The 72,089-nt window shown below is 41.8% G+C and overlaps 1 long non-coding RNA gene across 1 annotated transcript; it reads left to right on the forward strand.

Moving 5' to 3' along the window:
- The first annotated feature begins 35,318 nt into the window (after positions 1-35,318).
- LOC133114279 (uncharacterized) lies at positions 35,319-38,848 on the forward strand. The gene is made up of 3 exons (XR_009705540.1): positions 35,319-35,428; positions 37,638-37,757; positions 38,635-38,848. It is a non-coding gene; the product is annotated as an uncharacterized LOC133114279 (long non-coding RNA).
- The last annotated feature ends 33,241 nt before the right edge of the window (positions 38,849-72,089 follow it).

Below are 72,089 nucleotides of genomic sequence, written 5' to 3' on the forward strand. Positions count from 1 at the left end.
ACGAGGTGCGAAGATTCTCCAGTTTAGAGAGGGAAGTGTTAATGGTGCGCTGGTGGAACATCGTTGTGGCTTTATTTCTGAAGAGGTGTTTCGGGTAATGACGTTACGCATGCAGGCCGCCAAAAGAACGCCCGCATGCTGAACCTGCAGAAACGCGCGCGGAAGAAGCCGGAAACTGTGCCCAACAGGTTGGTTCCTCCGCAGTGCACTGCGAAAGGGCCAACCGGGGGGTTCATTAACGCTAAAACAAACAGCGGAACGCTGTTGTCTCCCAGCTGTTCCATTACCCTACCTGCTCGTGAAAGAACATATTTATGCACAATGCAATTAACTTGTTAGCAACTGCAAATGACTTTGTGCTTGCGGTTCCGTGTACGAGTGTTGTTTGCAATTCGTTTTCTTTACACTTTCAGCACATATGCCTTCTGTGCGAAATGAATGCAGTAAGTTGTTCAACTGATAATTTCTAGTCCAATCGTTTCTAGTCCACCAGTTCTTATCCAATAACAGTTTTATTTCAGTGCACAATCACTCCCTGCAATGCCTAATTTTCAAGCTGGTCTAGCCGGTCAACCAGCTAGTGCTGGTAGCTTGTCTAAGCTTGTAGCTAATCAAACTACCAGTTGTTTCAAAACATAGCTTGAGCTGGTCAAACCATGCCAAGCTGGGAGCTGGAGTCTGAAGCAGTTAACCAGCTACCAGCTGTTTAAAAACCTGGCTTTTCAGTAGAGCTGTCAGAAGAATAATGGAAATGGTCAGCATTTATATAATGCTTTTTTCCAAATCGCTTTACAATTTATGCCTCCAGTTCGTCCATTCACACACACCAACGGCTATAGGCTGCCATGCAAGGTACCAATCAGCTCATTGGTGAGGGACACCTCCACACACCAAGGGTGGGGGATGGAAACAGAGATTTACCTCCTGGGCTAATGTCACCCCAGGAACAAGCACTGTGTTTACAGCAATCTTTGTAGACCTCAGGGTTCTGTCTTCCAGGGTGGAGTATGAAGCTCCAGCAGCAGTGGGTCAGCTGGAATCCATCTTAGCCCCAGTTGCTAACTGCAGATTTTATTTATTGAGTAACAAACACTTGCATGCTGTGGTGGTTCCCGGGTTCGTGTCCCATCCTGTCTCCAGCCCTCTACCTCCTCACCTCTGTCCAGCCCCTTCCCCGCTCCTGCCCCATTCCTGACTTCCTGGTACCGAACCCCGCTCACTCTGGACCTATTGTACGGCGCTACAGCAGCAGTGGGTCAGTTGGAATCCATCTCAACACCAGTCAGTCGCTAACCGCAGCTTTTATTTATTGAGTATATTTCACGCATCCAGAGCAGTCAACTCTTGCCTGCTGTGCAGTGTCTACAGTAAATACGGACAGAATAAATACACATAAAAGGAAAACTGTTCAGAAATGAGAACAAGGGCTGGCTGTGCCAGAGATTTTTCTGTCTGTGTTGGCATTCTCTCTCGAGCCAGAAAAACTCCAGTTTTTCAGTGATGCCTCTTAATGACGCCAGATGGTTTCATTCGATATCTTAATGGAGGGCCAAAAACATAATTAAGCAGAAATCAATGACAGATGCTTAATTTAAAATCTAAAATGTTTTAACTTTTTATATTTTTTCCACACAATTTTGTCCTCCCAATTAATACTTCCGCACTCTGCGTACCACAACACCCTTCTCCATGGTGCATGAATGTTCAGCTGCGGCAGCTAATAATAAATATAATAATTATTATAATAACACCTTAATCACAATTAATTCAAGCCATATAAAGGAATTCTCTGGGGCTGCCAAGTCTGTCTGTAAAGTGTTATAGAAAGTAAAAAGCCAGGTGGTATTTCAGCTCAAGATTTATGTTATCTATTTAGAATGATTTAAAGGTCCCATATCGTGGGAAATGAGATTTCCCTTGCTATGTGGATTATAATGGAGTTGAAGTTGTTACAAAAACACAAGTATCAAAACGCACAGTCCCCCAAATAAAGCCGCACAATCTATATGCAGAAAATGTACATGAGCCGTTTGAGCTTGAAGTTATAACATCAAAACAATATGCTTGTTTGCTTTAGGCCGGCCCACCTGGTAGCCAGAACCAATCCAAGTGCTCGGCACAGATGGGGTTAAGTTTGTAGGAGCTGGCCGGCCAATCAGAACAGAGGTTCATTGATATCAGCGCAATGAGCCTTAAAGACACAGTCACTAAAGCGGCCTGTTCTCGGTACAGTAAAGCTTATGAGAGGCACTGGAGATGCATGACTGGATAGAGATTGTTTTTGGAACTTAAAACCACACAAAAACACTTTCTTTTGGATATCAGGACCTGAAATAAAGTGCTGAAAAGGTGTTCAATATGGGACCTTTAAACTGGTGTAAAGTGTACTCTATCAGAGCTTATTTAGATGGAATCCTGCATGTAAATGGTAAATGGTTGGCATTTATATAGCGCCTTTATCCAAAGCGCTGTACAATTGATTCTTCTCCATTCACCCATTCACACACACACTCACACGCCGATGGCAATTGGCTGCCATGCAAGGCCCCGACCAGCTCATCAGGAGCATTTGGGGGTTAGGTGTCTTGCTCGACACAGCCCGGGCGGGGGATCGAACCTGCGACCCTCCGACTGCTCTTACTGCCTGAGCCATGTCGCCCCTGTGTTCCATGGGGCTTAGATGAACTGGGAAGGAGGGTTTCGCAGGCTCTGAGTATGAGTGATTGGTTTAGTTGAGTAAAGTAATACAAGCAACAGAATCTGGCCATGTGCGTGTCTCCAGTGCCACTCCGAGGGCTGTCAGTTTAGCGGTCACTGGCTATTACTATTAACATGAAGCCACGTCAACTACAGACATTGTAACTTGAAGCCACGTCAAGTACAGACATTGTAACTTGAAGCCACGTCGACTACAGACACGGCAGATCCACAGGTCGATCATTTATACATCACACATTCCACAAAGGATGCACTTGCGTTTCCTTGCTCAAGAATCCTTCGGGAGCCTCCTAGCTCCTCATCCCTTGCTCCCTCAAAGAGCATTCAATGGGCTGGAAAGATGGTGGACCTTGATCAATTTCTGCATCAGTCATGGAATGAGGAGACAGCATAAGCTATTGGAATCTGCCTAATTTGTTCCTGCCAGAATTCAGTTAGAAGGAGTTCATGGTTGCAGTATAATACTGTTACAGATCTCTGAGGACCTACTTATCATACGGTGGGTAGGGGGAATGCCACGGGGGTGAGTGTTTATTGGCCGAAGGCGGTGATTCTTTCCTGTGTACCTTTCCTGTGAAAGGCTTATGAATTATTTTTATTAAATCACAGTGCTGACCAATGGGAAATAAAGCAACTTCAAGAGGGTCAGACTGATTCATTCTTCTGGACAGCCCCACACATTTCATATCTTGCTTGTGTATGCACACTTATCAAAATAAGATCTAAAGTGCTCAAAGCTATGAGCGTCTCAACCTAGAACTGATGCAAAAGTTGTTTGGCTCATGCATCATATGCATATTATTGAAGTTATTGGCCTTCAATTATGTGCTATGTTCTCTCAATGGCATACTGAGTCAAAAAATATTTTTTCACTGTGGCACTGCCATAATAATAATAATAATAATAATAATAATAATAATAATAATAATAATAATAATGATAATAATAACAACAACATTTTGTGAAGCGCTTTAATGAATGGTGGACAGAATGTTCCTGACTGAGTACAGTGAACAGTCTGGTCAAACATGCTTTTAACCCTCTCAGTCCCATGAGTATGGCACTCAAGCATGACTACTGTAAAATATGCCACTCTCAATCTTATGCCGTTTCAACCAATCAAAATGACTGCTATACTATTGTTTTGGGTCCCTATTAAAACTCAACTACATTTTCTCAACTTTCGCAATTTTCTCAGCCAAAGCCAAAACCCCTTGGTATTGGGGTGGAGTCATTTCATATTGGCGGTTGAGAATGAAAGGATTAGTCTCACTTCTGGAGTTCTGGAATAAAGCAGGGCTCCTCATTTCACAGGTCACAAAATATATTTTTATCTTTCCTTTTAGTACTGTGTTCTGATATCAATTTCAATGTACACATCCTACCAGTTCTGTCCTTCTGTCTGTCCCAATCCATCCACTGCACCCACGTACGATGTGAAGCCTGCAGAGCTAGTTCAGGCAGACAACTCCAACCTTGCCTGTTCGTGCCATGGCCGTGCTCAGTCTGCATGCCATTGCTTCATCTGCTAGCTGTTCTGCTGCTGCATTTGCTGGAATTTCCCTGCTCACTTCCAAATCATGACCTTCAAAAGTTTCTGCTCTCCCAAAAAGAGATGGGGGGTGGCTGTAGTTACTCCCTGTTATTTTGACTGGCTCACAACAGGGAGTGATGACAGGCAGAGCCTTGATGCCACAGTTTGCATTTACATTAAACCTCAGTAAATACCGTGTCATTCAATGGCGAGTTGCCTGTGTAAAGCGATACATGACTGCAGTGCTTGTGTTGGAAACTTCCAGAAACGTCATTCCAGTAAGAGACTGCCGCTGACAGCGTCTGGGGTCCGTGTTAAAAATGTTGTTCATTGCTTTCTGGGGTTAGTGCTAAAAGTGCAGTTCATTGCATCCTTTCTGCCATTAATTCTGCACTGGGAATCTGGCAAACTTGGAAGCACTGTAATTCACGATGAGAACATAATCTATTGCGTACACACACACATTTCCCCACCAGATTTGAAGAGCTCTGCAAAGGATAACTGTATCATTACGTTTCTTGATGTATGGTGTAATATCGCAGACATCATTTTCACATATATTCCTCTTAAACAGATTGGCTATCTATCCAGTTAATTTCCAGGGCAATCTCAGGGCTCCTGGCTGGTATTAATCACCATGTTTTATGGATCCCCCATGCCACAGTACTGTAAGGGCTGCCCCTGTGTGCTACTGGGCTGTAATTTACAGTACCTGGCTGCTGATTCGCCTCTCTGTTTGCAAACCACAAGTCGTGGGTGTGCCCTTAGCTACCAATGCATCCTGATAAGCACATGAGCAAAATAAACATGTTAAGTACCTCAGGGGAGGCAACACAATAAAGAGAACTCTCCTTAGAAATAATTTCAACATAAATTATTGTTGCATTTTATTACCTTGTCAAGATTCGTAATTATAATTTATATCCCAATACAATTATGCTTTGCTTCATATATCATATTTTATCCAGTTTAACCTAGGTTTTATCTTCTAGCTAAACATATCCCCCTAACACACATGCACATGCTCACACACACATTGCACTTGTTATTGCAGATAACAAGATAAGATAATAAGATATTGCAGTTTTTTGAGACTGTATTTTTCTGCATTAAAATTTTCCCAAACCTTTAGAATTTTCTTGTGACCTGGCTAATGCTGTTTGGTTAGTTGGTTTCATGATCGGTTACACATAAAACAAATAAAATAAATCTTATCAGAGGGGTGTACTACAAAGGAAGCCTAACATACCCAGGTTTAACTTGAGTAACTTGGCTTCACAAAACCTAACAACTGGAGTCAGGTTTAAACGGCTTATGGCAAGGGTTGGCAAAAATTGCTAATAGCCTAAACTAAAAAATGTACTCTCGTTATGTACGACCCTGAGAACCCAAACGCAGACCAAGGCATTTTCCAAAAACGTAGTTTATTGCAGTCCAAGTCCAAAGCCAAGAGATCGCAAGACAACCAAGCCAAAACGGGGTCTGCTCTATGTACCCTCAGCCCTATGATTTTTTCCCCCATCAAAATTAGGCCCTATTTTCCCTCAGCCTTATATTCCCTCAGCATCAAAGCAGGCCCTTCCATAAGTACCCTAGGGCCAGCTCATGACCCACATATTGTTGTATTTTATGTTTTGGATGTGTGACCTTGTATTTGTTTCTGCAGAAAATAAATACTGATCATCTTGGTTACAGAGAAATGTCTTTATTCAAGAACAAGGAACATCAGAATTCAAACACAACCTCCCTAGCATTTGTCTCATTTTTATTCATTGATGAAATTGTCAATATATTTTGTAATAGTTTTTGTCATCATGAATTCGTTATTTAGTTCTCTCGTTTTCGTCAGTGAAAAAAATGTCGAAAACTATGACGAAAATTATCAACAAAATTAATTATTGTCAACAAAATTAACACTGCTGAACACGGTCTTTATGTTGGGTCTATTTGAGAAAATTGCAATTACCTATTTTCACATCAACTGTATTAATCAATGAGGGGAAAAAAGGTGGACGTAAACTCTGCACTCGACAGAGTTTAGCCACCTCTCTTACCACTACACGCCTGGGTAGCACAGACCCACCTCTCTTACCACTACACGCCTGGGTAGCACAGGCCCACCTCTCTTACCACTACACGCCTGGGTAGCACAGGCCCACCTCTCTTACCACTACACGCCTGGGTAGCACAGACCCACCTCTCTTACCACTACACGCCTGGGTAGCACAGGCCCACCCCTCTTACCACTACACGCCTGGGTAGCACAGGCCCACCTCTCTTACCACTACACGCCTGGGTAGCACAGGCCCACCTCTCTTACCACTACACGCCTGGGTAGCACAGGCCCCCCTCTCTTACCACTACACGCCTGGGTAGCACAGGCCCACCTCTCTTACCAGTACACGCCTGGGTAGCACAGGTCACAAATACAGAAAATTAGAAGGCGAAGGTACATACAGGGTAGGCAAAAATCTAAGTCGAAAAAGCAGAATCAAAAGTCAAAACCAAATAAACAGAAGTGCAAACAAATCAAAAGGACTAGGCAAACTCAGAAATCAGGCAAAGGGTTGTCGAAGGTTGTTAATAAACAGGCGTACTTGTAACTCAGCTCTGAATAATGATCAACGTTCTGACAAGGAACACTGTGGAGACTGAGGTTTAAATACATGAGGGAAGGTGACAATCTAGGCGGGGCCTTGGGAGAGAGGTGGGCTAAACAAATAGACAACAGGTGGAAATATAATAGGGTAATGATGTAATAACGGGGAGACGTGACTGGATGCACATAGACCCACATGTAAGACATACGGCTCCCGATTAGGGAGGAGCCGTGTACAGAGTTGGAGATGTAGTGGTAGTAAGAAACAGGTGTGAACACTTCGCTGAAACTAAGTAAGTAATCAGGGCTGGCATAGGAAGGCGGAGTTATAGAACACCATGGAAACTAGGAGATGGTAAATGGTAAATGGTAAATGGCAGGCATTTATATAGCGCCTTTATCCAAAGCGCTGTACAGTTGATTCTTCCCCATTCACCCATTCATACACACACTCACACACCGACGGCGATTGCCTGCCATGCAAGGCCCCGACCAGCTCGTCAGGAGCATTTGGGGGTTAGGTGTCTTGCTCAGGGACACTTCGACACAGCCCGGGCGGGGGATCGAACCGGCAATGTCGCCCCCGAAGAGATAACGTTAGTGAGTTAGTTACGTGATTCAATCTAAACTACCCAATTTAAGTGACTGTTAGTTTGTTAATTAGACAGACAGTAAGTGTATTAATATGATTAGTACTGTACAATATCTAAATTAGTAGTAGTTAGTAAGAATCATGCTTTACAACATTGACTAGCAAGAGAAGCCGGAAGTAAGGAATGCGAGGCTGGAAGAAAATCTGGAAACTATGGAAACCACCCGAATAGTGAAGCACACAGACAGGGGAGTGACTCGGGCTCAGAACATTCAGACACAGACATAACAGGGATCACAAATGCACTAACTGTAATGGAAACAATAACCAGATGAAAGATACTGAATAATAATAATTAAACAAGAATAAACAGGAAAACAAACAGACAGACAGTACACTTGTACTATTCTGATCGAATGAATTTACAATCTCACTAATTGCCCAACATTTTCCTAAAGCAATAATACCAAAGTTTATTTCTTCACTCACACCAAAGTTTATTCTTAAACTAAAGAATTATGGGAGAATTTAGGGGAGCAGATAACAATGCGTAGGGTTCAGCAAGCTTTCATATAGCTGGGCAACTGTATTCTCTCCGTTGAGAATCTAGCCTATACATTTTGTATACCACAGCGAACCACAGAGAAAGCCAGCTGATTAATTTGGTCTCCGCCCAGTGAAAACACCCCCAAGCAAGCTCTACAGGAAGCTTCTAGAGAAACACCTGCTTTTCCAAGGGATTGATTCATCAAAGGCCGGTGCTTTCAATCTGGTAGCCTGAACATAACCTGCCCCGGACCAGGTTAGCAGTGCAGCATACGTTACCATGGGTGTGGTAACCAGATGTAAAGTCATCTTCGTGATATGGAAGACCCAGGGTTAGAGCTTAGGGTAGCTCACTAACCCCATGAATTTGCTTTGTACTACACCCCCCAGGAGATAAAGAACAACGACATATCACCCCCCACTCATTTGTTCTGCAATCTCATTCTCTTGTCTTTAACAGCCAGTTGTTAAATATGAATATAAGTTTTCAGAGATTTTGTGTGTTCTGTGAAATCTCTCTAATTCTATATTCAGATGCCCATTTGCTGGTTTATATTTTTCAGTTAGCAAAAAGAAATAACAAAAGCTGATTTAACACAACGGGGGGTGTCAAAGCGCAGCGCTACTTTTCCCATTCATCCACTTCTAAACCTGCTGATCAAAGAGTCAGTGTTTAACACACCGGGAAATGTTTGCTCCAGCTGATCTGATTATATCAGAACACTTGTATTTGCCCCTATCACATGCTGTGTGTGTACTTGCACTGCTGCTGGGACCTCTAATCTAAAAGAATTCTCCTGATTGTCACTCGTGATTGGCTGGATTTCACGCGATTGGAAGGCGTTTGTCAGGATGTGTATGGAGTTTCCTGCATTACAGTCAAGCCCTGCTGTAAAGTCCAGCTGTGCCAGCTTGAAAATTAGGCTGGTCTAGCTGGGTATGAGCTGGTCACCCAGCAAGGCCAAACTGGTCATAAACTCATCTAGCTGGGCATGAGCTGGTCTAGCTGGGTATGAGCTGGACAACCAGCATGGCCAAGCTGCTCATAAAGCTGGTCTAGCTGGGTATGAGCTGATCAACCGGCATGGTCAAGCTGGTTATAAAGCTGGTCTAGCTAGGTAATGTATGAGCTGGTCAACCAGCTTGTGCTGGTAGCTTCTCTGAGCTCCAAGCTGTTTCAAAACCTAGCATGCCTGATGAGCTCAGCAGGTTGACATTTGTGTGAGATTAGTGACAGAAATGTATATGCAAGAAGGTGAAGCTCAGTGGCGGCAACAAGTCAAATCAACTTATTTATTTATTAATTTATTTCATTTATTGAATTGGGACAGTGCACATTAATCAACATATCAGCGTTACACTTCAATGTACGGATGTGCCGGAATTAGCACAATTGCTAAATTTCATCCGTAGTCCCAAAAAAAGTTTCATACAGTAAAATAAGGTAAAATGCACAATGAACCAAGAGCCCTGGGAATGGGCACCAGGAGAGGACACAGATATGTGAGGGTACATACGTGGTTTGTTTTTAACCAATATCTGAGATTTCTTTCAATGTTAAATAGTTGTCACAGTCCCTAATGTGTGCTGGTAACTTGTTCCAGGAATATGTGCCTCTCACAGATACCACCATTTCACTGAATTTAGTCCTTCACCTAGATACATTACAGTCTCCCCTAGTTAGCGCTCCGGTATTTAGCCTTACTTAGCCTTTGACAACTATTATATGTTGGCAAAAACCTCCCAGAACCCAGATGTTGAAGGAATCTAATCTTGCAAACTATACTTTCTCATTCCAGACACTGTTGTTTGAGACAACAATGCACAGTATGACCGATAACACCCAGGATATACTGAGTTATGTAAGCAAATTACGTGGGCTAAAGAAAAGGTTAACATCTTAAGCAGTTAATGTGGCTAAGCGCACAGCTTTAATGTAGCCTGTTAGGTCTGATACCGCCTGCCACACTGTCTGATTAGACACCAGCACCGATATACCATTCCAGGTATATTAAAGTGCACAAGCCCCATTAAATCTCGCTGACATTTACCTACGGGGCATGGCGAGGAAGGAATGCCTTCAGCATATTCGCATGATTCATTACCTGAGTTAACACTCTATAGCCGACAGGTTTGTTTGTTTATGGGATGTCAGACAAGCTTGAAAATGTACAGAGCAGGTGTTGGAGGTTTTTGGCCTCATAAAGTAATTTAACTAGTTCATCTCCTCAGAGTTAGGTCTGCTGGTTAGAGCTGCTAGACTAGGAGGATTGATGGTTCAAAGCTTAATTTTTCTCTCTCTTCTGGAGGTCAAAATGGAGGTGACGGATGAAAAATGGACTAATGGACGGAGGAAGGTCACATTGCAGAATGCGCGTTCTTAATATTGACCCTCTAGAAAAGAGAGTATTAATTATATGAGCAGAGATTTGGGCAAATCCTTGGGCTCTGGGACAGTTATAGATGTGGAGCAAGAATATGTGTGTGTGTGTGTGTGTGTGTGCGTGTGTGTGTGCGTGCATATGGTCTGTGTGTGCGTGTCTGTGCATGTGCAAGTAAGGTCTTCGTGTGTATGTGCACCTACGGTCTTGGTGTGTGTGTGTGTGTGTGTGTGTGTGTATGTGTATGTGTGTGTGTGTATGTGTGTGTGTGTATGTGTGTGTGAGTGTGTGTGTGTGTGTGTGTGTGTGTGTGTGTGTGCGCGTGTGTGTGTGTGTGTGTGTGTGTGTGTGCGCGTGCATATGGTCTGTGTGTGTGCGTGTCTGTGCATGTGCAAGTAAGGTCTTCTTGTGTGTGTGCACCTACGGTCTCCGTGTGTGTGTGTGTGTGTGTGTGTGTGTGTTTGTTGCATGCATGCATATGGTGTGAGAGAGTTTTGTAAATTTACTCTCACATTGTCTATTACTAGCTGAATTAATTGTATTTGGTTTTTTTTTTTTGGTTTTTTACAAATGGGCAAAGAAACCTAAATGGATGTCGTAATTATACAAGGAACAAATATATTTGGAATATACAAATATACACTCACCGAGCACTTTATTAGCAAAATGTTTACTCTATTACACCTACTTATTCATGTGATTATCTAATCAGCCAATTGTGTGGCAGCAGTGCAATGCATGCACACATGTAGACACGGGTCAGGAGCTTCAGTTAATATTCACATCAACCATCAGTCTAAGTGACTTTGACCGTAGAATGATTGTTGGTGGCAGACAAGGAGGTCTGAGCATCTCAGAAACTGCTGATCTCCCGGGATTTTCACGCACATTAGTCTCTAGAGTTTTCAAAAAATGGTGCAAAAAACTAAATCCAGTGAGCAGCAGTTCTGCTGACAGAAACGTCTTGTTGATGAGAGAGGTCAGAGGAGAAGGGCGAGACTGGTCAAAGCTGACAGGAAGGTGACAGGAACGCAAATAACCACACATTACAAAAGTGGTATGCAGAAGAGCATCTCTGAACACACAACGCATCGTAACTCTAAGGCTACAGGAGTACAAGTCTAAAAAATAAGTCTAATAAATATCTAATAAAGCGCTCACTATATATACCGAATTATACACGGACAACAAAACAGAGGGCCCCATTCCAGAGTTAAGACGCAACTGTAAAACGTGGACAGCAAAACATGGGGCTGGCAAATAATGGTGCATCCAACTCCATTTTGGAAATGTCCTACTGATGGCACACCTGCAGCATCAGTGTATAAAGACCATTACATTACATTATTGGCAGGCTAACAATCTTTTTATCTTTCTTTCTGGCATAAAGAAAGACTGAAATAAAAACAAACAGTTCATACTCCAAAAATATCCAGTGTTATGTGCTGCTATACATTCTCTTCCAGAAGTGTTATGTAGGCAGGGGGGGAGGGCATCATTTCCCCTCTCCTGCGCTAATTAGAAACTGTCCACACCTGGGCTAGATTGGAAATCATCCACACCTGCACTTATTAGAAACTGTCCACAGCCGTGCTAAATAGGAAATGACACTTGACATTCTTGAGCCAAGGGGTGGTCTCATTATCTTTCACTCCCCCCTCCTTTACTCCACTCCTCTACCACTCCTCCACTCCACCCTCCTTTACTCCACTCCTCCACTCCACCCTCCTTTACTCCACTCCCCCACTCCCACTCCTCCACTTCCCCCTCCTTTACTCCACTCCCCCATTCCCACTCCTCCACTCTACCCTCCTTTACTCCACTCCACTCCCACTCCTCCACTCCCCCCTCCTTTACTCCACTCCGCCACTCCACCCTCCTTTACTCCACTCCACTCCCACTCCTCCACTCCACCCTCCTTTACTCCACTCCTCCACTCCACCCTCCTTTACTCCACTCCACTCCCACTCCCCCCTCATTTACTCCACTCCTCCACTCCCCCCTCCTTTACTCCACTCCTCCACTCCACCCTCCTTTACTCCACTCCCCATTCCCACTCCTCCACTCTACCCTCCTTTACTCCACTCCACTCCCACTCCTCCACTCCCCCCTCCTTTACTCCACTCCTCCACTCCACCCTCCTTTACTCCACTCCTCCACTCCACCCTCCTTTACTCCACTCCACTCCCACTCCCCCCTCATTTACTCCACTCCTCCACTCCCCCCTCCTTTACTCCACTCCTCCACTCCCCCCTCCTTTACTCCACTCCTCCACTCCCCCCTCCTTTACTCCACTCCACTCCCACTCCTCCACTCCCCCCTCCTTTACTCCACTCCTCCACTCCACCCTCCTTTACTCCACTCCACTCCCACTCCTCCACTCCCCCCTCCTTTACTCCACTCCTCCACTCCACCCTCCTTTACTCCACTCCACTCCCACTCCTCCACTCCCCCCTCCTTTACTCCACTCCTCCACTCCACCCTCCTTTACTCCACTCCACTCCCACTCCTCCACTCCACCCTCCTTTACTCCACTCCCCCATTCCCACTCCTCCACTCTACCCTCCTTTACTCCACTCCACTCCCACTCCTCCACTCCACCCTCCTTTACTCCACTCCTGCACTCCACCCTCCTTTACTCCACTCCACTCCCACTCCTCCACTCCACCCTCCTTTACTCCACTCCTCCACTCCCCCCTCCTTTACTCCACTCCACTCCCACTCCTCCACTCCACCCTCCTTTACTCCACTCCACTCCCACTCCTCCACTCCACCCTCCTTTACTCCACTCCTGCACTCCACCCTCCTTTACTCCACTCCACTCCCACTCCTCCACTCCACCCTCCTTTACTCCACTCCTCCACTCCACCCTCCTTTACTCCACTCCACTCCCACTCCACCCTCCTTTACTCCACTCCACTCCCACTCCTCCACTCCACCCTCCTTTACTCCACTCCACTCCCACTCCTCCACTCCCCCTCCTTTACTCCACTCCTCCACTCCCCCCTCCTTTACTCCACTCCACTCCCACTCCTCCACTCCACCCTCCTTTACTCCACTCCACTCCCACTCCTCCACTCCCCCCTCCTTTACTCCACTCCACCACTCCACCCTCCTTTACTCCACTCCTCCACTCCACCCTCCTTTACTCCACTCCACTCCCACTCCTCCACTCCCCCCTCCTTTACTCCACTCCTCCACTCCCCCCTCCTTTACTCCACTCCTCCACTCCACCCTCCTTTACTCCACTCCCACTCCTCCGCTCCAGCAGTGGTATGTATGTTGAGCAAAGGAGCGAACGAGCGTGAGTGAAGAAATTAGGGAGAAGCTTTTTGGTTTTGCAGTCATCAAAGTCAACATACCGTATTGAAAAAATAGCCCTAAAATAGCCCTATCATAAGTTTTTACGTTACAAGCACAAGTTGCAAAGTAGAATGCAGTCACCTGTAAAAATACGAACATGACATTGCAGTTTGGCTTGAGACACTTTTAGGTTTGACGTGTTGTGTGTTCAGAGATGTTCTTCTGCATACCACTGCTGTAATGTGTGGTTATTTGCATTACTGTCAGCTTCCTGTCAGTTTTGACCAGTCTGGCCCTTCTCCTCTGATGTCTCAGATTAACAAGGCGTTTCTGTTTTTTCTCACAAATTTGCTGAATATTTTGCATAATTCAAGTTCTCTGCTATCTCCGCTTTCTGGATAGTGCAAGATTATATGGGGTGGGCTTTTATGGCATGTGGGCGTGAGCATGACGAAGTCACCCAGAAATGTGACTTCCATTGAAACATCGTTGTGCACTTGGCCGGGCGAGTGCAGGAGGCGGAGTTGAAGCCTTTTGTGTGTCGACTTCGATAATGACACAGTGGAGGTTTCTGGGGCTCGGAGTGGAGGAGGACGGTAGTGGAGTGAAGGAGTAGACATTTTCTGACTAATGGGACACACCCCAGATATATTTCCCCCTCCTCTTTTACATTACATTACATTACATTACATTACATTACATTATTGGCATTTGGCTGACACTCTTATCCAGAGCAACGTACAGTTGATTAGACTAAGCAGGAGACAATCCTCCCCTGGAGCAATGCAGGGTTAAGGGCCTTGCTCAAGGGCCCAATGGCTATGCAGATCTTATTGTGGCTACACCGGGATTACAACCACCGACCTTGCGGGTCCCAGTCATTTACCTTAACCACTACGCTACAGGCCGCCCCGCCTCTCCTCATAGAAGCAGTTGGCAGTAGCCAAGGCGTGTTTGTTGAATGTTGTTTAGTTGCTTTAATGTTGTTCTCAAACCTGCTCTGGGGAACCCGCTGTATGCTGGTTTTTGTAATAGCTAGTCTCTAGCCCAGTTAAGGTTGTTAAACACATGCTTAAATTCATTTTCCTTGAACTTAATGCAATGCAGGTTTCCCTTATTTGCTATGTCTTTCAATTATTTGTTATGTAACATGGTTAGTTGTAGTGGCCTTTGGTGAAGTGGTCCTTTGACCACTTCAGCAAGTTCCCTTTTTGGTACAAAATGTATATTTACATCTTTGGCCTGGATTCTCAGTTTGTGTTTCTGTGGCATTTCTGCCATTATACTAGTGACCTGCTTATTGTAAGTTTGAAGCTTTTGGCCTGATTTACCAGTCGCTGAAAGGTTCAGAAAGCATTCTGATTACAGCTGGTTACATTTTAAAACGTATTTTAAATTGAGGGCTATGGCTACAATATGTGTGCCCTTTTAAAAAAGGAAACTATAATTGGTGCAATTCATCATAGAAACTGTTCCGAAAAAAACATGAATCCTCCGTTTTCGTATTGTGGAGATTCTCGTGTCTGTGCGTGTGTATATCTTGGGCAGTGTCAAGTGTAGTTCTCTTTCCCTTGCCCTGAAAAATTGCAGCATATATTCGGGAAAGGCGGAAACCTGTATTTTATCTGAAAATGGCTTAGGCCTAGGCTTCTTTCTTTTCATTTGGGAATTGTGTTTGGCCGATTGAATGGTTTTTGACAAGGGTACAGGGTGGTTTTGCAGAACTTTGTGTCAGTGGACAAAGCCTGCAACATGGGAAACGCAGAAGACTGCAATGGGGATACAGACAGATTGTTAGGAGGCATGTCTGTATGTGCTTTTTCACCCCTACTCTGTCGTTCATCTTGATGCAAACGCGTCTTAAAAGCTTTCATCCTGCGCGGTTGAGATGTTGAGATGTCATTGTGCTCTCCAGCGGATGTCCTATGATGATAAATGTGTCAGGAAAAGACCTGGGTCAAATAAGCTTGGATTCACATACATTTCTTGACTTGCCGGGTGCTATTGAGCTAACCAAGAGGACCGGAGGGTGGGGATGCACTTTTTGAGAGTGTTTAATCGGTTTCACTATATACCAGATGAGCTCAGTACAGTGTAGAGAAGTATTTGAATCCAAAAGAATTGTGTATTTGACCCAGGTCTGGTCAGAGGGGGGTACTAAGAAGGAAGCTCAACATACCCAGGGTTTTTTTTTTGCAGGACCTGGCTTCACAAAACACACAGCAATTGGGCTTAACCAGTACCATGAAGGTGGTTACCAACTTGCTAAAACGGGCTTGTGAAGATGGAACTTGTTAATCAAGGTCTGTGCATGTTAAAAGTGGAGGTGTTTGCAAAAATAATCCTATAGCCGTGCAGTTTTTAACGGAGGCTATTCGAGTGTTGTGAATATACATGTATATATATGAAGAACTGAAATGGATGGATATAATAGGTGGATATGGAGAACATAAAACACTGTTACTTTTTTGACTGTGCCGTCCTCTCATGTCCTCTTCACACTTAAACTTGTGTTTGATCTACACTTCGTTGTACGTCGCTCTGGATAAGAGCGTCTGCTAAATGCCATGTAATGTAATGTAATATAATGATTCTGCCAACAAAGCAGCAAGAAATTACTAATAGTGTAAATTTGTTAATTAAAACGTTATTTAAAGGTACAGTAGGAAGATTTTTGTGTTAAAACATTGCTATAAGACCATTGTAAATCTCTTCCTATCGTCAAAAAAGACTCACCCTCTGCCTGTGTTTATAGTCCTTAAATTCGGGTTTCAAAATATACAGTTGACGGCCCGACACTCTATACCAAAACATTGTATAACTGTACACTAATTCAAGCTCATTGGTTGAAAGTTGGTTCTAATTGTCACAGCCACTGGTGTTTCAATGTCAGCTTGTTTACAGAAAGGGGGAGGGATAAACAGTGTTTTGGTTCAAAGGTGTTTGTTGCTGCTATTCCTCTCTTGACCGTCAGTCCAAAATTACCTATTGTACCTTTAAGCTATTTTAACACTCTTACTGAATAAATCTACAATCTCTCTCTCTCGTTTTTCTGATCCAGGAACTATACATTCTAGACCCCAGCAGGTCTAATCACCCCCCTCATTCCAGGCAATGATTATGTGGGCGACATGGCTCAGGCAGTACGAGCAGTCGTCTGGCAGTCAGAGGGTTGACGGAGGGTTCCCGGTTTGATCCCCCACCTGGGCTGTGTTGAAGTGTCCCTGAGCAAGACACCTAACCCCCAAATGCTCCTGATGAGCTGGTTGGTGCTTTGCATGGCGACCAATCACCATGAGTGTGTGTATGAATGGGTGAATGAGAAGCGTCAATTGTACAGCGCTTTGGATAAAGGCGCTATATAAATGCCTACCATTTATTTGGTCCTTTGTTTCCTGGAGTGTTGACATTCTCCCTCAGTTGTTGGCTTTTGTTGATCTGTACTTGGTGAACAGGCCTAGTAGTTATTTTCCAATATTAAACAACCTATCTCAAAACAAAGACATACCCACATTTATTCTACTTACAAGAGAACAGAGGAACGTTGTTTTTTTTATTTTTTATTCAATTCAGTTTGCAGGAAGGAAGCAGGGCAATCTGAGGACTACACCTACTGGTTAAGTAGGCACACACCTGGCATTACGAACAGTCCAGGATTTTTAAATGGTGCTTCTTTCTGCAATAGGTGTCTGAGACCAGACAGCTGTCGGGGTGGTGCCAGAGGAAAGCCAAGCTGCCTTTCTTATTTTTGTTTATCATTTTTTAATAAGGCGGCACGGATGGGGCAGTGGGTAGCACTGCCGCCTCACAGCAAGGAGGTCCTGGGTTTGAATCCCCGTCGGCCGGGGCCTCTCTGTGCGGAGTTTGCATGTTCTCCCCGTGTCTGCGTGGGTTTCCTCCGGGTACTCCGGTTTCCTCCCGCAGTCCAAAGACATGCAGGTTAGGCTGATTGGAGAGTCTAAATTGCCCATAGGTATGAGTGTGTGAGTGAATGGTGTGTGTGCCCTGTGACGGAATGGCACCCTGTCCAGGGTGTATTCCTGCCTTTCGCCCAATGTATGCTGGGATAGGCTCCAGTGACCCTGTTCAGGATAAGCGGGTTAGGATAATGAATGGATGAATGAATTTTTTAATAAACAAAAATAAAATCTCTTTGTTTATTTGTCGCTCTCCATCTAATAAAATGCTGGTGCAATCCAGAATTTGCGTATTTCCCTGTGTCCTCCTCTCCTGCCCGCCCTGGGGTGTGGCACGTCGTGCAACAGCCTTCTTCTGTAATATATCTATGTCGGCTTCATGGCCCAGAACACTCTGACCTGTGTATTTGTCACTGTAAATGGGGGGGGGGGGCATTGGCTCTGGCGGTAAGAGCAGCCGGAGGGTTGCCGGTTCGATACCCCACCCGGGCTGTGTCGAATTATCCCTAAGCAAGACATCTAAATGCTCCTGACAAGCTGGTTGGTGCCTTGCATGGCAGCCAATCGCCGTGAGTGTGTGTGTGTGTGTGTGTTTATGTGTGTGAATGAGAATCATCAGTTGTATAGCGCTTTGGATAAAGGCACTATATAAATGCCAGCCATTTGCCATTAACCGTAAGAAAGTTCTCATGAAAACCCCTCAGAAATATTTAATCAGTCTGACCATTTGAAGAAAAACGGATTTCTGGCAACTGGTTGGCCAAAAAATGTTTATGGTATTTTATCAACTCAAAAACAGAGCCGGAAAAAACGTATGTGTGTGTATCAGTTATCACCATCAGATATGCCATTGTATTTCCCTCTTCTTTGAGATGTATGCGTTGACTGGAAGTACTGTATTAGATTTGTACATAGTAGGCCTGCGATTCTGAATTTTACCTGGGTTTCCTACACTTGAAAACAGGAGTTGAGTGAAAATGGGAGATTACCTGATGTGAAAATGTAGTTATATATCCTTTCATGAGGAAAAAAAACCCCCCAAAAAAAACAAAGCAGACACAACGGGTCACAAGTCTGTTAATTGGAAATCAGTGTGCCTCTGGCTTTGAAGCACTTATTTCCCCTATGAACATTCCTACCTGATAAGTTCACAGAAAAACAAAGCAAAGATTGTGCGAATGAGGTTTAGTCACAAAGGCTGCTGCAGATTGCATGCTGTTATTAATGGGGGGCAAGAGCTTATTAATTCATCACAAAGTCCTTAGCCTTACCAAGGCCAGTGCAGTATGATGTCAGGTAGCAACTTTCCAAGCTATGTAGGTTATGGAACAAAAAATATATTTTCATTCATTTATCAAAAGTTAGGACAAAGTTTTTTCTGGCCAATTAGAACATTGATATTACACACAATATTTTGATTGGACAATATTTTATGCTTCACAGGCAATGCCGTACAGTTTCATTCCATGTGCTGTCAATTTACTGATTAACCCACTAATTAATTTACTGAGACTAACCTGCTTTAATAAAGGACAAATAAAACTGTAAATGAATAGAAAAATTGAAATTAGAAATTTTAAAAGCAAATTAGCTACTTGCCTTGAATAATTAATCTAATGGTTGCATTTTGTTCATTTGGTGCAAATTAAGCAGAATATAAAAAAATATCTCTGAGGAGAAAATTTGCTACAGTAATCGGAAATGATTCAAACATTTCAGGGTGACACAGTGATGTCCTGTGTATATTGGCTGGTCGTCAAGTGGTGGTAATCTGCCAAAACTGTGACTGGATTTATTTTCTTATGTAAATGTACTGAATCATTGTTCCACGTTGTAAAAAAATGATAACATTTGACTTGTATTCGTTTATGGTCTGTAATGAGACGGCACGCAATGAAATCTAGGCAAACAAAGCCTTGCCCTGCAAAAAAAACAATGTATTGCAATTCCACATGAGAAAGATGTGTAACTTTCTTTTGTGTGCGTGTCTAAATAAACAGTTAATATTCTCTTACATGCATTTACTGGTCATTTCTGGCATGAGGTCTTTGTCTGCGAGCATATTTACTATTTTGGAATTGGCGACTGTATTAAACCCTTGTCACTGCCCAGGATTGAGCCTGTGGGCTTGTCCAGTGCACTTACTGGCCTCTCAGAGGAGACCCACTCACCACACTCCCCAATTCGACCGCTCCCCGGGCTGATGCACTCTCTGAGGTCAGTCCGAGGTCACGACCTACTATCTGCATATTATCCAAAATATACTTACATGACAGATTATGACTATTTGTGATTTGTTTTTCAGACATAATTTTCTAAAGCACATGACCGACAGGGGTTCAAAACTTAAAGGTAAGATAGGTAAGATTTTTGTGTTAAAACATTGTCACAACATCATTCTAAATCCCTTGCCCATTGACAAAGACTCACTGACATGTTGACTCACCCTCTGCCTGTGTTTATAGTCGGTACCAAAACATTGTACAACTGTCCCGTAATTAAAACTCATTGGTTGAAAATTGCCACAGCCGTTGGTGTTTCAAAGTAAGCACATTCACAGAGAAGGGGGAGGAACAAACAGTGTTGTGGTTTGAGGGTGTTTGTTGCTGTTCCTCTCTTGACCACTAGGAGTCCAAAATGACCTATTGCACCTTGAGCAATTGATGTCCAGCTTGAGCTCAGAAATGCACTGGACTAGCACAATGACCTGATAAATCATACAGACAAAAATTATAGAGTGATTATGGCCCTCATAAATTCAATTACTAACACAAGGAGAGGAAGGAGATTGAACAAGGATGGAAAGTCAAGCAAAGTGACCAGTATCTGGCCGGTAAACGGCACACAGACTGATTTGATATCTTCTGCACTGTGTTCAATTTCTCTGTACGTACACAGAAGAACAATAAATAGACGTGTACAAGTACAGATAAGATGCAGTTTCGTACAGACGGCAATAAAAATCGTCTGTCAGCAGGTAACATGTTCTGAGCAGTAGATGGGTGTCTTGTTATTCTGCTAGGAAACACGGTATAATCCGTGTCATGTGGATCACCCAATGCATGTAATTAATGCCAGGCCAGGCCCCTCTGCAATGTCAGCGAGTCAAGCCAGCTGGGTGGACGTCTGTGGTCACAGAAAAGTCAATAAATGGCACAGAGAATTATGATTTGTGTGTTTTATTTGTTTTCTGCAATGAAAATCGATGAAGGCAGATCTGAAAGCAGTCCTTGCTTGACAAGGGATGCCGTGCCGCAGTAAAGTACTGTTCAACGGCTGATGGCATTAAGAAATTCCTTTTGATTCCACAATGATTTCCGCAGTGCGACTGCATTCATCTCAGGCAGTGCAAGATTTGTGTTAAAAGCATACAATGAAACTGTCAAAGGCTTGATGCCAAATGCGGGTCATTTAACTTGCACGGCTCAAGTTGAGACACTTCAGAGTGCCATTTAGGCCTGCAATTTCCCAAGATTTGACAAACTCGTGGAGTGGTTAGAAAGGTTTTTAAGCATTATCCGAACAGACGGCTATGCTACACTTCTTTGGAGCTCTACAACAGAGCAAAGTTCAGACCTACCAATTAAATTCGCACCTGAGCCCTGTAGAACAACGCTGGGCAGCTGGTAGTCTGCTGCACCACACCATTCCCAGTACTTGAATTTCAATTTTCTAGACTTGCAGACCCAGAGAAAAACACTAACAAATACTGCTGCCACTAATACACACAAAACGCTGCTGAGCTGGCAGTTATTGTGTGACAGGGGTTTAGGGGGAAAAGCCTCTTTGAAATGGTCCACTGGTTTGAGTGTCGGGAAAACAAAATGCATGAAACATAAAATAAGATTGAACAACTAAAAAGTGATAACCAAACATTGCCTCGGGAGATGCACAGCGCAGTCAAAACAATGAACGGCAAATGTGTCAATACATTCAAAAAAGTTGTGGAGAAACAGACAACATATTACAATTCTAATGTGCTTAAAAATAAGTCACGTTTCTTACAACCAGTGCACTAGTTTCTTGAGGCTAATAGGGTTTTTGGACCCAAGCGAGTCTACTTGGCAAAACTGTCTTCTGGACTCCAGGATTTGACAATAACTCTTATTACGAGCACATCAATGACAAATTACCACAAGAACATAGCACAGTCCTGGGAGAGCTCTGGGACAGAGATGAGAAAATCTTTCCAAATATTGCACAGAAAGCAAAATCATACATTATATATAGTGAGGTCCAAAAGTCTGAGACCACAAATATGGGGGGGGGGGGGGGGTCATGTAATGCTGGAAATAAACAGAAAGTTTTAGGATTTTGAAAAAATGGAAACAAATGAAAGTTACTTCATAGCTTTGTAAGAACTACTTGAAGACCAAAGGAGAAGAGCTAGAAGTGCTGGACAATCCACAATCACCTGACCTCAACCCCATTGAACATTTATGGAGACACTTTGAAGACTGACAAAAGCTAGTAGTTGTTCATTATCTAACTACTGAAACGTTAAGCTGTTCAGCTTTGTTTATGTATTTGTACATCATTAATACATGTTAACAACGACATTAGTTGAGAAAACCAGTTTATGTATGTCCATCCATCCATCCATTATCTGAACCCGCTTATCCTGAACAGGGTCGCAGGGGGGCTGGAGCCTATCCCAGCATACATTGGGCGAAAGGCAGGAATACACCCTGGACAGGTCGCCAGTCCATCGCAGGGCACACACACCATTCACTCACACACTCATACCTATGGGCAATTTAGACTCTCCAATCAGCCTAACCTGCATGTCTTTGGACTGTGGGAGGAAACCGGAGTACCCGGAGGAAACCCACGCAGACACGGGGAGAACATGCAAACTCCGCACAGAGAGGCCCCGGCCGACGGGGATTCGAACCCAGGACCTCCTTGCTGTGAGGCGGCAGTGCTACCCACTGCACCATCCGTGCCTAGTTTATGTATGTGTTAATGCTTAATTAATTGTATGTTTATCCTATGGTTTGCTAATGTATAAATATTCATGTTACTACTACATTAGTTTGCAGTTAAATACATTAACTAATGAAAAGTGAATTCCATGCGAAATTAATATATATGTAAACCATTCATTCATGTTAGCAAATACTTTAGATGATGCCAATTCATGTGACCTTATTGTAAAGTGTTACCCATTATTGTATATGCACAGACATGGAGTGGTTTACATTGGTTATATCATGGCTACAACTGAAATTCTTGGGGGGAAAAATATAAATACAATTGTATTTTAGAAACTGTTAATTAAGCACAAAAAGAAAGCCATCTGCCACTTAGTTGCATATGGTTCCTCTGGAATATGGAGTTCAGATTCTACAGATGTCTAACATAAGAAAAGAGAAAATAAATGCAACAATGTAATGCATTAACAATTGGTATGATGTAATTAGGTACTGGTAACGTGAGCAGAAGGTCAGCTGTGTCACTTACTGAAATCCACAAAACTATGCTATGTTATACAGTTAAAGTGCAGACGGTCAACATTTGCATGTATTTACATCCATATTGTTGAAATTACAGCCATTTTTATCCATATTTCCCCTATTTTAATGCAGCAAAATTAATAGGACAATTGACTGCTCATCTATTTCTCGGCCAGTTGTATGTTGTGTCATTATGTCCTGCGCAAGACAGCTAGAGTGTGGAGCTAACATTTGGCGGTCAGTGTTGCTGTTGCAGTATTGCTCAGCATGAGGGCTGAACTCACGCTGTGCTGGTCCGGGCCTTCCGGTGCGGGTTCTGAGAGGTAATAGGCCGTGTAAACGAACTGGGCCTGACGGAATAGTGCAGGAGGGAGCTGGAACGTCTTGAGTGCATGTTCCGTTCCGTTAGCATATCATCTAATCGCGTCTCCTGGGCGTTTATCGTCTTACTCGTTTTCCGCTGACTTGACTAACGTCTCGGAACCGATGTGTGTCAGGTGTCAGTGTGTGTTCAAGGCCGTGGCGGCACGCTACGGCGCCTCATGACACGGCAACGGACACCTGGACATTGGGAGTGGTAGGGAGAGGCGCACTAATGAGCTTATCGGGAGGGAGCACTGCCCAAGGAGCGGGGCAATTGTCAATGTAGAGAGAAATAATTGCTTCTAGAATGTTCTCTAGGTGTTACCTCACATTTTGGGTTAACGGCCATAATGGTGAGTGGATCGGGCAGCTTCCTCTCGGACTCCCTTGAGATGCTCTCCCTGTGCAAATAAATTGTCACTTTTCAGACCCGTTGTTGCGGTCTCATCTTTGGTGTTCCTGGAACCTGTTCCTCGGGGATGTTGGTCACCAAAGGACCAATGAAGTGTCTGTGCTATTAAAGCCGGCTGTGACTGGTGGGAAAATGAAAGCTAGCCCGTCTCGCAAGCAACTGGGCATCAGGCATGCCGAGTACTCCTCCATCCCTGCATTGAAGGAGCACTGTTTAATAACGGGCGCACTGCCACTTGTGATCACAACCAGTTCGATGTACAGTGGAGCCCATTTTGGAACAAAACATTAATAATATTATGATCATATGCCAATACGTACTGCCCTGCTCATATGGGTGCACCACAATAAGATCACAATAAGTTTCATGTACAGTTTCATTGATAATAATTCCATAATTTTACAAGGAAATTTTCCCATTGAGATTTACATCTCCTGGTCAAAATGGCTTAAAATAGAACAAATAAAACGGTAGACATAGACAATATACAAACAATTTAGGCTGTAAAACAAGAGCATACGGTGTCCATTGAGTCACCGATAAGCAGTTTAAAATCTTCTAAAGGTATATATCATCATTATATTGTCATTGTATCGTATCATTTCATATCATATGCTGATATGTACGGCTCTGCTCGTATGGGTGCCCCCATGGCACCGGCGTTAATTCCACTTCTGCATCACTTCCCTTGGAGACCACTGGTTGGCCTCAAGAACAAAACAGCCAGGTTAGAGTAGACTAAAAATGACATTACAAACGGTTCTGGAACAAAATCTTATGGACAAATGACTGTAGGTGAGAGTTAACCTGGAACAAAGTGATGGAAAGATAAGAACGAAAGCACGCCCCCCCCCCCCCCCCGCCCCTGCCCACACTTGCCTTCATTGATGAGAGGATGAACAGCAGGGTGAATTCTGACTACAAAGACATCTGCTCAAAACGAAAACTCCGTGTACAGCACTTGCAGCAGGAAGATGATCCCAAACAAACTGCAAAAGGAGTTTTTCATGGGCAAAAAATACAACTGCAATACAGGCCTGGCAGAGCATCGCCAGAGAAGATAGCATCTTGTGATGTCTATGGGGGTCACTGTTCAAGTACTAAGTATGACAATTTACAATTTAAGATTGTTAATTTGTCCAATTACATCCATATGGATGTAAATACCCTCAAATTAAAACTGACAGTCTGCACATTAACCTAATTTTCTTGGCAAATTCAATGTGTTTGAGTACAGAGCCAAAACAACCAGAATTGTGGAAAGAAACCTGAAAAGCCAAACTGGATGTCATTTATGGACATTTAGGGAGTTTCAGATTTAACCAGACTTAAATTTGTATTCCTCCAATTTGAGTGCACATGCATACCATCTCAGGCACGGCTAAACAATATATATATTTAGAACCTAAATCATGCGGGACTGCCTTGATTTTCACCTGTGCAAGGTGTTTATCCTGAGGTGTGTACAATACTGAGGTGAGAATAGAAATTCCTGAAAAATACCAATCATGAAAGCAAAAGCATATCATTCTTCTAAAAAACAAGTGCAATGAAAGAATGTGAAAACAAATTGCCAAGTTTTTGACTGAACAGATTCATATTTAGTTTATATTGGGTAACAGGAGTGTTATTGCGCTGCCATTTGGAATAAAAAGAACAGCTAACATGGTGTTATTTTTAACACATTGGCCAGTGCAGTTAGAGATGAAATAAGACAACGTGCATTGTGTTTAACACATTTTAAGAGAGTGTGTCTGCTCTCGTTGTGTGCTTTTGGTTCAAAACCACCTGCATTTTTCGAACAGGGTGTTTTTTTTTTATGAAAAGAAGTGCTACTTGGATCTGAGTTAGAGATACAGGTACTCTTTGGTAGGTAGGTACAACAATACAAAAAATACTGGAGATATTAATTTCCAAAAAATCTTGCAAAGGAGTATAAGCATGGATCCCAAAACAAAATATGAAACTCTGTCTGAATTTGGAAAAATATAAAAAATTTTAAAGTGTTACATAATTAAAAACCAGCAATGAATGCATATTGACTAGGTGCTAATGAGCACAAAAAGCATCTATAAATGTGAGAATAACCATAATTAGATCATTTACAATAACATCACACATGCTACTCAAATCATTGGGTCAGGGGGAAAAAAATTAAAGGGAGGGAAAAATATTACAAAGCACTTATAAAATCACAATACAGTGATAAAAGTAAACATAACCATAATTTTATAGAAGGGATAAATCACAATTTTACAAGAAAGGAAACCATCTCCAGTGTTTTTTTGGGTGCTTTTAGATTAAACAATCACAAAACTTGCCTTAAGAAATATTTTATTAATTGTTTTAAAACCCAGAACTCTTTTTGAAATATACTTCAGTGAGGGATAAAGAGCTTTGTGGGTCGATTTGGACAGAACCCCCCCAAGACCCATCAAGAGGGCTTCCCTTTCTTTTTAAGCAGAAGGTTGATGTCCCATTCATCCGGGGAAACGCGTACAGCGCCCCTTGATTGGCGGCTCTGTCTCCATTCATCTCGGTTCGGCTTTGATGACTTCAGACTACTGACCGAATTGACAGACCTGTTCTTCTCATCCTCACTTCTACCGAACTCTGCTGGGTGCTGGCCCTGCGCCCGTACACTCGCCCCTGAGCCCTGGAGAGAGAGCGTCGGGCCTGAGGACTGTTGGATGTTGGCCCGTTGGATGTGCTTCCCCTCTCCCTGTGTCCCTGTGCTTCCCCTCTCCATGTGTCCCTGTGCTTCCCCTCCCCATGTGTCCCTGTGCTTCCCCTCTCCATGTGTCCCTGTGGTTCCCCTCTCTATGTGTCCCTGTGCTTCCCCTCTCTATGTGTCTGTGTGCTTCCCCTCTCCATGTGTCCCTGTGCTTCTCCTCTCCATGTGTCTGTGTGCTTCTCCTCTCCCTGTGTCCCTGTGCTTCCCCTCTCCATGTGTCTGTGTGCTTCTCCTCTCCATGTGTCCCTGTGCTTCCCCTCTCCATGTGTCCCTGTGCTTCCCCTCTCCCTGTGTCCATGTGCTTCCCATCTCCATGTGTCCCTGTGCTTCCCCTATCCCTGTGTCTGTGTGCTTCCCCTCTCCATGTGTCCCTGTGCTTCCCCTCCCCATGTGTCCCTGTGCTTCCCCTCTCCATGTGTCCCTGTGCTTCCCCTCTCTATGTGTCTGTGTGCTTCCCCTCTCCATGTGTCCCTGTGCTTCTCCTCTCCATGTGTCTGTGTGCTTCTCCTCTCCCTGTGTCCCTGTGCTTCCCCTCTCCATGTGTCTGTGTGCTTCTCCTCTCCATGTGTCCCTGTGCCTCCCCTCTCCATGTGTCCCTGTGCTTCCCCTCTCCATGTGTCCCTGTGCTTCCCCTCTCCATGTGTCCCTGTGCTTCCCCTCTCCCTGTGTCCATGTGCTTCCCCTCTCCATGTGTCCCTGTGCTTCCCCTCCCCATGTGTCTGTGTGCTTCTCCTCTCCATGTGTCCCTGTGCCTCCCCTCTCCATGTGTCCCTGTGCTTCCCCTCTCCATGTGTCCCTGTGCTTCCCCTCTCTATGTGTCCCTGTGCTTCTCCTCTCCATGTGTCTGTGTGCTTCCCCTCTCCATGTGTCCCTGTGCTTCCCCTCTCCATGTGTCCCTGTGCTTCTCCTCTCCATGTGTCTGTGTGCTTCCCCTCTCCATGTGTCCCTGTGCTTCCCCTCTCCATGTGTCCCTGTGCTTCTCCTCTCCCTGGGTCCCTGTGCTTCTCCTCTCCCTGTGTCCATGTGCTTCTCCTCTCCATGTCTCCTCCGCCATCATTAAACTCACCTCTTTCTTCACTCTTAGAGCCGTGTAGCGGTTAAGGCAAATGACTGGGACACGCAAGGTCGGTGGTCCGATCCCCGGTGTAGCCACAATAAGATCCGCACAGCCCTTGGGCTCTTGAGCAAGGCCCTTAACCCTGCATTTCTCTCGGGGAGGATTGTCTCCTGCTTCGTCTACTCAAGTCACTTCGGATAAAAGCATCAACCAAATGACATGTAATATGTGCTTTATTAATGCCGCAGTTTTGCTTTTTAGGATCCGATACTGGGAAAGAATTGAGGTGGGGTTTGAGTTTCTAAGAAGATAAGCCGAAGCATGTGTGGGCAGTTATTTTTCTATATCTAAACTTTTTGTGGGGACTTTGTAGGCTAAGGTTACGATTGGACCACAATGCAAGCAGCAGTGCTTTTTATCCTTTGTCAGCATTGACACAACCTTGTATTGCAGTCTCCTCCTGCCCTTGATGAATCTAAGTAGGTCTGTACCCAGTTCTATCTGAAAGAAGGATGTTCTGGAAATGGCAGGTAATGGCTGGAGGTTTTTCATGGTATGTGTCTTTCAAAATGTGTGTATGTGTGTGTCTGTGTGTATTAGACTGTGCGCTTGGCAGGCTATGTATAAAACGTGCTACCACAATGGGGAAACTGAACTATAGAAATACCCGTATATAAAAGCTGAGAATTGTTTTATTACAGAACTAAAATAAAAGTATAGAGTATAGATGTCTTTGTCCCAAATAGTGGTTGTGAATTAGACCGTGTGCCTGGCAGGCTATGAATAAAAATTGCTGTAATTTCTACCAAAATGGGTAAACCAAAATGTATAGAAATACCCTTATATAAAAGCTGAGAATTGTTTTATTTCAGAACTAAAATTAGAGTATAGCGTATAGATGTCTTTGTCCCAAACATTATGGAGCTCACAGTACCTCAATTCATATCATACAGTGGGGATATATGTATAGAACTTGGGTGTTAAAGAAGTGCTAACTGGAAACACATTGTGTGGATATAACAAGCTGCTGTTTCCATGTTGGTTGCCCAATCCTTGTGCCCATAACTGCTGCTATTGTCAAATGAAATCCCTGCTTATTTTAACCGCACAAAGCCAGTGGGGGAGTAACGCCTGCTTCTTCTCCTGAGAAGATGACTGGAAAGAAATGAAAACGTGCTGCAACTTATTATCTGTCATGCATAAATACACAACGGAAGTGGTTTAGAGCAGCATGACTAAATCTGCTTTCACACGATCAGCTTCGAAACGCTCGACACAGCATCAAGCCATTCGATTCCTATGGAGGGAGCCTTGAAGCCCGACTTGGCAGCCACGCTAAGCCTGGCGTAGCGCACAGCTCAAAATAAAGCCAAGTCGAGCGCCAGCAGGGTTCAAATTGTTTCAACTTTGACCTTATTTGAAGCTGACCTTTCCTAGCGTGTCCATTACATCACGTATGAAGCAGGCCTACGCTACCTAGCAACACAGACAGATACATGCCTAACTGAGTTAGCTCGGTTAGTTTCTTGACGTTTTGGGGTAAACTCAAAATTATTGTTTTCACAAAGCCAGTAACAATTTAGCCTTTCATAACCGCAGAAAACCTGCTTGCCCACTATTACATATCGTTGCGGCTTGTTACAGTTTAATTAACTAACGGCTTCCTGGATGGATGACAACAAGTTTCAACAACTGCCAGCACTCAATTCTTCTCATGCGTAGTCAACACCTTACTTGGCGCTGAACCTAGAGTTTGATGCTGATTACGTGAAAGCAACTTAAGAGGGTGGCTATGAATTCCACTATTCCTGGGTGGATGTGTATCAGTGATCAGCATGCCAGTGTATATCTGTACCAATCATGTCTGCCTCGGGTTGTTCAATAATATGTGCTCCTTCACACTGCTGCCATCAGCAGTTATTGTACACCAGGTTTTTAATACAAATGTTTAATCAGCCAATCATGCGGCAGCAACTAAATGCATAAAAGTATGCAGACATGGTCAAAAGGTTCCGCTGTTTTTCAGACTAAATGTCAGAATGGGGAAGAAATATGATCTAAGTGACTTTAACTGTGGAGTGAGTGTTGGTGGCAGACAGGGTGGTTTGAGTATCTCAGAAACTGCTGATCTCCTGGGATTTTCACCGACAACAGTCTCTAGAGTTTGCAGAGAATGATGTGAAAAACAAAGAACATCCAGGGAGCAGCAGTTCTGCAGGCAAAAATGATTAGATAATCGCATGAATAGGCGGCACGGATGGTGCAGTGGGTAGCACTGCTGCCTCACAGCAAGGAGGTCCTGGGTTCGAATCCCCGTCGGCCGGGGCCTCTCTGTGCGGAGTTTGCATGTTCTCCCCGTGTCTGCGTGGGTTTCCTCTGGGTACCCCGGTTTCCTCCCACAGTCCAAAGACATGCAGGTTAGGCTGATTGGAGAGACTAAATTGCCCGTAGGTATGAGTGTGTGAGTGAATGGTGTGTGTGCCCTGCGATGGACTGGCGACCTGTCCAGGGTGTATTCCTGCCTTTCGCCCAATGTATGCTGGGATAGGCTCCAGCCCCCCTGTGACCCTGTTCAGGATAAGCGGGTTCAGATAATGGATGGATGGAATCGCATGAATAAGTAGGTGTAATAAAGTAAAGAAATGTTCCAAATAAAGTGCTTGGTGAGAGAAGTGAGCATCAGTGAAGGCAAGTGAGCCAGGACCAGACAGCTATACATGCCCAAACCAGAACTGCCTTTTCCATTTTTTAGAGACCTCTGCAGGCTCTTTTAGGTACAGTACTTCTTAGCATTAGGCGTCTTGTTTTTGTTCAGCGACCCTGTGGTTTTCATCTTGCAGTGAAGCCTCTGTAATTCCATTTGAGAAGTCGTCTGTACAGTCGCTGACACATCCACACCTGCCTTCTGAAGAGTGTTCCTGGTTTGTGAGACAGGTGTTTGTTTTCTTTTTTCTTATTTATAGTGAGAAATGTAGAGGTTTTCCTTGGCCTACCAGGCCCTTTGCAATTACTGAGCTCACCAGTCTTTCTTCTTAATGATGTTCCACTCTGTTTATTTTAGTAAGCCTAAGGTTTGGCCTTCGTCTCTGACTGCCTCGGTCTGATAATGAGTTCCTTGACTTTCAGCGGCACAACCTGGGGTCCTGATGTTGACAAATGCCAATAAAAGACCCCAAAGGCAATTAAGCCTAAAATCAGAGACCTGTATGAAGCCATTTGTACCAAACATTATGGTGCCCTGAAATAGGGGGACTACATAGGCTATAAAAAGTAAACGTAGTTTCTACATGGTGAAACCAAAATGTAAAAAATGCCAAATACCCTTTAATAAAAGCCGAGAATTTGTATCATTACAAATATAAGACTGTGGAGTGCAGAGCCGAATTAAGATAAGTTATGTGTTTGTCCCAAACGTTATGGAGCTTACTGTATCTGTAGTCTTCTGATACATATGTTTTTTGTTTTTGTTTTGTTTTTTACATTTCTCTTCTCGGGGCTTGTTATGGATGTAATCGTTACGTATTCACTATTTGTTTGGGTTCTTATTTAGCATAGATAACCTGCATTAGTGATGGTGAATGTGCACTCACTGGTGTGGGACATGCTGTTAGCCAGGCCTGCTACAATTGCTCATATTATGAATCCGCTCAAAGCAGTTATGTTACTCCTGCATCGCCATGTACAGAAGCTTCTGCCGAGTTGTAATTGTAAGTCATAAGGGTTTGAGTCTACACCTTACATGTAAATGCACTGCAGCTAGAAGAGGACAGACCCAGATTGTAAATGTGTGTGTGTGTGTCGCACCACATAATTAAATGACTGTGACATGTATGAATACCTATTACACAAAGTGCATGATTTTGAGATATAGGGTTGATGGTGCCAGAGAGGTTCAGGCAATCTCAGTACACTGTAGCCATCCTTCATAAATTACAACATACTGTAATTACAAGGTAAATTTTTTTTACATAATTACATAGTTAATATTAAATATAATTACATGGTTATATTTTTATTCTAGCCTGTATTAATTGCCACTTCACCTTCAGGATGGTGATATACTATAGCTTGGCCTCTAATTGCAGAACTACTGTGAATGGTAGAAACTTGTTCAGCGCTGCTGGCTTTTCAAGTCTCAATCTAAAATGGAGGAGGTGTGTGTGTCGGGGGGGGGGGTCAACTGGCCAACTGAAAACTCCTTGTTAACATGCGGAAATAAAGGTTTGTCTGGATAATTGGAGAAATGTGCAAGCGGAGCACTGGAGCAGAATCCAGAATGGGACTGAGCCCAGAGTCTCTATGCGTAAAAGGGGCAGTTCACCCAAAATTAAATGAGTATCTATCCATCCTGGGGTGAGTTTCCTGATAGTGTCTTGAAAACGCACAACATACTTCACGCACAATTACACTATACGCCTTTCACGTGCGTTTCCCAAAAGATGTTGTAAAAATAATTTTTCAAGAGTTACTCCAAGACGTGAGGCATTGGCAGCGGGTACGTTTTTTTCTGATAATATTTTACACAGACGCTTTGAAATAGGTCAATAATTATTATTATTACAAGTGGGAAGAAAACAAGTATTTTTTAATTTGGTTTAGGATCACTATGAATTGTTTGCAAGTAGTATTTCACTGACCAACTGGGCTTTAACAGGCCTCACCTCAGATCTCCTTTGCCAGAATATGACTTCACGAAAATGAGTTGTAGGGGTAAGAAAACGCTCCAACAAGTCCAGTTTATCACCAGGATTCCTTCGCCGCTGTCCCTGCCACTTCCCCTGTCTCCAGTGACACATAATGTAATTATATGTGTCCAAATGTCCATGACAACAAATGGACAAAAAGTAATTCACGCCCAAATAGGTTAAACTTCATAACACTTTGGCAAAGGCATATGGCATGCTATGTCTTCAGGTATGTTTGCAATACAGAATGAAAATGTCATTAAAAAGTGTTTGGACAATACAGCAATTTACGCTCCTGAGGCAGTTTGAACATCCTTTCAGATCAACAAAAATGTAACTTGCAGAAGTAACAGAACTTACGATCCCATTCCCAAAACGCACATTTGTGGTAGGCTAGCGGAAATAGTTCTAGGCTAAACTATTTGCCCTCTGTAGCCAACAAAGGGATTTTACATGGCACACACAATTCTTGGATTAGTCGATTAGTCCTAGGATGTAGTGGAAACTTTCAAAATTTCACGTATTACTTGAGTAACAACATGTTTTTGGGCAACACTCAAAAATCTGGGGCTTCAGGAAACTCACGGCAGATAGTTTCGCTGAGAGAACCATTTTCAAGATTTCAAGAGTTTTTGGATACAGTTCACCATGATATAATGGCCCTCTATGGGTGTCATCTTTCATGCTCATCAATGCGCAATTCAGAAAAACTCAACAGGACCGTCTCTTTCCAAATACACGGTGCCAACATAGTTCATCGAGGATATCAAAAAAGCTAGAAAAAGCACATTTGATGAAGAACTAGTTTCCATCGAAACTCATCAGTATTCTGGGACAAAGTGCTTGGGCGAAGAGTCCCATTGGTTTGATGAGTAGCTTGCCAAACTGTACATCTTCGGCGGAAACTTGTGTGTTCGATAGTACTCTGGGTAGGTTACATTATTGGCATTTGGCAGACGCACTTATCCAGAGCGACGTACAGTTGATTAGACTAAGCAGGAGACAATCCTCCCCTGGAGCAATGCAGGGTTAAGGGCCTTGCTCAAGGGCCCAATGGCTGTGCAGATCTTATTGTGGCTACACCGGGATTAGAACCACCGACCTTGCGTGTCCCAGTTATTTACCTTAACCACTACGCTACAGGCTGACACAAGGGAAAATACAGTTACATTTTTTGGGTGAATTTCCCCTTTAAAAAAAGAATAACAGAAACAACTAAAGAAAGCAAGCTGACAAGATTGTTCACTGACTTTAAAAAATGCCAAGGCTAACAGGGTAATGGCTACAGTATGTTTGCAGAACTGATGAAGTGCCATCTTGTAATCTGTATTTTAAAGCCCATAGCAACCTTTATACAACCTGTACAAACCTTTAGATTCCAAAAGCTATATACAAATGCTTCCTTGCAGGGCTTGACAGTCACCCTGCCACTGTGGCTAGTGGTTTTCAAAAGTCACTTGCCACTTGGCTGATGAAGATGCTATCTGGCTTTCACGGGTTCTGTGATTTTAGCCATTTTTTGGTAAATAGATGGTGTCTTTCCCCATTTTTTTGGACATTCCCAATATTACCTCCAATTTTACAGCTTTCTGTGATCTGTTTTTGTTTGCAATTTTGGATGGTAACTGTCAACCATAACGTAACCCTAATCACTACTCTGACCCTGGAAAGAGGTTTGTTTCAAACTATTTCAACCAAAGAGTTTCTTTCAACTGGTTCACTCCTGTACTATAGTAAAATGTGACGCTACATGGTAAAATGGGTAACATCATGCAGTTCTCAATTTTACAGTACAGTTAACTGTCAGATTTGATTTTGGTCAAAAATTAGAGAAGCATAAATTTGGAATCTTGAATTACTCATCCACCATTCAGCTATGAATCTATTACGCATCACAATGAGAAAATGTCTTCGTTTTCTGACAGGTCTATAAACTGGTTCACTCCCGTACTTGTGCACAGTAAAATGTTTAGGCCGTATCAGATCATGTTTGAGCTAATTAAATAATGAAGAGCAGACTTTGGCACAAAATCCAGAAACTGATAGCCCCTGTTGTGCACCACTCCATTACAGTAACATTGTCAGGGCCATAAAGGCCACAATACGTTTCACCGAAACCTTTAAATAAATGAGAACACACACACACACAGCCTTGTTTTATTATTTTAGTAATACAATTTGAGCAAGCTGTTTCCAACAAATGTTTGGTTGAAAGCAAAAAGCAGGCCTTCTTTTCCTTCTGCGGACAGATGTGATTAAATGCACCAGCCTATCAGTGTATTGTACTCACATCAGTAACAAATGCCCATTTATTTATTTTTAAACTTCAAGCACTTGTTACTGTTGCTGCAGTGGCACGTTATTTCAATGATCTTCCACCACTGCACATGCTACATTGATATATTGGTTAATTTAATAAATTATAAAAAAATTTCAGTGGTTTTCAGCGATCTTAAATAACCTCGCCATGACTGTTACGTGACCTGTGACAAACATCAAGCCTTAATTATATCAATTAGCAGCCATTCCTCTGACAGTGATCCTTCCATTTGATGCATGCTTAATTTTCTTAATCCATGTATATTTCAAAGATGTTTGCACAAAAATGAGATGTGTCTTAAATAAACAGTAAAAATATACATGGAATATGTACAATTACATTAATTCACAGAGGTCTGGATTACTCACTCAAGGTTTCTAACAACTACCCACTGAGGTATTATACTGGAGGAAATTTAATTTGTTTAAATATAATTAAAAGCATGTTATTTAATGTTATGCAATGTCATTCTTTGCACAATTTCCAGTTGATGAAATGTAGACTGCAATATTGCAGCTACACTTTCTGCAAGACACAGATGCGGTCAACAAAACAAAGTGAGGGTATGTTTTGGAAAATAGCTTTGCCTTATTAGCAGACTGAAAACAAATTGCTGAACAACACACAAACACACCCTTCACCTGTTCAGTCTGCAGGTACTGATTAGCAGCTGTTCCGGATGCTGTTTAGTTTTGGGATCCTCTCAACAACGTTTTTTTCACATCTACAATCAGTTATCTTCCAAATGACCAAAGTGTTCCACTTTTGACTCCTCACACCCTGAGTAAGAGGAGATTTCAATTTAATACAGGTCTGTCCCTTCTGTACTTACAGCGATTTCTCTCTTGCTGAATTTAAAGTTTGACTGAAAAGTTTCTTTTGGGAATTGAGACTGGCGATACATGATATACTTAGTGTAAAATTCTCACTGTTTTGTGAGTTAGTCTATCCGCTAATTGCAACCAGAGGAGACTGGTTTTGGTTGACTGCATAATTAGTCATTTTTGCATGAATACAATAGTGCTTTGTGTTGGGTTCTGCTGCAGTTCCACTTTTCTCTCCAGTACGCCAGCAATGAATGCAAACACAGTTGGGTGTAATAATTCAAGCATAATGTGGTCACAGTGTAATGCTTTGTGAGATTGTCCATCATTTAGCCCTCAGTTTTCTAGTTTTAGCACTTTTGTCCAATAGCCACATGCTTATGAAGAACTGTACATCAAAGCTGCAAGGCGTTACTATTCTTGTTGCCAATTTTGCCCAATATTAATAGTTCAAACATACACTTGATATATAAACAAACTGAAACATAGAAATACCAGACCTGGGTCAATAGATAACTGTTTCAAAGGTCATTGACTGCCTGGAGCTGATTATGTACTGTATTCCAAAGTCTCTATGTTAGAGGTCAGCAACCCTGGTCCCGGAGAGCTGCAGGGTGCGTTGGTTTTTATTTTCACCTTAAAAGCAGCAAACGATTCACACCCAAGAAAGGAGGTGAGGGGAGTTAACTGTGTAATTAGCCGCTTTAATTGATCAATTAAGTGCTGAGTAATAGGGAAAGCCAGCGCACCCTGCGGCTCTCCGGGACCAGGGTTGCCGACCCCTGCTCTATGCAGTAATTTCAGGCCACAACCATCCGTGGGCCAAACAATTCACGTTAAAATGGGTTTTTTTTAATGTTTTTGAAAGACATTTTAAAGGTGCAGCATTCACAGGGTGCAAATTACTTTTGTTCTTGCATTGGTGCCTTGTCTGTGATCGCCGATACTCTCCACCCCCAATCCGTGAATAGTTCCCCCTGGCAAAATCCTAGTGCCAGCACTGCCAAGGAGGGGCCATACAGCTCAGGAAGAACAGCTTTCTTCGCTCTTAGGAATTCTCAGTCCAGGAAGGTTTCATGAAAATATTTACTTGGAAAGTTCTGTTAATGTGTTTAGGGGCAAGTTTATTCTAATGTTCCCAGAATAGTTTTGTTTTTTTTTAGTTAGGAAAATGTTCTTCAAGCCCATAAGTCGCATGAGCCAAATTGGGTTTATTTGCGTTCGTTCCTATTTTCCACAGTGACATTTTCTATCAATCTGGTCACAGGATATACTGCTTGAAAGTGTTCAACTCATGGTCTAACTGTATAACTATTTATGCCATTGCTTTAGTGGCAATGGTTCCTTATTTTGTAACTTGGAGTGGTAAAATCAGTATGGGGTACGTTGCAGACTTATACAATTTGTACATTTTAGCAAACGTTTCCAAAAGTGCAGTTTGTTAGGCTTGCAGAATGGAAAATACATTTTTTTGCCTCTGTAATATCAAACTATAACCTTTTCACTACACACCCTGAGACCATTACGCACCGGCAATAAAAGTTTAAAAGTGACTTTGACTGTGGAGTGACTGTTGGTGCCAGACAGGGTGGTTTAAGTATCTCAGAAACTGCTGATCTCCTGGGATTTTCATGCACAACAGTCACTAGAGTTTGCAGAGAAAGACAAAAAACAAAAGACATCCAGTGAGCAGCAATTCAGCAGGCAGAAACGTGTTGTTAATGAGAGAGGTCAGAGGAGAAGGGCCAGACTGGTCAAAGCTGACAGGAAGGTGACAGTAATGCAAATAACCACACATTACAACAGTGGTATGCCGAAAACACAATGCATCATAATTCTAAGTAAATGGTGTATATAATATTGACATTTATATAGGGCCTCTAGCCAAAGCGCTGTACAATTGATGCTTCTCATTCACCCATTCATACACACACTCACACACCAACGGCGATTGGCTGCCATGCAAGGCAAATGGATAGGCTACAGCAGTAGAAGTCTAAAAAATGAGTCTAATAAATACCTAATAAAGTGCTCAGTGACTGTATATTTTTCCAGTTCAGAGCCCACCATCTGGCCTACTACAGCCCTCACAATTACCACCCAGTATCACTGCACAGAGGGAGACTGCAGTTTACCACCCAGTATCACTGCACAAACATATTATTATTTATTTTCTCATTTTTCTTCTTTTTACAGCTTTCTTGGACAGAACAATGGAGAGCAGGGGTGTCAAACTCCAGTCCTGGAGGGCCGCAGTCTCTGCTGGTATTTCTGGTTTTCTTTCAATCAGCAGCCAATTAAGGCCAAGAGAACAAGGTGTGTGGACTCTTTAGCCAATGAAAGGCTTTAAAATGTATCTATCTCGCTGAAATACACCAAAAACCAGCAGACACTGCGGCCCTCCAGGACTGGAGTTTGACACCGCTGGTGTAGAGAGATGGGAAGGACAGGAGTGATAGATGATGCTGATGCCGTTATCTTGAGAATGTACACAAGTATAACTGCCTTAATGTTTTTAAATCTTTTAAATCAATTGTCTTTAATATTTTTGAGGATTCACGCACAGGTTGCCTTTATACAGTACATGGCATATGATCTGTTTTCTGTGTCCTCCACCTGCTCTTGCCCAGTATACCTGACTAGGTGTTATACCTTTATCGGAAACATATTGGAATTATATGTAACTAGTTAGGTAACTAGTTAGGTAGGTTGATACCATTTGTCCTCCCCGTGCACATTACAACGACAGGCGCCATAAAGCAATGCTATCGGACTTTACCTGGCATCTGGTTTTACAACAAATGCTTATACACACACACATATTGAAAGTGCCCTTCATCTTCAGTGTGAGTCATGATTTTGTCTCTGCATTTCCAGTGAACAGGAATCACGGCTATTCCAAAATGATCTTATGACTGAGATATGAGCGCAAACCCTATTTGTGTGCGTTTTGTTTTTTTTTGTCGCCAGCTCCCGTCTCTCTCACAATAATCATAACGCAACCTGACAATTCATACCACCCGGTAAATCGGTACGCGTTAAATCAACTTTCTGTCACGCTAGACCCTGTCTAAACTCCGCTGAAGCGAAATTAACACTGGACATATTTGCGTGCAGGTCCTTTGTTTTTGTCACAAACGCGGTTCGTCATTCAGCAAATGATCACAGCCCGTGATATGAACTTCCTCTCCAGCTCCTGAATGATGGCCTGTCGCGTCGCTGCGGCGCGAAGCCATCGTTATCCGTCCAGGTGCCTGGCAACCTCAGCGTTTCTTTGAGTGGCTCCTTGACAGAAGCTCAGGTGAGTGACATCTCTGCCTCCGGAGCTCTCGGCTAGCCGCCGTGCGTCAGAGGGCCCGAGACTGACAGCTGTGCCCCCCTCGAGAGGAAGAGGAAGAGGAAGATGAGAGGAGACAGGTTGAGCAGCCTGTCCCCTCCCCCCCCCCCCCCCGCCCCCCCGTGTTCTTGCGCACCTGGCACCCGTATCATTCCTCTGCGTGGGAGAGAGTGAGGAAGATGGATAAATAAATAAATAATCTGGGACAGAAATGATTGAGCCTACAGCATGTTGTTCTCACATAGCCGGGAGAGAGAGGAGAGACTGCTCCCAGCGCGGTCTGCTCACCACCGAATCTCATGACTGGGACCCTAGTGACTGGGACCAGTCTCATGACTGGGACTCTAATGGCTAAGGTACCGGTACCCTAGTGGCTAAGGTACATGACCGGTACCCCAGTGGCTAAGGTACATGACCGGTACCCTAGTGGCTAAGGTACATGACCAGGACTCTAGTGGCTAAGGTACATGACCGGTACCCAAGTGGCTAAGGTACATGACCGGGACCCTAGTGGCTAAGGTACATGACCGGGACTCTAGTGGCTAAGGTACATGACCGGGACCCTAGTGGCTAAGGTACATGACCAGGACTCTAGTGGCTAAGGTACATGACTGGTACCCTAGTGGCTAAGGTACATGACCGGGACTCTAGTGGCTAAGGTACATGACCGGTACCCTAGTGGCTAAGGTACATGACCGGGACTCTAGTGGCTAAGGTACATGACCAGTACCCTAGTGGCTAAGGTACATGACCGGGACTCTAGTGGCTAAGGTACATGACCGGGACCCTAGTGGCTAAGGTACATGACTGGTACGCTAGTGGCTAAGGTACATGACCGGTACCCTAGCGGCTAAGGTACATGACCGGTACCTTAGTGGCTAAGGTACATGACCGGTACCCTAGTGGCTAAGGTACATGACCGGTATCCTAGTGGCTAAGGTACATGACCGGTACCTTAGTGGCTAAGGTACATGACCGGTACCTTAGTGGCTAAGGTACATGACCGGTACCTTAGTGGCTAAGGTACATGACCGAGAGGAGCCGCGGTGGCGCACAGCTAATGTAAGCGACCTCCATGCTGGCATCAGATCATTGTAGTCGCACACTGAGGACCTGGTGTATCCCCAGTGAATTATTTGAGTGGGTAGGGTACAATCGCCAACCAAATTGAAAAAATTTGAAACAAATGTAAAAAATAAAATAAAATAAAATCAAACAAATAGAACTGCGTCAGACAGGGGCCAGGGCCGGTGGAGGCCATGAGTGGCAGGGTGGCCCTGTCTGGAGTCAGTGACAGGTCTGTGTGGGAGTTTGTGCAGGGGTTCTGTCATTTTAAAGTCCTGGTTGATGTTGATGTGAGGCGCAGCGCCCACGGATGGGGGCACGGGGATGCTTCTCGGAAAGAAGCCTGCTCACCATCTGTCTGCTCTCCCATCCCACCTGAGTCCCTCCAGTCCTGTGGGCCACAGCATCTGTGCCATGATGGAATCTTCTGGAAACACAGAAACGGGCGCCAGCAAACAAACATGCGGGAAAGGAATACAATACGTGCAGCTGTGCTAAATAGTTAACGAATGTATACTGTATATCCCCTGTGCTTAAAATGGAAAATATGATGCTAAAATAATAAGGTTTTAAACCACTTCAAGTTCTGGATACTATCTTTCTCACTAAATTGATTCATATCTTGGTATTTATTTTCCCAATTTCCCTGAATATCATATTGCTCTCCATGAATGACACAACCACAATATTGCCTGTGTACAAAGATAAATATTCAGAAATTTTGTACAGCATGCCAGTAAATGCAGGAAATTGAAATGTATACAGTTGCATACGAAGTGGCGCTTCCTTAATAAACTTCCCAGTTTCCTCTTCCCTTAATACAGTATGCTGGAGTGTTTGTGGGCTGACAACCTTATATCAACCCAAATGCCAGTCACTGAACACTACTGCCCCCTTGTGCTGCATGTCTGAAGCTTCTGTATCTGCACCCAACCACAGCAGCAGTCCAAGTCTTGCTCAGCATAACAGAACATACCTCCTCCCAAACAGGTGGACAATATTCATTGCATGAAAAATTAGGCTTCGCAGAGTGGGTTTAGAACTGATTACGGGATAGAACACAGAGTAGTAGGAGGAATCTTATCTGAGCAGGGTATTGTGGGAAGTGGAGTCCCACATGGATCAGTTCTGGGACCACTGCTCTTTCTCCTTTACATAAATGGCCATGACTGGGACATTCAAAGCACATTATAGTTAAATTTAGGATGATAAAAAAAATCCGGGAGGTTTAATTCACTTAGGTAGATGCCTTGAAATGGAAAGCGTTTCTCAAATGGCAGACAAATGACCACCTCCAGCATTGCTGGCCCTATCTACTGCCAAAAAAAAGAGAAAAAGTGCAATTCGGAAGGTGGTGAGAGCTTAGTAAGTGGGTGGAGTTGAAGGCGTGGAGGTGGAATTGTTTCTGCTGGACAGGTTGGTCTAAATTTGAACACTAATGCATTTGGACTTGCCAGGCAATTGAATTCAATTAATTCAGCCATCAATGATAGCTTGGTTGCTCTTATTCATAGATCAAATTTCTAGGTCAATGTAGTAGAACTCGATTGCTTTCTAACCTGTATTGATTGTTACATCAGCATTAGAATGCTCAGTTAAGAACATTGGAATCACTTGTGATTGTACGCCTTAAAGGGTTAAAATCCGTTTTACATTCCACACCTCCTGTGACCAGGGATCCCAATGCTGAGCCTAATCTTTTGCAAAGCTTTGTCAAATTTATGACATCATTTGGCTAAACGACGCCCATTTGTAGGAGATTCATGAGCGTACAGCGGGCACATCGGAGTGTAATTAATGTCCAGGCTTCACCCAAAGGTGCTGTAAATTCCCCACTTTCAGAGGAATAATGTTCTACAAGGTTGTAAATTTCCCAAATTTGATCTGGTCATCTATAATCATCTGGATCTGCTGTGACTTGGGAGAGAACCCAGGTAATGAAAATAGTGAAAGAAACCTCATTGAATCACGGTATCACATTTTGTCTCAAGCTCCTATCTCCTTATCTTCTATTTTCTTCACGTAAAGTTGGTGAAACAATTTTTGCTTTCAAAAAGTGCCTTTTCAGTTTTTCTTATTCAGTCCCAATACATATTTATTTGCTTTAATAAGACAAGACAAGAGGCTTCAGGTACCTTGCCCTTGGCGTTTTTTTTTTGTTTTTTTTGTTTGGGGGGACTGCCCCCGTGCTTTTGGAGGCAGTGACATTGAAATACAATCTGTTGCCATGGCTACCATTTCTTTCACATTATTACCACTTACAATACCGATTATGAAATAATGATGGACCACATGACTGCGTCAACCAAATTACACCATAATATGTGTCATGGGCAAAATAAACCATGCAATGTTTTTTTTTTTTTTTTTGAAAATATGAACATAATCCAAACCCATCTATGTTGTGACAAACCGAGCGCTGTAAATTACTGAGACTGAACAGCGAGGCTTGATAGCAGAGGGGGGTGTGGAGCATTCACACACAAATCAAGCATCTGCAAGCCTTTATTAGTAACCAGTCACGCGGACTGGACACACAATTGGAAAACCTGTTTTTTTTGGAAGAAATTTTCCTGGAAAATGACCGTGACGTCAACGCTAAAGCAACAGCACCCTGGTGTGAAAAGATCTGTGTTATTCCTTACATATAAACAAACACGTTTTCTCCCTGTCCTTTTGTAGGAGTGCGCGTTGACAGGATTAGCAGATGGAGCACGGTAGCACAACAGCCTGCTTAGCTGTCGATAGTGCGCTTCCTGTAATCTGCTGTGAATCACTCCACCAGTGCGTGGCCCCAGCCCTGTGTGTGATGAAATACTGTTAGCCTCCTGGAAATCCATCAGCTCCTGGGATTAGCAAATCCGTTTCCTGCCTCTGTTGTGGAAAACAAGATTCAGAACCACATCGGCCGGACCGCAGTACACAGAGCATTAGCACAGACCCTACATGCACAATTGAGGCACAGTTAGTAGTCAAAAATTATAGATTTAAGGAATACCTGCCAATGCTACTGGAGTGAGTAGGGGAGTACTTTAGTCTGGATTTAGGATGGGTGGTAAATCTGTAAAAAAAAAAGAACTGTCAGAGTCAATATTTATTATACATTTTTGAAAACATTTTGCTGAAAGTCCTGTTTACTTATTTACTGAAGATACGGTCTGCCATCTTTAATACAATGCAGAGTGAAGGCAGTTGATTTGAGCCTCACTACAAATCATCCTTTCTGGTGGTGCTTCGCTGATAAGAGCTTAACTCAGTGAATATTAATAGCTGAAAAATTATTCCTGTATCACTAGAACTATAATGATATAATGTGATATAATCACAATCAGACTGTCAAATACTTGCAGATAGCATGCGCTCACTTTGATGCTGTCAGTTAGCATCACACACATTTGCGGCGTGCAACTTTCTTTTAGCATCGGTGGATCGGATTGGTTAATAGCGTTCACTGTGCCCAATACTCGATCCAGCATTGTTTAGCGGTACCTGTTCAGATTTTCAAGAACTCAATTGTTTTAAGGAAAGGAGGAGGAGAGTACTGCATTTACACCATTGGAGTAATTTAAATTTTAACGTCCAAATGCTCCATCAGTGCTGACCTTTCGAGTGTTATGTGATGTGATGTTATGATAACCCACCCCACATTCAGTAACTATGGAGGCAGTAGCAGGCAGTAGAGGCCTACACTGTAAGCTCGTTTGAGTCCTAAGCCAGAAGCAAGAATCAGCCGTGGAATGGAAGCTCCTGTATGTTGCAGATACGGTCTGTGCCCTTCCACATCTCTGCCGACATTGGCTCAGGCGGTAAGAGCAGTCGCCTGACGGTCGGAGGGTTGCCGGTTCCATCCTGCCCTGGGTGTGTCGAAGTGCCCCTGAGCAAGACACCTAACCCTCAAAATGCTCCTGACAAGCTGGTTGGTGCCTTGCATGGCAGCCAATCACCGTTGGTGTGTGAGTGTGTGTATGAATGGGTGAATGAGAAGCATCAACTGTACAGCGCTCTGGATAGAGGCGCTATATTAATGCCAACCTCATTCAGTGTGTTCTAAATGCTCTAAGGGGCGGCCTATAGTGTAGTGGTTAGGGTAAATGACTGGGACACGCAAGGTCGGTGGTTCTAATCCCGGTGTAGTCACAATAAGCCATTGGGCCATTGAGCAAGGCCCTTAACCCTGCATCGCTCCAGGGGAGGATTGTCTCCTGCTTAGTCTAATCAACTGTACGTCGCTCTGGATGAGAGTGTATGCCAATAATGTAATGCAATGTCTAATGTCTAGTCCAAATTAATATCAGCTAGTCCCATTAAAACAAAAACACTGTTTTCTTTAACCAAATGACAGCCAGTCTTCATAAATCACACAAGTATTTGTGGGCATTATTATCTACATATCCTCCACGCAGGGTCTCAAAATCGCATATTAAGGTGAATCCACAAATTCAGCAGCCTCTGATTGTTACTTTTCATGAGTGCAAAATGCATTTGTGCCATTCGAGCAGGCGTTGACAGCCGTTATATTGCAGGTGATGACAGATTCCAGCGTGTGGTGCTACCCACACAAATGGTAAGAAAATCAACCTTTTTATTTTTTTCTTGCTAGTATTTTCAGCGCATTCCAAAATGGATGCATCCTATTAGCTTTAATTTACCCCAACAAGGAGACGATCCTGTGAAAAGGGTATTGATTACCGAGAAACAAATTGAAGCACTTGGCCTTGTTCAAAAGTGCATCAATGTTTCGCTCGAAATTGGTTCCATCCAAGCGCTCTGTGAAAATAGGATTATGATAACCTGCATTCCCAATGGTGCAGTAAGTCAAAATCAATCAGCTTCAATTCCACTCTCTGCACGTGCTGGAATCCAGCCAAATAAACGGAAACATGGGGAGAAAACATGTGAAATACATAAGCAGCATCACTATGAGAAATGACCTGTTAGTATCATGTCTGTTAGTCTCGGATAAATTTAGACAAAACAATTTTGGAACATCTTGCTACAGTGGGTGCATTGTAATCTGCATATCAGTTACTAGTGTAGCACTGGTTATGAGAATCTTTTTCATATGGCTGCTCCAGTCAAAGCAGTTAAAACAAACAAGCCCTGGGTTTGACAGACAGAATATACTTGGGGTTTGTCAGACATCCACTTTTTGACCAGAATTCAGTTCGGAATTTGATTTTCAAATTATTTGTACAGCTCTGGTTTCTGGTCCAGACCGGATAATGTAATGCCAAGTTCAAGCGCTGTTGTAAGATGAATGTTGACACCTGATATTCATGTAGTTGGAATATCTCCGTTCTAGAGAACCTCTGCTCGAAATCTGCTGATTCAGTGTTTTAGCTATTCGAGGTTGAAAAAAAAGGACATTTTTTGTTGCAGAAACGTTTTCCTCCCTATTGTAACGATTCCAGTGAGAGCTATGCAAGGCAGATCACATTTCTGAGCCTTTTCTGCTCTTTTATCAAAGCTGGAATCTCAAGCACAGGAATCACAGAACCGGCTCCTTCTAGAGCCGAACCTGCCGCCCAAATTCAAACCTGCCAATCATAAAACAGCAGTTAAACTGGCTGTTTCACAGTCCAATCCTAAGACAGCGGTGCATGCACCAGGATGTCTAACACATACGCTCATAACTATATACACAAAATGTGGCGGCTAGCTGATTAGCCGGCCACCCCTACTATTTGTCGTCTTTCATTCAGCATGAAGATTTTGATTGATTGTGATCACTAAATCTGACAGCGCATGCGATGCTATATTTTTACTGCAGCACTGGAGTGTGATTCCAGGCACTTTAAATAAACCATTATAACATGTGACAGCTTTTACTTCATTTATTTTATGACTCAAGTGTAGCAATAACTCCCCAGCCCCCTGGTCCAATGTTCTTCGGGGGGGGAGAGCAACATTGGACCAGGGGGAAATGATTCTCTCTCACTCTCTCTCTCTCACTCTCTCACACACACACACACACACACACACACACTGGAAATGCATTTCATAATTCCAACATCCTCAGTTTGATGGGCTGTACCAGCCTGTATGTGTGGGGCTTTAATGTTTGCTGCTTTCAGATTCCATCTGAAATGTACAGTGCATTGTTGCGGGAGACAAAACACCCATGTCAACCAAGAAGGTGTCGTAGCTTAGCTGCATGGTTAGAGTTAAAGTCCTAAGTACACCAAACCCGTCATTAAAGGCTTGAGTACCAAACTACTCAGTGTCTCACTTAAACTGGGACACAGACTGCAAAAAAATGGACAAAGTGACTGTGATATCACCCACGGACTCTCCATGGGCTTGTGAAAGCATTTTGAAGCAGTGGAGATGCTGCCAAGTTGTACGAATTGGAGCTAGAGGCTGAGCAGTAGGGATAAGGGGGAGTATTACATGGTCATGAAGTCTGAGCCCAGTATAATTGACAGTGACCAAAGATGTGCCTGAACTGTTCACAGAATATTCAAATATTGTCACACTATCACTTAAATTGAGACATGGGGAGACATTGGATAAAGGAATGAAAACACCTATTGCGACCAATATTGATTTTGTATTTTGACAGCATTGGTACCATTGACTTATAATGAAGCAGGTGGCTGAAAGACCTATTCTGGAACCAACCACGCTATCCCTAGAGAGCAGTGTCTATCGGCAAGACCAGGACGTCTCATTTGTTTGATGGGCAAAGAGCCTTTTTGCTTTATCTAAACTTTATGTGACCTTGTTACCACCCGACATAAGGAAAGTCTTTTTGACTGAGAAGCTAAAGTTAAAGCTTTTAGAGGAAAGGGAGAGAGGAGTGGTAATCACCTTGCCTTGCCATTCATGTGCTGAACATGTGAGCATTAAATGGCACTTCCTTTTACAGTAATTGGATTTTCTTTTGCTTTGCTGAAAGTACTGTACTCCTTGCTGAATAGCTGGTCTGGAACAAGACAGCCCGTTCTCCTCTCACATCACATAAAGTCTTAGAGAAGCTTGTGTCGTCGTGCTGGTGCAGGCTAATGCTATTAAATGAGTTAGTGACTAAAGGGCTAAAAGAATGGGTCTAATTGGCTTCACTGGAGGATGTGTGAAAATCCAATCCTAAGACACAGGTCAGGCTCTGTGTTCCAACACTTAGTTTCAGGGCACTTTTCTTGTGTGTGCGTGTTTCTTTTTCCATGCTTCGGAACCTTGCGTTAAAAATAAAGTTGGCTCATTATTTCATAAATTCAGCACATATTGTACATATTTCCAGAGAATTATACCTCAACACGTATAAATGCTCCGAGCGATTGTGTGTGCCAGGGTCCGTACATCACATTCTGGCGTACCAGGCTTCTACAGTACCTAAGTGCACTACACATTAGCTGTGTTTGGAATAGTTCCCTTTGCACTACATAGTGTACTATTACAGTTAGGGTATAGACCATTTTGTCGGTTGTCCGAATTGTCGGTATGAAATTTGACATCCTAAATAGTTCACTCAATATTCCACACGATGCATCACAAAATGTAGGGCACGAAATAATGATCTTGGTCACACGAGAGATTTTCTGTCAAGATGGCGATGGCTGAGCCTCCGCCCGTCTACGAATGTAACAAAAGCTTGAAGAAATGTTCACACATTTTGGGTTTAATTTGTTAGTTATTAATCACAAAGTAATTTGTACAAGTACAGGACCCTTGTTCGAAACTAAAAAATAACATCTTTCTTTTCTTGCTCACCAAGCCACTGACAGCTATCATGCAAATGTTGCTAAGTAACCTACGCAGAATCTGTTGAATGTCTGAAATAGTCTTCTCCTTCCACCACTGAATTCCTATTCAATGCACAATATAGATGTCCCTCTGTACAGTGGTTTTGTGTTATATTTGGCAGTTTGCTTCTGCGGCAAGAATTATATAATAAAAAAAAAATACAATATCAGACCTTTAAGAAGTGTGGTCCTACATCAAAGCACAGCCCCTGCTCAGGTATGTACCATTTCCATGTTTAGAGCAGGGTAACCTGACCCTGTGATGTGACATCTGTCACTCAGGGTAGATTCCAGGAAAGGAGAGAGATCTCTTTAAGATTGAAATGTCATCACTTTTAGACCACATTATCAGAGGGCATATTAAAGTTATAACGTAACACACTGCAGATTTGGCTCATATTTTGACTGGGCATTCCTTCCCTAAAGTCAACTAAGAGTATTATATTGTCACTATGGCGATGTGTTTGGTAGTTCTGTGTTAATAATAGCTGTCCCAATGTATTGTTTCTGAATTAGAAGCTAGTGTGTTGCATTAATTCAAAATATTTCCTGAGCAATAACACAAGTAATGATATTCATAAAACACATTTGCTGTCCAGGTCTTTGCCTAATTACATTGGTAACACGTTATATAACACTTCATTAACAGATCATTTAAATATAACATTTTGTCTAAAGAAACCATTCAATGTGACAAATATCTAAGGAATAATGCATAGTCATTTTGTCATCAAGTTTTAACACATGATGTGGAGGAGAGGTTGCCTCTGAGTTATTTACAGAAAATAGAGAAGCAAGGCAGACGGCTAAGTACGGTTTTGATTATTTTTTATTTTGGTAGGCTTTGGTAGGTAAGTCTTAAATTGGTTTCTTATTCACCACTTTTATTCATAATTATTTGTAATTACCGATCCACCTTAATTCAAACATAGTCAACTATATAATTTATATGAACTACATATCAATTTAGCCAACATAGCCAGCTTCACTGTTTTTTGATGGCGATAGCTAGCCACTAAAGCAGTGTTTGCTCACACACCTGATTTAACTAATCAAGGGCATTTTTGTGGTTTGATTGGTTCAATCATTAAATCAGGTGTGTGAGTTACTGGTTACAACAAAAACCTTCTGGCATGTGGGTCCCGAAGACTGGAGTTGGGAAGCACTGCACTAAAGGAAAAGATAGATAAATAAATAGATAATTGAGAGTTGTCCGTTTACAAACAACCATTTCAGAATCATTAGATTGCTTAGTGCTATTAATATCTTAATGTAACGTTACTATACTTCACAAAACCATTGAACAATTTTTAAATGCAAGTCACTTTGTTGACATGACAAAGTCGTGGTCAATAAAAAAAAAAAACCTTCTAACATGTATCACACTGATGGCTTTGGGGTTCTCCTTAAAGGTACAATAGGTAGGATTTTTGTGTTAAAACATTGTTATAAGACCATTGTAAATCCCTTCCTATCGTTGAAATGGGTGATAGGAAGGGATTTGACTCTGCCTGTGTTTATATTCCTTAAATTCGGGTTTCAAAATAAGCAGTTGACGGGCTGTCACCCTGTACCAAAACATTGTACAGCTGTACAATAATACAAGCTCATTGCTTGAAAATTGGTTCTAAGTGCCACACCCAATGGCTTTTTCTTATTGTTCACAGGTAGCTGCCCGAATTGCACTCCAGACAAGCGATCACTGAAACTCTGTATACTATTGCTTATTATCCAAACGAAGACTACATATCTAGTCATGAAACAATTTTGTTAACAAAGTTTGCTATAGGAAGCAACATTTAACTATAGTTAGCTCAAGGAATTTACAAACATCCACCTGAAGTGAGCGTTGCGAGCATTGTTACACAAGCATTGTGGACGTGTTAAATCGGCAAGCTAACTAATTTGCTTGTTGCTACAGATAACAAACTGGTATCATTTTATAACTAGGCATGTATTCTTCACTTGGATAATAAGCAATAGTATAAAGAGTAGAGTTTCAGTGATCGCTTGTCTGGAGTGCAATTTGGGCAGCTACCTGTGAACAATAAGAAAAAGCCATTGGCTGTGGCACTTAGAACCAATTTTCAAGCAATAAGCTACATGTTCCTTTTATCTCTTTATGTGTTCAATCATGCATGTTTAGCTAAACTTTTATTTGTCTCAAACTGTAAGTTACAGTTGCATCGTTTGTGGTAGACTATCATATCTTAGTTATAGAGCCAGCTAGTTACATAGCCAAATGCGTTGCTTGTTCATAATATAGTTAGTTAACTAAAGTGAAAACCTCAAAAGGACAAAAAATATAAATAGAGTTGTGTAGCGCACTTCAGTCAACATTTCATAAAGTCACCTGTTTGGCGAACATTTACTTACTAGAACACTACGAAAAGACGGCAGGCTCTCACATTTCTCACAGCTTTCCAAAACATTGCATGAGAACACTGAACTGTATAATAATGCTATTACGTTATATTTAATATTACTATTACGTTATATTCATAGACTGTGGGACGTATGAACAGTGCTGCATAATCTGCAGTATAATCTGCTGCTGCAATTCCCCTCTTGACCATTAGGAGTCCAAAATTACCTATTGTACGTTTCAGTTGCAGCAAATTGCAGGCAGCATATGAATCTAGAACGGTGATTAGGCTTGACCGGCACTACCACAAGTTGACCGATAATATAGTTACATCTAGAAGGGGGCAAATACTTTTTCTACTATATCTTTGGAGGCCAATGTTAAGCTGTTCAGCAAGCTAGTCCAGCAGGAGGGTCATCTGACCTAGGTCCTGGGGACCCGCTGTGTGTGCAGGTCTTCATTCCAACCACAACTGCTATCCAAAACTTTTAGCAAGCTGTTCATTTTAGAGAAATTATTTACCCTCATAAGTCACATTCTGTCAGAAAAAGGTATGCATTATTCATTTACGAAATAATACAAGTCTTGTGTCCACATTGTGCTTATTGTGCTATATTGCAAGCAATTACATTAACCCCTTAAGTATTGCCCCTTTTCTTGACACAATCTGAAAAATAATGACACACCCAAAATAAAATGGTTACTATTCTTGATTATTTTCTCACTAAAAATATTTTTTGTTTGTGACTGGATACAGATCATTGTAGCTGTGGCGAGTGCGCTTAGAAACACATTGGAGGCAAGTCAAAATACTGGACGAATCCCCAAATTTGAGGACAATATCACCAAAAATTAGCATTTTGCATAATTCTGCAAAAGACATTTGGAGACTCCAAAAGGACACATGGAAACTAAATGATATTATGGGTCTTATGCGGTGTAAAATACTGCACTTTGCTTACTAAACTATACAACACCTTTTATCCTGGAAAAATGTGTTTACACTTCCCCCCGCCTGTTGCCCTCCCCTACCTCCCTGTCCTAAACTCCCTCTCCTTGCAGCTATCCTCAGACAGCAACAGGTCGAGAAGATCATGAAAAATATGTACAATAATCGCATTAATACCATCATATATACTAATAAGCCAAGCCCCATCAGCAAGTCAAACACATTCCATAATTTCACATGCTATTTATTATCCAAAAGCAGGCTGGCAGATGCTCACGGATATAAAAAGGGGTCACATCACAGAAAATGCCCTCTATTGTGCTGTCAACTATGTTTTCACTGTCTTCCTCAGAAATATTCAGTCAGATGAGAGATTCCTTGGAACTCATCCAAAGGATTGATTTAGACATTTTCTTTTCTTGTAAAACGTCAACCTTTTTTGGCAAAATATCTCAAGAACTGTTTTTGCTGAAGCACAACAGACGCAGATGCTTTTTAGTCATCACTTCAATGACATGCCCATAGTCAGTTCTTTGATGAGCTGAATTCATACTGAATTTTCTTTCACACGGATGGGGGTAACGCATTTTCTCTGCAACTACTCTACAAATACGGTTAAGAGATGGCTGTACTTGGACTCATCTCGTTCGAGACAGTCAATACAAAATGTAGATGGTAGCATTTCTATGTACTAAGTACGTTTCTAGAAGTATACAACAGCAATATGAACAGCAATGATAATTGCTCTGGATAAATTCAAAGTAAACACAAGACATTCTATCAACGTTTCTCGGAGTTAGCACATTCTTAGAATGAGAAATGATTATGCATTTGGTCCGCTAGACACTTGTTGTGAAATGGATACTGACATCATCTTATTTCTTGTAGTATGCAGATTTACAAAATGCAGAGAAGGTGAGGTCCCCCCACACTTGTTTTACCATGTACATGTTAGAAAATAATGAACTATTGTCACTAAAACAATGGCACCTTAAAACATGTTATAAGGATAGAATCGTGAGTTTTAACAATTTCAATCGATATATCCTGTTACCATAGTGATTGAAAAGGACACCCTGAAAAAGATGAATGAATGCAAAAAAGAAATGGGTTAAAGGATGAGACAAAATGATTTTGTCAAATGTAATCACATGAAAATAATATTTTATTTGCATTATGGCAGATGTTTAAAAAAAAAAAAAAGCTAAATTAATGACTGCTGTTCATTGACATTTTGCATATTTGAACAAGGAATTGTTAATGTAACCCAAAAAAAAATATGCTTTACATTACATTTTGGCACAATGCATGCACACACAATGACTAAATGAAATAGCAAAGTGTATGATTACACAGGGGGGAGGGGCATGAAACAGGGACAGTCAGTGGCCCAATCCCAATTCTCACCCTATGGCCTAAGGACTTAAGCAATGTATTTCTGAGTTTGGCCCAAAGGGTGAAAGTGCATAAGGATGCCAAAAATGGGCCAGACTTGCATGACATCATTCATCGCAGTGAATACAGACACATCACCATGTTTCCTGTCCCCGCTGTATTTGCGGTACTGCTTTTGAATTCTCATTGTGTAAGGGAGCGGGGACAGAGGACCAGTGGCAACCGAAAAGGGAATCTTAAAGTTACCCACAGAACCCATGTGATAACCACTGATACAATCAAGGGTTCTCCCCAATATAATCTAGGGGAACCGCTGGAGGAGAAAGGGGAAAACGGAAAACAGGACCGAAACTCCCAGGCAGAATGGCATCGAAAATAGTAAAGAAAACCTGGTACAAGAGTCTATTTTGACTTAACAGAAGAGAGAAAATAATAAAGAAAACCTGTTACGATTACCTGAATACGGGGTAACAGGCCTTCAACTCTCTAATGAAATGCCAGCCTTGAAGGCTACTGCTATCTGGCTCAGTGTCCGAAATGCAATGTAACACTCAAGCACAGAGTGGAGGAACAACTCCCGCCAACCAATAACAGATAATTGGTTAGTAATTGGACTGCACCTGGATACCAATTAACCAAGACAGCAATCTGCTTGCGTGTGCCCGAAAAACAATACTGCCTGGAAAATGAAATTTAATAGTAGAATTCTACCAACACTTCACTAAACTACCAATGTGCATAGATGAAGGGGTAAAACAATGAAGATAAAAAATTCCAGCTGCACTGAAAGAAAGTACTTATTTAAATTATAATTTTTATTCCATTCAACTACAAGTTTAGCTTTAATTAAACCAGGAACCCTTCCAAAACTGGAACATGGACTGATGTAAAAACTACTGTTCCGGTTTTACTCTGTGTAATTACACATATTTACATCTGCCTGCTAGTAGCCGCAGAAATATACATTATTCAGAGTTTACCACTTGGAATCATTGAGCATAGGCATTCCACATTCCCGTGAAGAGACGCTTGTTGTCTGACAGCAGTTTAATGAAAGTTAGGGGAGTAAGATGGTGGTTGGTCACACTTTCTAGGTTTGTATATGCAATTTGTAAAAGAGGGCATTGGAGAAACAAAATAATAAATATGTCCATTCTTTAGTTTTGGAGAAGTAAATGTTTTCAATTTATCGTCATATTTTCAACTGGTTGAGAATGTTCTCTTTGTAGTGGGTCACACAAGGATAGCCACTCTCCTTATCCCTCCCCTACAACTTGTAAGACATGGTTTGCACCGCTGGCCTCCAGGCAAGATAAGCAAATATTTGACTAACATTAGGTTCACTTAAATTAGAGTGCCTTTACGGTTATATTCATTTAGCGTTATCTAGCTAGTTAGTTTGCTTTCATAATGTGATGTTATCGATAACGTTAGCTAGCTAGTTTGTTTTCATAAGGAAGTTATAGTCATGCTTTTATCTTAACTTGGCTAGGTAGCTAGCAAAAATTATCAATGGATAAGTCAGTGTCCTTACCTTAGCTATTGATAGTTGATATACTAAAGTTAGCTAGCTTGTGAGAATTCAGTCTGCCAAGATGAGAGCGTATCATGGAGGTAGCTATGGTAACAAACAACAATGTGTGGAAAGTGGGAGCACGGTCTGTCAATCATAGCTAATTGAAAGTTCTCATCACCACGCCCTGACAGTTTTGGTGAACTTTTATATTGGGAAATTTAGGCTTAGAAAATACATTTAAATGACTGAATAATTTTAAAAATGTGCACATTTGTTTTGTTGTGCCAAGTGTCACATTCAACCACCATCCTTTCAGTTCATCTCACCCCTCCCTGTTGAAACAATAAGCACTAGGTGTTTGATTATATTAAAACTCACATTGTCTACCACTTAGCTGAATAATTAACTACTGTAGCACCAATGCTTACAGGCAGGAAGTAGCAACAATACAATTTGAACTTGTTTTATTTTTGAATGTGTAAGAGTTAGGAAATGTGTGATTTGACTGGTTTCACTTGAATGACAACGGCTTTCTTTTGCGATTGCAGTGGTTCTTGCACACAGAATACAACTGATCGGCCAGAGTGTCAAATGTAACGAAAACGCAAATAATTATGAGGGAAATACCCTTCAGCTACATCTGTTTTGATGCAGACTCACAAGAAGGCCGCATCAAGGGCTCATAAAATGTACAGTTGAGCCCTCGCAAGTGCCCAAGTGTGCGTATTGGGACTGGGCCATTGAAGGCTGACCTCTCCCAGTGGCTACACCCTATATGGACTTCCAGGCTGAAATTGCCAGAAATCTGCCCTTTAGTAAGCCATGGATAAATGTCTCTGGCTCCTCTTTTTGTAATTCAGTGGGTTTCCTTGGCATGTAGGTAAAGAAGAAAATGAGAAAGTAGCAAAGTGCAAACCATTTTCGTTTTTTTCAAATAGATGTTTGCTCCTGTTGGTAAACATCAGGGTGCAGCAGTATAAGGTTTCCGAGTTGGGAATGACATTTTTTTCATTTGACATGCAAAAAAAACAGGATGTGAAAACTAGCCTATTAATTAAGAATGTGTTTGTTTTTTTAATTGACTGGCCTATTTTTACTAGAATACAGGCTATGTGAGATGGTGTAAACACAGTAGAAACAAGAAGACATATTGGGCCAGATGTACTACGCCTTTTGCGATGATTTCCAGGCGCACATATGATGCATTCTGCCCTGGAAACATGCATCGTGTGTATCAACAGGCTAGAACTGCAGTTTGCGTGTGATCTAGGTGAGTCATCGCAAGAGCGCTTCTGTCCTGGTGGATCAAGCGAATAAAGTGCAGAGATATTATAAGTGTGGCTGATTATGGCCACGGGGCGGCCTGTAGCTTAGTGGTTAAGGTAAAGGACTGGGACACACAAGGTCGGTGGTTCTAATCCCAGTGTAGCCACAATAAGATCCACACAGCCTTTGGGCCCTTGAGCAAGAGCCTTAACCCTGCATTGCTACAGGGGAGGATTGTCTCCTGCTTAGTATAATCAACTGTACGTCACTCTGGATAAGAGCATCTGCCAAATGCCATGAATGTAATGATTATCTATTCCATTGAATTTATTAAAGTTCACACAATTAACAAGGGTCAAATTTTGTGTGAAATTTTTTCACCTCTACAGAGCAGGTGTAAACCGAGGCGCACCAAAATAACCTTTACAACAGTAATCACACTGTTTCAACAGAGCAAGAAAAAATAAAATACAGGGCGGCCTGTAGTGTTATGGTTAAGGTACATGACTGGGACCCCTAAGGTCAGTGGTTTGATCCCCGCTGCAGCCACAGTAAGATGTTGCTCCAGGGGGGATTGTCTCCTGCTTAGTCTAATCAACTGTGCGTTGCTCTGGATGAGTGTGTCTGCCAAACGCCATTAATGTAAGGAAAAAATATTTACAAAGTAATTTATTAAATTAACCAATATCTCATACAAAGCAGTTGTGACTGAAATAACATGCTCAATCGTCTGGAAGACGAAGAAAATGTTCAGATAAAATGGCCGGAGACCTGGTGAGAAATGCTCAGAAGAGCCCACATCACTGCAAAAAAGCTGCAAAAAAGAGGAGCAGACAAAGGTCTAGCTGTTTACAGGACAACAATACAACGTCCTTTAAACAACAAAGACCTACATGGCAGAGTCCAGACATTGAAGTTGAAGAGAGTTTGAGTATTCCAGCGAGACAATGATCCAAAGCATTCCTCCAAATCAACCATGAACTTCAGAAAAGACAGATGAAGGTTTTGGAATGACCACCACAGTCCCCAGACTTGAATATTATTCAAAAACTGATATCTGGAACATGCTGTACATTCAAGGAGGCTGAAGAACATTTCTGAGTTAGAGGTATGGGGGAAGAATGGGGGGGGAGAATTGAAAGACTCTGTAAAGAGTGTGAGAAAGCACTATATAATTACTATTATCTATCTCTCTATAAGCGTCCAAATATCAAACATTAATTTGAAGCAATTAGATCATTTCTACCATAGGCCATCGCTTTTTTTTTGCTTTCTTGTCTTGAAAGGGCGAACAAACCTTTCGGGAATGACAACTTGACTCCTGAGGCCCATTTTCCCAAATAAACTTTTATATTACAACTGTCTCTGTCAATTTATCGCGCAAGACCAAGTGCGCTGTCATACCCTGCCGCATGTCAGAATTTTATATTTCCTTTTTTGAAGGTTTATGCATCTGTAGGTCTCTGTAGGCTCAAGCCCTGGTATGTTCACTTAAAACGGATTCTAGAGCTCAGGGAAAGGGGGTGATTGGTCGATTCTGTTTCAGGCACATCAATCAAAAGATCTGGAGATCCGGTAGCAAAAGTAACCAGATGGCCTTTTTGCGGCACAAATTATTTATTTATTTTAAATAAACTACATATTTGTAAGGTAACAAGCTAAAACTGATTACAATTGCCTTGGAGCTACATTTTGGCTGGATGTTTCTGGATTAAACTATCAGATTCCCTCCATTTCCTTGCACTGTTTACCGATTATAAAAACAAACATTCAAGTGGCTCAGTATTATCACTCAATATTCAGTAGAATATAAATATTTAGTAACTGCAGTAATTGTATGAGACTACTTATTTCAATTATACTGCTACACCTACTGTACATCAGTGGTGCCTCGCATGAGGACATAGAGGTATATGTTCCCTAAAAATGTTTTGAAGTAATAAAATGTAAAAACATAATTTTGTAAAAAAAAAAATTGTTTTCCTTTTTTTATATATATATTAAAATAATGCAAAAGAGGTGTGGCAAGCTATACTGCGACAGTGTGATTAACCCATCAAACTGAGCTCTGATAGTCATACCTGCTCTGCTTAGGGTATGGGAGCAGATTTAGCCTGTTTATCTTGCACTGACACAAAAGCCAGAGGCATTTTTAAACATCTCTGATAACCCCAGTAAAAGCCTCACTTCAGGGTTTCATCTAATATTGAACTCATTCGGATGAAAGAGACGCAGGCATACAACCTTATATGGAAGTGCTTTGGATTTAAAGTGGACTGCGTTCTCTGGAATGTGTCAGTAAATAGACCTACTTTTTGATTTCATTTCTTTCAAGTGTTTCCACCCGTTCATATCCCAGCCCCCACCATTCTTCTCGGGCCCCAGGATTATGTGGACATAAAAGAGTCTCATTTGCATTTGAAACATTAACACTTCGTGGCTGCGGGGGATCTCACTATTGGACTAGGTTATTATTAATATGTGGCCTCTTCTATATTTGTTCATTGTCAACCAAAGGTTCATTTTAAGGCTTAATTAGGGCGGCTTTAAATGCCCTTGAATTTGAATGCATGCTTGCCATTAATTTAAAGACGTTACATTTTCTAAAGGTATTATTATTCTGCAAGCTTTATCCATTTGTGTTTTTTTTTTCTCATCTAATATTTAATTTACACTGAGATGGCAAGTGAAACTGGGGTGATTTTTTTTTTTCACAGATATGCGTTATCAGGGGCACATTGCCTGTGGCTGTGCTGTGTTTCATGTGAGGGTTTAAGGATTGCAAACTGTATTTTTACATGAGAAACGCACTTCGGTACCGATGCGTGCAGTCAGGTGTGAAAGAGAGAACAGTCTCATTACCCAGCAACAGATCGGCAACACGCCAAGCCCTATCCACCTTGCAAAGGACAGGAGTGTTTGTGCCAAAAAAAACAAGGAAGAGCCGGCAGGTAGACGAGGTACAAGGCTAATTAGGATTTGTCTTAATTACTGTGTCTGAAGGAGCAAAGTGTAGGTGAAACTATGACAAAACAGGGATAAAAACCTTTTATTCTTTCCTGAGAACTGCTGGCTTTGAGAATGTTTTATTGTATTGTTTATAAAGTTGGGTTAAACCAGGCAATTAAGTAGTCTCGATTCTGACAGAAATGTGCTCAGAAATCAAGTCAAATTTATTTCTAAAGCACATTTAAAAACAACCCACATTGACCAAAGTGCTGTACAAATCAGAGCAGGCAGTAAAATCACAGTTAAAAATCACAATAAAAAAAGGCTAAAAGTAAAAACACCTATATAAGCATCAATACACACAGCACACAGGTACAAAATGGTACGGTACAACAGTGATATGCAGAAGAGCATCTCTGAACATACAACACATTGAACCTTGAACTAGATTGAAGATCACACCGGGTTCCACTCCTGTCAGCTAAGAACAGGAAACTCTGCAGTGGGCACCAGGCTCACTAAAACAGGACAGTTGAAGGCTGTATGCTGAAACATTTATATCAACATTTGGAGACTGCTTACCATCTTCAGACTATGCTGAAATAGAGAGCACAGTTTGACTCGGGGGTGTTTGACTTAAGTGTACCCTGCTTGTCAGGACCTCGTGACGCATGGGTATGCATTCCTTACTTTCTCCTACTTCTCATACCAGAATATCCACAACGACCTCTGGATAACTGCCAGGCCTATACGCTGCTTCTTTCAGTGATATCGTTTTTTGATTGAAACATATTAAGTGTAAGTTCATACACTGCTCAAACCCAACCTTTAGCAGTTCAATTTCTCTGTACATAAATACAAGAGAAGTTAATGATTCATTATCTCTCTCCTTCCCCCCTCCCTCCACAAGTTAGGTTAAGGCTTGCATTTGGTCACCTTCAGGCCTGGAGCAACAGAAATAACACAAGGGGGTGGATGTCACTAATTTTGCAAGTTTATAGTTCCAAAAGTTTTTTGGTATCACACATACAGTACATACATGAATATGGAAATTTGCTGTGAGAAATCCATCCCTGATGTCAATATGTCTACTGGCCACACATTCCCTGGATCTTATCAGTATTATAATCAGTTGGTACATTGGTAGAATAGTGGCCGGGAGAGAGAGAGAGAGATCAGGAGCTGCTTGAGTCAACTGACATGCTAATTCAGTCACAGTGGGATGGCCAGTGCATGCCGGCCTGACTGACACGTGTCCCACATTTCTCTGCATCCTCCTATAATGTGTATTGAACATCTTGGCTTGGAATGGGATAAATCTAACCAAAGCAAAAATCCTGGGTTCAGTCCGCTGAATCCAGAATATGTTTCATGCATTTCTGCATGAACTGCCGTTCCTGTAAATAAACAGAATTTTCATCAAGTTGGGAAGACCTTCGCTGTATCACTCTTCATGCCTGGTCTCTTGTTGTTCTGAAGTGCTTGTGAATGGCTTCTGAAGTGGATGCCAGTCATTAAAGTGTCCTTTCACTCGTGATATAAAACCTACCTATCATCAGAGCCGTTTAAGCAGCGAGATCTATCAATAGTTCTTTAATGCATGCTGCAATGCAAATGTCCTCAACAACAACAAAAAATGTTCCAGCAACAGTCTATCTGACTTAGTGCTCACGCATCCAATATATCTGTTTGTTCCCTGGTGGAATAACACCCTGGCTGGAGTAGTTAACCCATTACTTTATCGGGGATTGGAGCTCGGTAAGAATAAGCCAGGGAATGGAAAAGGAACGATTATGTTGGCAGTGGTCTTGCAGTGGAATAAAAGCCCTTTCAAACCTTCCCCTTGCCAATTAAGACCTCTCCTTAATGGGTTTCGAGGAGAAGGTGCTGATGAAAAATGTATCCTCCGATGCAATCTCAGGGTAGAAGTGAGAGTCATATTTTTTGATTGACCGAAGAAGCTATGATTTCCCTGATGTATTCAGAGGCTGCTGGTGATTAGGCTCACTCTGCTTGCATGAGTAACTGTGGTCTTCAGGGTTGACAGCAGTCTCTGTTGGCTGCTGCTTGATATGCCTTCTCTCTGGTCATAAAATACTAAAGGAGACAGATCTTGAATACAGGAAGTAAAGTGAAAAATGCAAGAAATAAACTCTCAATTACAAATGACAGGTTACGTCTGGTATTAACAGGTACTATCAATCTCCTCTCAAAGGCCTGTAATTACTTTGATTTAAGGTTTGACAGATGTTTTTGTGTCTCTGGCTTTTGAATAGTTCAAACAAAGATGCGAAAATGTGAATCTCATGCTGTATAAATAACTCAATCAGGCAATATTTGTTTAATTTGTGGTTTAAAATTTAAATAAATATATCCACTCCTTTTGCAAGTGTCTGTTTAAGTAATGATACATGTGCCCTTTGACCAGCTCAAAATAGCTATAATTTATAATGCACCTTTTGTGACACACATTATAATAAGTGGTTCAATCTTTTCAACTGTATTTTTGTGTATCACAAAATCCCTCTTTTGTTTTCAGATAACAGGGTTTGTTTATTCATGATGAACTATAGTACCATCATGAATACATGCAGATGAACCTGGTGAGTCACACTGCCCAGTAGTAGTGTGTAAACTTGACCATGTATGCTTCAGTAAATGAATTTTGTACTTTCAGTGTGTCACACACTGGCATTAACCATAATTTAGTCTCTGTATTTTGTTAATGAAGTGATTATCAATAAAGTTTTCCTGCATTGTCTCCTAGATAATGGGTACTAATACTTGCTAAATTATAAAACAATTAAGAAACTAATTAAATAATTTGCATATAAAGAGATTCGGTGGGTGAGAAATCCACATATAACAAAATACAAATATGTAACGCAACGAGGTAAAAGGGATATCATGGCGCAGATCAAAATTTAGTATTTTTCTTTACAAAATCAGAGCTTGAAAATGAGGTATCATAGAGATATGGCTTTTTAAAGTATGTGTGTCAGAGAGATGTGGTTTTGTGAAATTTGTCTTCCAAGTTTAGTGAGTGTTCGTCACAGATTCTTACCTAGAAGTGACATAAGTATGAGATCTGGCCCATCAGCCATTGTTGTGAAGAGATATGAGTAGTTGGGAGCAGGACAATCAGTCTGGGTTAGGGTTAGGAACGTTACTACAGCCAATTCACCTGCAGTATATGTTCATGCTGGTTCCTATGTGCTATAAAGCCAGCCATCCAATCTGTATGGAGCAGTTGGAGTAGTGAACAATACCACTAGAGACTCCCATAATGCTCCCTGAAACAAATAACACTGAAGACATTGACTATTAAACCACACGCATTAATAATATGTGATACTGATCGTAGTGTAGGTGAAAAAATATTTTTGCAGGACAATATAGGCAACAGTTTTACTGTATTCATTTGCCTCACAGCACAGCATAGATAATTATAGCAGAGGCGCTGTTTGACTGCTGCCTCTATGTGGGGGAAACGCTGGAATTAACATCAATTTTTATTGCGAAAGTATTTTTAGATACCGTTTTGTTATGCTAATGGTGATTGAATTGAAGCATATTATAGGCACATTGAGAAAAATGGTACAAAACCATTGGAGTGTGCTTTAACCGTCTTCTCGTATCATCTCTTCCCTACTCTCTGACTTGCTGAGACATTGTTTGAACAGCACCCAGTTAACAATTGGTTGCTTTTTTCTTTTTTCTTTTTTCTTTTACAAGTGGCTTTTCTCGTATAATCAGCTTTGTGAAAGTGATCTTCAAAGGAACAGAAATATAATAAAAATAATATATTGTTTCTATTGGTGGATGAGTTTTAAAGAAGAGAAGAACATATGGACTGATGAAGATGTAAGTTAAAGTAAGAACAGTATCTGTTCGTAGCACTTATTATACTTTTGTAGCACATAGCTAGCCATCTTCAACCCATACCGCACTTGCCTTGTTTATCGGAGCAGATCTATTAGCCTAACTCTTGAGTCAAGATGCACATGCTCAGATGCACATGCAAACATAATACATTTGTCGAGAACCAAATTTAAGTCAATGTGGCAAGTCAAAAGGTCTGTGACAATAATTGCTTTGTCATCACTTCATTTGCATAGACTATAGCTGTTCCAACAACAAAGAAGAATGTGGAGGACCCACAGGAAAAGAGACCGGGCTTGGCTATATATATATTCAACACAAAAATGAAGTTTAAAGTGAGAGATAATGTCACAATGGTTGGCAAAAGCTGAAAAGACAGGAAATTCACAGAAGCACCGAGAACATTATCTTGACCTATGTACTGACAAGACTTCCAACACACAATGCATTAATACCTGCTATAGGTACTGTAACTATGGTGGTCTACTTCAAACAACATGTACCACTGGGCAGGCTGCTGAGGATTCAATCAAATATTCACTTTGAATCAACAGCCAAATAGATTTAGGCCCTTAACCCTGCATTGCTCCAGTGGAGGATTGTCTCCTGCTTAGTCTAATCAACTGTACATCGCTCTGGATAAGAGTGTCTGCCAAATGCCAATAATGTAATTGTTAACCAATGTGAACCCTCGCGATAACTGACATATGAAGTCCCATATGGCATAGGCTACGTTTCACAAATGTACAGAAATGTTTCTGAATTAGTTTCTGAGATGCAACTGACAATAGCCAAGTACATAAAACTGTTATAGTACACGGTGTTGAGGTCAGACACATTGGGATTCTGGGATTGCAGCTGGTCCAACTGGTCAACCAGCTGTTTCAAAAACTAGCTCAAGCTGTCTTTTTCAGCAGGGGTTGATATTGGCTTGCGAAGATGCACAGGGATGTAACGTCATACAAGCAATGAGAAAACAATGATACGGACCAGGTCTCATTTGGTTGTAGCCTATTGAGATAGCAAAGAATGCCTTTGAAGTACACACAAGCTAAATGACACGAAAAACACTGCCTGCTATTCACACTCCAGGACGTCAAGAGGCAGCAGGCAGCAGAGCGTTCCGCCATTGTTTTGGATTGTAATACTTTTCTGTGCTCATTTGATCTTGTCTGGTATATTGGTTTCCTACTTATGAGGACCAGAAGGTGGGGATTTGCACTTTTTGAGAGTATTTCATAGGTTTCAATACACCAGGCAAGCCTAGTAAGGCATAAAAAACTATTCAAACCCAAATCAATTAAATATTTGACCCAGGTCTGCTATTAAGACAGACTGATGCCATCATCTCTTACACCTTTTCTCAAGTTTATTGTTGATTAAACTCTGTCAAAATCAATCCTGATTCTAGATTCTGGAGGCCCACAGCTGGAGAGGGCCCACAAAAATTCCAGTGAATCACAAAAATTCCAGTGAATTGGAGAGCTCAGATCAATATGATTTCAAGGGGCCCAGGATTCCTCGCGATGCCTTTGTGAACATACCATTGCAGCAGAGAGAGAAGTATTGGACAGTTGCTGAACATAAACTTCTGAATCCTCTTCGTCATCTGCACCGGAATCAAGATCACCACCTTACAGAAAAGCAGTAAATTATTATTCCAGGCCATGTTGCCAAAACTGATTTTGTGAACACTCCTGAGACACAAACAACAGATTAACTTAAAAAAAGAAAAAGAGCACGACCCAGTCTGCGATTAAATCAATCAAATGTAGAGGACATCGTCATCATGACCTACCTGTTTTTAAGAATGTATTCAGAGAGGAAATACATGATGTTGTGTGGTCTGGTATGCCTTTTCAAGAGCCTCCTTGTGAACTATGTGTCTGTCCCTGGAATTTCTTATCTCTGTGCCATCAGTATACAACGGCCTATACTGTCCGTCCTCCATGTCCTGATTAAAACTCTAAGGGCCAGATGTACTGGGCCTTTTGCAATGATTTTCAGGCGCGCATATGACACATTCTGCCCAGGGAACGTATGTCTTATGTATGAAACTGGAGCACAGGGCTGGAACTGCAGATTGATCTTGTCTAGTGCAATTGATCCAACCAAGGAGACCAGAAGGCGGGGCAAGTCTCTTCTTCATGCATACCAAACTGCCGCACGGGGCTAGAACCGCAGTATGCCTGTGATCTTGGCGAGTCATCGCAAGATGCGCGTCTGTCCTTAATGCATATGCATTTAAGGGTGGATTGTACAAATAAAGGGCAGAGATATTACAAGTGTGGCTACTTATGTATTCTGTTGAATTTACTAAAGTTCAAACACTTAACAAGGGTAGATTTGTGCTTGAAATATCTCCGCCTCTAAAGGGCAGGCGTAAACCAAGGCACAAGCAAGACAGAGACACAGGTATAAGCTCCGAATGTTGAAATACATTTCCACCGAAATAATCTTTGCAACCAAAATCACACTCTCTCAACTCCAAGAATTCATCAAACAGATTATTAATATGTAATAGTAATGAATGATTGCAGCCAAGTCATAATTAAGACTGGGTGTTTGTCACAGGAAATATTTAGAAAATAATTAATTAAATTAACCAATATCTCATGTTAAGTCGTGGGAAATGACTGAAATAATGTACTCAACCATAGTAACAAGTGTTTTGAGGGTTCAATAAATTGTTGCCGCTAGTGAAAAAATATGAGTAGGCTGAATGCATTGATATGCCGCTCATATCATCGCTTTTATCCATCGTGGAAAGACATGATTTTTGCCTTTAACAGAACATTGTTAGAAACAGAGCATGCTCAATCGGCATTGCTAAAATAATAAAAAACAGGGCGGTGTGTTTGTTTTGATTTGTTATCAACCACAGAAAAGAAACGGAGAAAGACTTCTGTGACAAACAACCAGAGATACAAATAACTGTGCTTCTGGGAGAAATAAAATATGTCATGGAACCTCCCACACAATGTTCCTGTTCTATCCCAGCAATATTCAAGCTCATTGCAATGTTACATCTCGCAGTTTGGAATAAATTCAAATGACAACTGTTGCTACAGCTGGAATATGTACACATTTTGTTGTGCGCTGGATATGCTTTTACATGGATACAATCATATGCAGAAATGTGGGCACCCCTGGTCAAAAAGCCATTTACAATTAATATTGTGGTGAACAGAACTGTATGTTACAGAGAGAAACTTTCTGCAATTTTTAAAGCATTTTTATTTTTACTGTTTATAAATTATTAAAAAGGAAAAAGGGCCCAGTGCTAAAGTATCTTTTGGAGAATCTCACAGTGCCCAGACTTGAATATCTCAAACATGCCGTACACGCAAGGAGGCCGAAGAATATTTCTGAGCTGGAGATGTCCTGCCAGGAAGAATGGGGGAAAATACCAAAAGTGAGAAAGACTTGAAAGTTGAAAGGCTTTTAGTAACCTTTTTTTAATTGTTTTTGAAAAAATGTAAATTAAAAGTAATCTTGCTTTGAAATGTGAAGAAATGTGTCATGTTTAACATTGTACTGTTTAGGGGTCAGGTTTGCTTCTGTTCACAAATATATGAATGGTAAAAGACTTTTTGGGCCAAATTTTCATATATGACTGTACATGGATATTTATAAGGACTGAAAGGGGTTCTAAAAGTTACCCAAAGTATGTGAGATAAGCTGATCACTGATATTTTCTTGGATTATCCCACAAGACAAGGGATACTTGCGAGAGGAGGAAGGGGATAACCCAAAATAACTCCCTGGCACTTAGCTAACTGAACAACGACGCAAAGAAATGGTCGAGGAGTCTAATCTGAGCAAGGAAATAAACAGATGACAGGGAAACAACCTCACGCCCTACTGAAGATGGTAGTTCACGATAGTGAACCTAGGCGAACCTAGGAAGCAGGTACACAAGCCGAGCCTGGGAGAACAACGCAGTCTCCCAACTACAGAATAGCCTACCTAGGATAGCGGACTACAAAGTAAATGGTAAATGGTTGGAATTTATATGCCACCTTTACCCAAAGCGTTGTACAATTGATGCTTCTCATTCACCCGTACACACTCACACACCAACAGCGATTGGCTGCCATGCAAGGCACCAGCCAGTTCGTCAGGAGCATTTAGGGGTTAGGTGTCTTGCTCAGGGACACGTCAACACACCCAGGGTGGGACTGAACCGGAACCAGACTGCCAGATGACCACCTGAGCCAATGTCGCCCCAAAGTGATGACAAAAATACATCAATGACATTAAGCCTCCAATTCACTCACAAAGCAGAATTACACAAACAGTGACGGGGGGTATCAGACATAGAACCCCAGGCTATCTATCTGAGAGGGGCAATAACTCCAGCAACCATGTACGCTACTTGACTTCATAAAAGCCAGAAAATAGAAGCTATAGGAAGTTAGTGTTTTAATTACAAAAGGGCCTCAGTACTCCAACCGTCCACCTTAAAGCTCCTCACCTGATGAAGGCAGGCTCCTTACTTGATAAAGGAATAAAATAAAAATAAAAATAGGGGGACAAACAGCATATGAGAGCAAGAGATTAGAAAAGGGTGCTCAAAACCTCAAACCCTAATGCTGGGCTTATACTGAAGGAAGTTTCTGAATGGCCCTCAATTCCAAGAGGAATTCAGTCTCCCAACTGTCGCATGTCTGAAATTTGTGCACAAAATAAAATGAAGGTGAAAGTGTGACAGAATGTCCTCACTACCTCAAGATTGTGAAGGGTTGCTGCGTGTTCAGCTCCCATACCCTTCACCACAACAGGTAGGTGAGTATCATCAGTAACACCCCTCACATTAGTGCACAAATGCAACTTAAAGAGTGAAAAGGGAAATGGAAAATGACACACAAGCCCCGAGTCAAAGAAATGCGGAGCTTAAATAGAAAGACACGTGGCTGCCATTAAATCGGGAATCAGACCACACCCAGAAGACAATTAGAGTCAACCGTCAGCACAAGGGTCCTAATTACCTGAGCACCAAATTAATCTAATTATCAGATGGCAGAAACACAGTGAAGCCATAATGCCCAAAAAATGTATTAAAGCGGGCAGCCAGAACGATATCGATATAAGGGTCAGGGATTTCCCTCTCAGACATCTTAAGGAAGCACTGCCGTGCTCTGCATGGCCACAGCAAAGACCTTGGACTAAAGAGAGAGGTATATGATATGGCACAGGGAATACTTTCTTAATACTAACGCTTGACTACTATAGTCCATCAGCAATCCTGTGGACCCTCTGTTTATGCTATTTTGTTTGCAATCTCCAAATTTTGAGCTGTAAATTTTTCTTAATTCACTGCTTTTCATGTCTAGAGGTATTATTTACCTTTGTGTTTAGCCATATTATGTCAGGAATAGGTGAGCACCCTCTGAAGAATAACTGTCCAATGTTCATCGTGTGTAAATACAATTATTTAACTGATCAAATTAAAAGCTGAGGCGAGTCAAATAATCATGTGGCATATACATATTTTAAAGATAATATTGGCTAAGGTGAATAACTGTGACCCAGAAGGTTGGTGGTTCAAGCACCGGTGAAGCCACGATAAGATCTGTGCAGCTATTGGGCCCCCTGCTTACTGTAAGTCGCTTTGGATGAAAGTGTGGCTAAATAACAAATTACGTGAATAAATATTAGATAACAGAATGTCCCAGTGTGTTCCAAACCCCATGCCAAATTAGGTTCTCCAAACAAAACAAGGTAATGGCCGCAATTGCTGATCATCTTCAGGTGTGTGTAATTTGGGTTCTTTGGTCATAAGTAGGGTCACATGACTCCACCTACTGAAGCCATTTTGCCCTCACATACTGACTTGAGCCCTTTCCTGTGATATACAACACCACTCTCATCAACATGCTTTAAATACATGTAAAAAAAAAAAAAAAACTTGGTTCTTGTTGGAAAATCAAGCTACAAAATGTTATTGCTTTGTCAACAACCCCTTTAAAATGTGACTTGTAATTTCTTTCTTACTTTAAATTGCTTCTTTAAAAAACAGTTATTTTCATTTTAAGTGTGAAAGCATGTAATCTCGCTCAAAGTTTTTCATTAATGAATTAATACAGCATGTATTATTATTATTATTATTATTCCCGACTGAACACTTGTGGTTGCACCCCTTTCCTGTAGGGGACTAGTTTTGACTCGCCCCCTTATTTTCGACTGCCACTGGCGGACACGGCCTGCCCTTTGTAATCTGCAAAGATGAAGAACAGAAGAAGTGACTCAGGTGAACCTCCCAGGCAAACCTTTATCCTCTGCAATGTCCTCTGCGTTCCAGATTGGAATCTGTGTTGATAAGAGGTGCAGTGCAGTGTCTGATTAAATACGCTCTTTTCATCGCTCAACTCACTGAACCATCATGATACCAACGGTGTTAATCCACACTGGACTCCCTTGGATTCAGTCAGCATTCAGTCTGAAGTATAACTGCCAAGTAAATGCACTTTTTACTTTTTTCAACATTTTTTAGGTTGAAATAGGGTTTGGTTGACAATGAACTAGAGAACTCTAGGGGAAAAGTTCACTATGAATTAACGTGAACAAATATTGACAATGCCTAGCTCTGGGTGTCTTGTTACCAGATGGAATATTTTATTTATGGTATAATGTCTGATTAATTCAGTCTGCTGAAACAATACATCTTATTTTGCTAATTGATACTGAACTTGAGACTTTCATTTTCTTTGCTTGTTCTTAATTCAAAATTTGAAAGGATTTATGAATGATTTAACCTCTTAAAGCCCACTATGTCAGAAATAACTATGCAAGCCATGAATAAGTGTCCCATATTCTCATCTCAGGATGCTTAATCGGTCAGATCAAGTAATGCTTCATTAGTGTGCTATATTTACAAAGAGGTTACCTTCTTGATATACCAAACTGCAAACTGCAGACTGGCAGGTGTAATCTCGGGGGTCCTCATTGCTGGAGGGCTGGACAGATGGTCTGTGTCTCCGTGACCCGTAAAATATGCGTGGAAAATTAAGAACTCAAAACAAAAACAACACAAGCGGCAACCTTTCTAAGGGGAGAAAACTTTTCCGACAAGTCTTACTTGATCGAGAGACCCTCTGCATTAAAATAAAGACAGCACAGAGGGCCCCAGGACAGACTCTGGGGTCCCCTGTTCTCAGGCAGTCTGCTAAGTGGCTGTTGTAGTTGCATGTGTAAACGTGATCCCTGTATTGTTAAAGTGAGTATTCTCTATGTGTTGCTGGTGAGCTTCTCTCTCCATTTTGGTGTTCATGCATGAGGACTGAATTTTTTGCTACAGTGCAGAGTTAGCATTTAGCCTGGCTTCATTGCTTGAAGCCTATGCATGCAAAGAAACATTAAACAACAGTTCAACAGTCGAACACAGAATCAAATGCATGATTCTGTCTGCCCCTGAAAATTGAGCACATTGTGTTTATGAACACAAAACAGTGTTAAATGAGCCAATCTCATTACACCAACGAGCTTGATGACTTGCAAATTGACTGCATTGTATTCAATGTGGCACTATAAAATAATTGGCAGAAATCACATTTTTGAATGCGATTAAAAATCCAAGCACTAGAAAATGTTAAATATCCTGCTGCAACATCTTTAAGTTACATACAATTTTATAGGCAAGATGTGACTCAGCATGAAAGGTGAACCAAATGTCTGTTTCATAACCAAAAGAATGGCTCAGGATTCATGTAAAAGGTTAATGTGTGGAGCTGAAAAGACCAAAGAATAGATCTATTCAAGACCAAAGGTTCACTGGCAAAAAAAAATTTCTATTGAATCCAAATCAAGCACAGCTTTTTTTTTTTGCCTGGGAAGTATGAGAAAAATAATGATGCAACAATGATGATGATTACCCTAATAATAGTGCTTTATTATAATGGTGGATTATTATTATTATTATTATTCTCCATTATTTTCCTGCCTTAAAATTATCTGGATCCCAGAAATCCCACCAAAATCCATCCACACTGTTGCCGCTATAACAAGGCATTTTACATTTTGACCTGTATCTCATTAACCGTAAGGCCTAGAAAGCTAATTTCGGCAGATTACCTTTGTCATAGAAAATCCAATACGTTCACTGTTTACAATTTCTGCCACAATGGTTTACAATTTTTTTGAAAAAAATATTTTTCACTGTCCAAGTACTTATGGACCACACAGTACATGAAAACAGAAAGTGAGGGATTACTCTCGACTGCTGCATTCAAACAGGACGAAACTTTCACGTATGTATTCGGCTCCTGGCCAAATGAGGGATTCTGGCCACAAGTTTAATATTCTTAATAAAACCACAGGTTTACTCTATAGAGCCACCTTCTGTTAAAAAACGAATTCACTAAATGTGCCTTATCATAATTCTTTGAATTAGAATTGTAAATGTAGTGTTGATGCTTTCCATAAAGATGGCTGAATAACATTTAGGCAGTTGTTTAATTTCAGCAATGTCATTTTCCAGAATTTAAAGAAGAATTTTTAAATGGGTAAAAAGGATGAGGCACATAACCTCTGAATAATGCATGCAACCTGGATGAAACTTACATTCCTATGTTCATCTGGTGTCCAGCAAGCACTTTGAGTACAGTTGTGCTCTGTAGTGCCACCATCAGATGAAGCATGTATTTTTAATTTATCTTATTTTTTATTTTTTTACCTCAAATACTGAGCCAAGATTTTTCCATTACATGATTCACCAGGTTTCAGGTGTATTGTCTTATTACTTAAATTCTGATCCTTAAATCCTTAAAAACTGATACATAGGACTTGTTGTGCACCCTTTGCCCAATTGTAGTACCCTGTACTCACATTCATGATAAGGATTATCATAATTAATACAACAGTACCACTCAAAACTGACTGGGTCAAATTTGGTCTGTGAAAATGTGCCACAACTTTTGGAATCATGATGTTACTATGTCTGGAGCACAATATGTTCCATTGTGTGTTTGCTTGGTAGACTCCCTGGCTGAAATCTTTCATTTTCTATACTAGCCATTTAGGTAGCTGAAGTCTTACTGAAGCATTGTTACAGCTTCCTCAGCTCTTCAACATGAGTGGCAAAACTGTTCAGCACCAGAGTCACATCACCAACTTTATTATGGACTGTCAGGCCTGGACAATACTAATAATTGCCTTCATTAATAAAACCTGATGCATTTAAAGGTTTCTGAAAGTGGTGGGGGTGGTGGTGCAAGGAAAGCCTAATGAATAGCCAGAGATGAGAGCTTCAGTAAGAATACTAATATTATACCAGCTGAGTGAAAAGAATAACCTATATACACTCAGTAAACACTTTATCAGGTATTTATTATACTTATTAAGTCTTCTGCTGCTGTAGCCTCTCCACTTTGAGGTTTAACGTGCTGTGTGTTCAGAGATGCTCTTCTGCATACCACCATTGTAATGTGTGGTTATTTGAGTTACTGTCACCTTCCTGTCAGCTTCGACCAGTCCGGCCCTTCTTCTCATTAACGTGTTTCACCCCACAGAACTGCTACTAACTGGGCGTTTTTTGTTTTTCACACCATTTTCTGCAAACTCTAGAGACCGTTGTTTGTGAAAATCACAGGAGATCAGCAGTTTCTGAGATACTCAAACCACCCTGGCACCAACAATCACTCCACGGTCAAAGTGACTTAGATCACATTTCTTCCCCATTCTGACATTTGGTCTGAACAACAACTGAACCTCTTGATCATGTCTGCATGCTTTTATGCATTTAGTTGCTGCCGCAAGATTGGCTGATTAAATATTTGCATTAACAAGCTGGTGTGCAGGTCTACCTAATAAATTGCTCACTGAGTGTATTATGTCGCCATGGGCATACTTTAAGGTCCTATATCACCTACACTGTAAATAATGCGTTGTACAATGTATAAGTGCTCCAGTGTGCAAATAATGTATAAAAATTGTGTTATTTTACAAAACTGCACTGTCCTGACTCCTGGACTCCTGCAGTCCTTCCTGCCACACTGATTTCAAGATTTGTGGTCTAATGTCAGAGTTAACTGCCAATGAGTTATTTGAGATTAATTGGTGAAAACAAAAAACACACACCAGCAGATGGGGGCTGAAGTAACTTACTGCTGATTCATACAGCATTCACAATGAGGCGGCCAGAGAAACAACAAAAGCAAAATCCTTTCCAAAAAGGTAGGGAAA

The sequence above is a fragment of the Conger conger genome, chromosome 16 (genome assembly GCF_963514075.1).
Source record: "Conger conger chromosome 16, fConCon1.1, whole genome shotgun sequence".
Taxonomy (NCBI): domain Eukaryota; kingdom Metazoa; phylum Chordata; class Actinopteri; order Anguilliformes; family Congridae; genus Conger; species Conger conger.